This window comes from Bos javanicus, chromosome 3 (assembly GCF_032452875.1).
Source record: "Bos javanicus breed banteng chromosome 3, ARS-OSU_banteng_1.0, whole genome shotgun sequence".
In the NCBI taxonomy this organism is placed as follows: Eukaryota; Metazoa; Chordata; class Mammalia; order Artiodactyla; family Bovidae; genus Bos; species Bos javanicus.
In genome coordinates this window covers 19,590,485-19,642,752 of record NC_083870.1, presented here as the reverse complement: position 1 = coordinate 19,642,752, position 52,268 = coordinate 19,590,485, and the positions used below count along the sequence as shown (strand labels likewise).

General features: G+C 50.5%; 2 protein-coding genes across 9 annotated transcripts; one reads left to right on the top strand and one right to left on the bottom strand.

Moving 5' to 3' along the window:
* Positions 1-11,781: 11,781 nt before the first annotated feature.
* ZNF687 (zinc finger protein 687) lies at positions 11,782-20,470 on the top strand. 4 transcript variants are annotated; one of them, XM_061406904.1, is made up of 9 exons: positions 11,782-11,952; positions 14,946-17,068; positions 17,200-17,378; positions 17,769-17,945; positions 18,050-18,212; positions 18,370-18,702; positions 18,823-18,935; positions 19,129-19,270; positions 19,385-20,470. In XM_061406904.1, exons 2-9 carry the CDS (start codon positions 14,963-14,965, stop codon positions 19,880-19,882), a joined length of 3,711 nt encoding a protein of 1,236 aa, XP_061262888.1. In that variant the 5' UTR covers positions 11,782-11,952; positions 14,946-14,962; the 3' UTR covers positions 19,883-20,470. The 4 variants fall into 4 exon arrangements, with proteins under 4 accessions (XP_061262888.1, XP_061262896.1, XP_061262878.1 ...); XM_061406912.1 differs by lacking the exon at positions 11,782-11,952 and adding an exon at positions 12,013-12,157; XM_061406894.1 differs by lacking the exon at positions 11,782-11,952 and adding an exon at positions 12,164-12,646.
* Positions 20,471-20,690: 220 nt separating this feature from the next.
* Positions 20,691-48,129, bottom strand: PI4KB (phosphatidylinositol 4-kinase beta). Of its 5 annotated transcripts, none has more exons than XM_061406935.1 (13): positions 47,956-48,129; positions 40,155-41,091; positions 35,513-35,557; positions 32,862-33,089; positions 31,726-31,953; positions 28,735-28,844; positions 28,036-28,140; positions 27,417-27,540; positions 26,430-26,695; positions 23,013-23,145; positions 22,665-22,785; positions 21,951-22,013; positions 20,691-21,575 (listed from the first exon to the last, which is right to left on the bottom strand). In XM_061406935.1, the coding sequence occupies exons 1-13, from the start codon at positions 47,958-47,960 to the stop codon at positions 21,394-21,396; spliced, it is 2,547 nt and encodes an 848-aa protein (XP_061262919.1). In that variant the 5' UTR covers positions 47,961-48,129; the 3' UTR covers positions 20,691-21,393. The 5 variants fall into 5 exon arrangements, with proteins under 5 accessions (XP_061262919.1, XP_061262926.1, XP_061262945.1 ...); XM_061406942.1 differs by lacking the exon at positions 47,956-48,129 and adding an exon at positions 45,199-45,220; XM_061406961.1 differs by lacking the exon at positions 21,951-22,013.
* Between the last annotated feature and the right edge of the window lie 4,139 nt (positions 48,130-52,268).

Sequence of the window (52,268 nt, the reverse complement as noted above, 5' to 3'; positions counted from 1 at the left end):
TTGCAACCTTATGGACTGTACCCTGCCAGACTCCTCCATCTGAGAGCTTCTCCAGGCAGAAATACTGGAGTAGCAGGTTGTCATGCCCTCCTCCAGGGGATCTACCTGACCCAGGGGTTGAATCCATGTCTCATGTTTTCTGTGTTGGTAGGTGGATTCTTTACACTAGCACCACCTGGTTTCAACGTACACATTTTTTTAATTAAAAAACTTATTTTTATTTATGTACTTAACTCCAGTACTTTGGCCACCTCATGCGAAGAGTTGACTTATTGGAAAAGACTGTTGCTGGGAGGGATTGGGGGCAGGAGGAGAAGGGGATGACAGAAGATGAGATGGCTGGATGGCATCACCGACTTGATGGACGTGAGTCTGAGTGAACTCTGGGAGTTGGTGCTGGACAGGGAGGCCTGGCGAGCTGCGATTCATGGCATCACCGACTCGATGGACATGAGTCTGAGTGAACTCCAGGAGTTGGTGCTGGACAGGGAGGCCTGGCGAGCTGCGATTCATGGGGGAGTCAGACAAGACTGAGCGACTGAACTGAACTGAACTGAACTGATTTATATACTTGAATGTGCCAGGTCTTAGTTGTGGCGTGTGGGATCTAGTTCCCCAACCAGGAATTGAACCCAGGCCCACTGCATTGGGAGCTCAGAGTCTTAGCCACTGGACCACCAGGAAAGTTCCCCTATATTGTACATTTTAAATATGTGCAGCTTACTGTATGTCAGTTATCCCTCAACAAATCTTTTAAAAATATTGTATGTGTATGTGAAAAGAATATGTACCCTCAATTATTGGCTGCAGGGTTTTAGATAATAGGTCAAACCTTCAATTATGTTGTTCAGATCTCCTATATTCTTACTGAAACATATTTTTTCTTTTTATTGAAAACTTTATTTTTGGCTGTGCTGGATCTTTATTGCTGCATGTGGGCTTTCTCTAGTTGCACTGAGCGGAGGCTTCTCTCTAGTTGTTCTTGGGCTTCTCATTGTTGTAGCTTCTCTTACAGAGCGCAGGCTCAGCAGTTGCTGGTCTCTGGCTCTAGAGTGCAAGCTTCAGTAGTTTTGGTGCGTGGGCTCAGTTGCCCCGAAGCATGTGGAATCCTCCCAGAGCAGGGATCCAACCCATGTCCCCTGCACTGGCAAATGAACTCCTAATCACTGGACTCCAGGAAGTCCAAAACACATTTTTCTTGATCCATTAATCAACTGAGGGAAATATGTTAACATTTCCCACAATTGTAATTATTAATTTTTCCTGGGAGTTCTGACAGTTTATAAATTTGAAGCTGTGTTATTAAGAAACATAGGTTTATAATTATGTCTTCTTGGTGCATTAAAACATATCAATGTGGCAGCTCTCTTTATCTCTAATTCATGTTCTTAGTCATAAATTTTATTTTATCTAGTAGTAACATACCTACACCAGCTGTTTTATTTGTTTGTTTAGTATTTGCTTGGCACATATATATTTTCTGTTTTTTTACTTTTAAGCTATTTCTTATGTTTTAGGTATGTCTCTTGTAATCAACATATGCTATTGCTAAGTCACTTCAGTCGTGTCCGACTCTGTGTGACCCCATAGACGGCAGCCCACCAGGCTCCCCCATCCCTGGGATTCTCCAGGCAAGAACATTGGAGTGGGTTGCCATTTCCTTCTCCAATGCATGAAAGTAAAAAGTCAAAGTGAAGTTGCTCAGTTGTATCCGACTCCTAGCGACCCCATGGACTGCAGCCTACCAGGCTCCTCCACCCATGGGATTTTCCAGGCAAGAGTACTGGAGTGGGGTGCCATTCTTCTCCAATCAACATATAAATGGGTATGAATTTTAATTTACTGAATCTTCGTGGGGGGTGGGTAACATGGCTTTGGGGATCTTATTTCTGTGACCAGGGGTTGAACCCATTCCCCCTGCAGTGGAAGCGCAGAGTCTTAACCACTGTACTACCAGGGAATTCCTCAAGTTAAACAGTTCTAATATTCGTAAACAGGCGTAAACAAAACATTCTGGTCTACTCTCCCCCTTTCCCTCTACCTAGAAGCAACCACTTTCAAATCTTGTATCTGGTACTTTATTAATTATCTCTTTTCATATATCTAAGTAACATACAGTGACTACTTGATTTTTTACTTAATAGCATTATGCACTGATATTTTTTTTAAGCCACACTGTGAGGCATGTGAGATCTTAGTTCCCTGACCAGGGATCAACCCCGGCCCCCTCCACTGGGAGCTCGGACTCTTAAACCACTGGACCAGCAGGGAAGCCCCTCGGCACTGATTTCTAAAATAGACAAAAGGGCTCGGCTGTTTTACATCTGCCTTCTCCTTCCCCCATTTCCTCCATATAGTTACATATAACAATTTTGGTTAAAGGACTATTCAGAATTTACATTATTTTGACTATGCAAATAATATTCATAGATGAATCACTATGACCCTTACTAATTGACCCCAAGCTCTTCTCCAGCTGTCTGGATCTCATCTGAATGCATCCACCAATCTCACTTTCTCACAGACACCTTCCTCTGAGCCTCCTGCTGGTGCCTGTCTGGCCTCCTTGCCCTTTCCTCTTTGCTCTCCCTTCATGCTCATCCTGGGAATTCAAACTCCTGACTTCTTCTCTACATTGAATCCTACTGAACTTTTTTGGATCCTTTTTTGAAATTTTTCATTTATTTCTTTCATTTATGGATTATTTTTGGCTGCGCTGGGTCTTCTTTGCCGTGCAAGGGGCTTTCTCTAGTTGCGGTTGCATGGACTTCTCATTGCAGTGGCTTCTGTTGTTGTAGAATAAAGGCTCTAGGGCATGTGGGCTCAGCAGTTGTGGCTCGTGGGGTCTAGAGTGTGGTCTCAGTAGCTGTGGTGCACGGGTCCAGTTGCCTTGCAGCATGTGGGATCTTCCCAGCCCAAGGATTGAACCCATGCCCCTTGTATTGGCAGGCGGATTCTTAACCAGTAGACCACCAGGGAAGTCTGGATCCTATTTCCCATATTCCACTGGACTTCCTTCTTGGTCTCCTCTTTGCTTTGGTGGACCAAAGGCCCCAGTTTTCTTTGAGAGAGTTATTCTAGCCCAACCAGCCAACCACCAGCATGACCTTATTGGCCTGTGGCAGTGAAGGAGATCACAGACCGAAGAAAATGTGAGGCATTTCATGAAATAAAGGGCAAGATATGTGTGCTCAAGGATTGGGGGCAAGGGTGAACCTTTAGGTGACATTTAAATGAAGCAGTGTTCTTGGAGGTTCAAAGGAAATAGGGTCCTGTCTAAAGAGGTTAGTACCCGTCTGGAGTCTGAAGTCAACACTGATGTAGAATGATATGTCCAGAAACCCCTATCTAAAGCTCTGCACCTGGCTGTAACAATCGGTGCTGCTCCTCCGTCTCAGGGTGACTTGGATCCTCCAGGCAAAAGGAGAATGACTCATTCTTACTGATATGCTTTCCAACAGCAATGTTTCTTATAGTTTATGATTTTAGAGAACAGGGTTTCTCAGTGCATAAGAAAGCAATAGTCACAGAAAGGGGTTGTTATGAATGTCTCTGCTACATAGCTTGGGGGAAACAGTGTTTCTTGTTAACTTTGCTGGCTTTCTGTGTCTCTTATCCCAGCAGGGTGGACTGACTCTCTCAGTCACAGCTACGTTTTAGTTTCTCAGTGTGTGTGGGAGACAATATTTTTGAGACTTTCTGGGGAGCTGTTAACTGTAAAGTTCTCTGTAGGATGATCTAGCCAGGTCTTTTCTTGAGGGAACCCCAAATGTCAGTATCTTTAGATCAGATTCTCCAAAGCAAACCTATTCCAGTCTCCTACTTGGAGACTATAGTCCTGATTGCCAGTGTTCTGGGTACTGAGCTGGGGGGAAAGGCTGGGGTTCTCAGAATATAGGATGTAAATGTTCTCTCGGTCCTCTCTGGAGCATGAACCTCCAGGTTTCTACTGTGGTTGAGGAGAGGCAGTCAAATTGCTGTGTGGACCTGGGACACACCCCTCCTCAAACAGAGTTTCAAATAGTTCTCCTGTTTCTCATCCCGCATTTATCAACCGCTTCAGACGTATCTGGTGTTGCTGACTCCTGATAATCAGGGGGTTCTTCATCTGCAGTGTTATCAGTTTGTTTTTTCAGCTTTACCCACTGACTTAGAATTCAGTTTTCTTTGATCTGTCTAGTCAGTCACACATATTTATCGGCTTTTTAAGCATCCAATGGTGTTGTCTTTTCCAGTCTCCTTGTCTTTGGGAGCTTCAGTCTTTAAAAAAAAAAAAACTCTTTACTGTCATTTCAGTAGATTTCAGGAAGGAAAAAAAAAAAAAGAGCATATTCAATGTGCCCTCTATACCCAAATGTCTATCTTGTTTTAAAACCACATAAATTGGATATTATCATTATTTTCATATGTAAGCAGTGTTGATTTAACTTTATTCATGAGTTTACTAATTTTTTTCCACACTAATTCTTGCTTTACAGATCTTCTTTCTGGGATAATTTTTATTCTTCCAGGAGTAAATCCGGTAAAAAGTTCTTTCTGTTGACGTAAAATGTCTTTGTTTCACCCTCACACATTCCAAGAAGTTTGGACTTTATCATGCAGGCAATTGAAGAGAGTGAAGAATTTTAGGCATTCGAGTATGATTAGTTTCATTTGGGGCGGGGCAAGGATGAGGAATCTCTCGAAAACACCCAGGCTAGATATAATGGTGGCTGGAACAAGGATTGTGATGGTGGGCTTGAGGGGGGACTCTGAGCGTTATTAAGGAGGTGGAATTGAAAAGCTTTGGTCATGACAGGGGATAAGAAAGAAGGATGAGGAGAAGACAATTCTCAGGTTTCTCTGTGGGGGTTAGTGGTGGTAACTGTCCCTGAGATGCAAATCCAGAAACAAGAGAATGTTTGGTAGAAAGCAGTGAATTTGGTTCGCATTATGGGGCCTTGGAAGTGTCTGGTATTTTTGGTGGCACTCTGGAATGCAGGTGGAAGATCTGAGTGAGAGATGCAGAGTCATTAGGCCAAGGTGATAAATGTTTGTGGACAAGGTCACCCAGGGAGAAGGTGTGGATTGGAGAGGGAGTGTTAGGGTAAGGGGTGTGAGTGCTTCCAATTTCTGAAGATTAAGTCTACCTGAATGAGAGTGTTGTTGGGTTGGGGAGGACGAGGCTGAGGGGACTTTTTTATCCGTTGTTTATTTATTTATTCCTGGCTGTGTTGGGTCTTTGGTGCTGCGCAGGCTGTCTCTAGTTGTGGAGAGTGAGGGCTACTCCGTAGTTGCGGCTCGAGGGCTTCTCATTGGGGTGGCCTCTCTTGGACGGGCTCTTGAGCACAGGCTCAGTGGTTGTGGTGCACAGGCTTTGTGGCTCTGCGGCATATGGGATCTTCCCAGATCAGGGATCGGACCAGTGTCTCCTGCATTGGCAGGCAAATTCTTTACCACTGAGCTGCCAGGGAAGCCCTAGAGGGGACTTTTGGTTGGGCTCTGTATGCACATATATGGAGGTTTCAGTGGCTCAGTTTTCCCTTAGGTTGCAACAATTTAAAATAAACCACAGGAAAGCTTTTCCCTCTTTGTTACCACAGTCCCACCTACCCTTTAGCAAGACAGCTGCCTGGGAAATAAGATAAATTTAAGTTCCAGGTAACAATAATAAGCCACCAATAGCACTGGGATCAAACAACTGTGAGGACTGGATTGGTCATTATTCCGTACAGTAAAGAAAATCTAGCCTAGGTATTTTGAGGAGAAAAGAATTTATTGAATTAGATTTTTACCAAGTTATTAGAAGTAAAGTAGGAGAGGGCTCTACTCTGGGCTTCCAGGAATAATTCTCAGAACATGTCAGAACCAGTCAGTTGGGGAGGCTGCTATATATTCCATGATCAGAAAGCTGAGAGGCTATCAGAAGATTTATTGGAACTATCCAGTTCAAGAATACAATTCTAAGAGTTTCCTGGTGGTGCAGTAGTTAGGACTCTGCACTTCCACCACAGGGGCCATGGGTTTGTCCCCTGGTTGGGGAACTAAGATCCCCAGCATAGCCCCTCACCCTGAAAAAAAAAGTACCATTTATTTATTATTATTTTTTAGTACCACTTATTAAAAAAAAACACACACACACACACAAGACTACTCCATTGCAATTCAGTGGGGGAGAGGATGATCTTTTCAATAAATGGTGTATATCCACATGGAGGAAAAATGGAACTTTGATTCTTAACCTCATACCACATATAAACATTAATTTACACTAGGTTTGTGGCTGAGACAGTAAACAGTCTGCTGTGATGCAGGAGACTTGGGTTCGATCCCTGGGTTGGGGAGCTACCCTACAGAACAGAAGGGCAACTCACTCCAGGGCATTTCATGGGCAGAGGAGTCTGGTGGGGGGTAGTCGAAAAGAGTCAGATACCACTGAGTGACTAACACTCATGAACTTAAAAGTGAAAAGTAAAACAAGCCTGCTAAGGAAAAAATTTTTTTCTTGACCTTAAACAGGAGGTGGAAAACACTAACCTAAAAGAAAGGTTGATAAATTGAACTTTATTAAAATTTTAAAAATTCTGGGAATTCCCTGGTGGTCCACGCTTAGGACTCTGAGCTTTCATTGCCATGGCTCAGGTAAAATCGCTGCCTGGGGAACTAAGAGCCCACAAACCATGTGGAGCAGCCCCCCAAAAAGAAACTTCTTGGATGAACTTGGAAAACATTCTGCTAAGTGACAGAAGCCAAACATGAAAGGTCATATATTGCATGGTTCCATTTGTGTGCAATATCTAGATAGTTAAATCCATAGAAACAGAACAGAGGCTGCTGGTTGCCAAGAGCTGAGAGGGTGGGGCATGGGAGCAACTGATTGATGGGTATGGAGTTTCCTTCTGGGGCGATGAAAATGTTTTAGAACTAGATAGCTGTGGTGGTTACACAACAATATGAATATGCCACTCAATTGTTCACTTTAAAATGTTAATTTTATAATATGTGAATTTTACCACAAAAAATTAAAACTTTATGTTCACCAAAAAAAAAAAAAAATCATTAAGAAAGTAGAAAGGAAAAAAAAAAAAAGAAAGTAGAAAGGCAGACGTCACTGGTGGTCCAGTGGTTAAGAACCTGCCTGCCAATGTAGGGGATACAGGTTCAATCTTTGGCCTGGGAAGATCCCAAATGCCTTGGGACAACTAAGCCCGTGCCCACTACTACTGAGCCCATGCTCCATCTAGAGCCTGTGCTCTGCAACAAGAAAAGCCACTGCAATGAGAGCCCCAGCATGGCGACCAGGGGGTAGCCCCTCATCGCCGAGGCTAGAGAAAGCCTGAGCACACCAACTTGGACCCAGCGCAGCCAAAAAGAAAGAAAGAAAATAGAAAGGCAAGCTATAGCCAGGAAGAAAATATCTGGAATTAACATTCTCTCTCTCTCTTTTTTTTTGATGTTTGAACTACTTTATTCTGATTCTAAACAAAAAGGAATGAGAACGACAGTAACAAACAAGATTCCACCTCTCAACATTATGATGTGACTATAGCAGTTGTTTTTAAACTTAAAAAAACTTATTGTTTTCTGGCCACACTGGGTCTTCGTCGCTGTGAGACGGCTTCCTCTAGTTGTGGGGAGCAGGGCTACTCTTCGTTGTGGAGCACAGGCTCTAGAGCATGGGCTCAGTGTATGGGCTTAGTAATCCCAAAGCATGTGGGATCTTCCCAGACCAGGGATTGAAACTGTGTCCCCTGCACCGGCAGGTGGGTTTTTATCCATTGCACCACCAAGGAAGTCTTATGGCAGTCTCATATTTGAAACTCAAGGAGGAAATAACTGTCCCACAGCACCTAAACATGCAGGTCCAAAAACGAAGGTGTATTTTTTACCTGCCACATTCACTCCAAAGCCCATCCAGCTCCTTCAGCATTCAAACATTAAGCACTTGTTCTGCTTAGCTATGGAATAAAGTGGCAAACTTGCTGTACCACTGACATCACAGAACAGTTGCCTATACAACTGGACTTCTGATGCTGGACCCCAACTTCACTTTCTCACAGGTCATCATCTTCATCCGGGAGAGCAGTCATCTGAGCAACCTCTAGATCATGTTCATACTGCACCTCTAGTGGGGCAAGAGCAGGCATGGCAACAAATACCAACTGAGAGTCTCCAATCAGTACCTACATACTTCTCAAATTCACCAGTCAGATGTCGGTTCATGAATGTAGCTCTCCAGTACCACCATCACCAACCAATACAAGTTTGAACTGAACCTGGGGTTCTTCTTGGGCAGCCATCATGATGTTATTTCCGAAAGAGTTTCTGCCAGTCTGACTGAAGGCTGAAAAGATGGAAGAAGTGCAATTCCAATCTGAAATTAACATTCTTGACAAGGACTTGTGTCCAGAATATATAAAAAACTACAAATCAAAAAGCAAAACAAGATAAAACAAAAACAAACAAAATAGACCTCCCTGACAGTCCAGTAGTTAAGACTCCATGCTTCTACTGCAGAGGGGCGTGGGTTCCGTCCCTGGTGGGTTCAGGGAACTAAGATCCCACAGGCCACATGGCATGGCCAAAAACAAAGAAATGAACAGACTAACAATTAAATCCTGGACAAAGCACTTTACAAAAGAGATGATACAAATGGTCAATAAGAGTAATGAAAAGGTGTTTAACATTTTTAAACAGTGTAATACAAATGAAAACCACAATGAAATACCACAATGTATCCACCAGAAAACACTTACTTCTGCTTTATTGACTAAGCCAAAGCCTTTGACTGTGTGAATCACAACAAACTGTGGAAAGTTCTTAAAGAGATGGGAATACCAAACCACTTTACCTGCTTCCTGAGAAATCTGTATGCAGGTCAAGAAGCAACAGTTAGAACTGGACATGGAACAACTGACTGGTTCCAAATTGGGAAAGGAGTACATCAAGGCTGTATATTGTCACCCTCCTTATTTAACTTCTATGTAGAGTACATCATGAGAAATGCCGGGCTGGAGGAAGCACAAGCTGAAATCAAGACTGCTGATAGAAATATCAATAACCTCAGATATACAGATGACACCACCCTTATGGCAGAAAGCGAAGAACTAAAGAGCCTCTTGATGAAAGTGAAAGAGGAGAGTGAAAAGCTGGCTTAAAACTCAACATTCAAGAAATGAAGATCATGGCATCTGGGCCATCACTTCATGGCAAATAGGTGGGGAAACAATGGAAACAGTGAGAGACTTCATTTTCTTGGGCTCCAAAATCACTACAGATGGTGAGTGCAGCCATGAAATTAAAAGACATTTGCTCCTTTGAAGAAAAGCTATGACAAACCTAGTCAGCATATTAAAAGCTGAGACATTACTTTGCTGACAAAGGTCCGTCTAGTCAAAGCTATGGTTTTTTCAGTAGTCATGTATGGATGTGAGAGTTGGACCATAAAGAAGGCTAAATGCCAAAGAATTGATGCTTTTGAGCTGTGGTGTTGGAGAAGACTCTTGAGACTCCCTTGGACTGCGTGGAGATCCAACCAGTCAATCCTAAAGGAAATCAGTTGTGAATATTCATTGGAAGGACTGGTGCTGAAGTTGAAGCTCCAATCCTTTGGCCACCTGATGCCAAGAGCCCACTCACTGGAAAAGTCCCTGATGCTGGGAAAGATTGAAAGCAGGAAGAGAAGGGGATGACAGAGGCTGAGATGATTGGATGGTATCATCAACTCAATGCACATGAGTTTGAGTAAACTCTGGGAGATAGTGAAGGACAGAAAAGCCTGGTGTGCTGCAGTCCATGTGGTCACATGGAGTGGGACCTGGCTTAGTGACTGAACAACAACAATAGTACCAGTATATGAGTCGTAATTATGGTTCCATGGGCTTTCCTGGTGGCTCAAGTGGTAAAGAATCTGCCTGCAATGCAGGAGACGTGGGTTCAGTCCCTGGATTGGGAAGATCCGCTGGAGGAGGGCATGGCAACCCACTCCAGTATTTTTGCCTGGTGAATCCCTTGGACAGAGGAGCTGGCAGGCTACAGTCCATGGGGTTTGCCAAGGGTCGGACAGGACTGAGCGACTAAGCATAGCAGCACAGAAGACTCAGAGGAGAGGAGAATGGAATGCCCGTGGGCATTCCCATACATTCACAAACATCCAGTATGCGATTCTAATTTGTTCAGAGGTGGACGAGGAGCTGTGAGTTGGGACAACTGCACACAACCTTGCGAAATTCAGAGCTGGAGAAGGGGTTCCTAATCCCATTTGCCATGGCTTTACAAAGCACTGTGACATTTTATTTTATTTATTTATTTATTTTTTTTTCACTTTGACATTTTAAACCGTTAAAATCATCACAGAAATCATGTCAGGTGGGCATTATAATTCCAATTTTATCCATGAGAAAATTTGGTTGAGGAGGTTGAGCAATTTGCCCGATGAACCATTTGACAAATGGTGGCCCGATACTCCCATCCGGAGGTTCTGATTCACACTTCAATACAATCGCTATTACCCACTCTCTCAGGGAGCGCCATAGTGTCCTGGGTCCCGGAGTCTTGGAAAGCACAATAGAAACATCTTAATAAGGTTTCCAGCGGCTGTGTGCAAGGCGGAATAGGTAGGCTTGCGGGCCGGCTGGGGTATATATGAGGTGGTATATATGAGGTGGACTTGCAAACGAGTTCAGCGAGCGCTTGCTGACTTGCTGTTGTTTAGTCGCAAAGTCGTGTCTGACTCTTTGGGAACCGCCCCCCACCTCCCGCCCCGCCCCGCCCCCCCAAGGACTGTAACCCGCCAGGCCGATTAGAGAGTAACACTTTCGGAGTATCCCTCCTCTTCCTCCGCCTTCAGGGGGCAGGGCCACAAAGCGCGGGAAAACCGGCCACGACTCCACCCCCTACCCCTGCTAGGGGCGGGGAAGACGAGAGCTCTTTAAATGGGTAACGGAGGTGGGGAGGGTTTCTCCATCCCCTTTCTCCGTGCTTAGGAGGCCTACCACATTGCCACTTTAAGATCCCTTTTGAAATGGACCTGGCCACGCCAGCACCCTAACGTCACCTCTCCCTTACTTCCGGTCTGCAAGCCCGTCCCAGGTTTCAGGTGCCCGTTCCTTCCACACTACAAATCCCGCCCCCGCTACGAGCCCTCCTGCAGAGGGAGGAGCAGTGGTTGACGTCGTCGCCCAAGAGCTAGCCCTTGCGAGGATCCCATCCAAGTAGATTATATGACGGTTTAGATAGTGGGAAAACTGCGAGGAAATGGGCAACCAGATGACGTGATGCTTTCGGTGACGTCCCACTTTGTGACTTCTGCACGGAAAAACTGACATGGGGGTGTTGCTTGAGAAAACAGTGCAAATGAACCCACACATCCGGGTTCCACTCAGGGCAAACGAGGTTCTCCTCAAAGTGCCCAACAAATAAAAAGTGGTTCTGAAATTTGCATAAGTGATCTGTAGGCTTCTTGGATCGTGGCCAATAGGGAGTGAAGGGGCGGAGACGCACCTGGGTTAGTCACCGCCTCCAGTAGGAAAGCAGGGAATCAGATTGGTTTCTTTCTAAGCGACAGTCGCGGAGGGCAATCATTTTTGAGACGCACAGATGAGGGCAGGTGGGCCCCGGCGCAACCAATGAGGAGAAGCATCTTCAGAAGGACCAAGCTTCTTGCCCAATGATGCCGGGAAGGCTGTACGGAGCTGGTTCAGAGTGGCAGCACTTAAGGCCAATCCAGTGTGGAGCTGGGCGGGGCGAAGTACTGAACGACGGGGGTATTAACCAATGGCGAGTGCGAAAGCGGGCAGCCCAGACCGGGAACGCGAAAGGAGCTGAGGGAGGGGGAGGCTGAACCGGAGAGAAGCAGGAAGTAGCGGCGGTCGTGGAGAGGGCGGCGGCGGCGGCGGCGGTAGCGGCCGGAGCCGTGGGGAGACCGCCGGGTCTCGGCCCGCACTGGGAGCGGAACAAGAAAGCGTGTCTGGGGTAAATACCCGCCTTTGGCCCCGCCCCCTGGGGGGGCGGGTAAATACCCCCGCCCCTCCCCCACTTGCTCAACTACCACCACCACCCCCCCCCCCCCTCCGCGCCGCCCCCCGGGATGGCTTCTACTCTGGCCCCGACGCCGCCCCCGTTCCTTGGGGCTGGTGGGCGAAACTCCCAGCCTGTTGAAAGCACAGCCCCTAGCAGGGTAAACGTGGAGGGAGGGTCGGGGTCCCCAACTCCTGGCGCCCCTGGCCCAAGAGGCGTCCGAAGCGCGGCCCGGGGACTGGAAGCTGCGGGATGTCGCGACCTAAAATGGTGTCCGTGTCCGGGGGTGGGGGCGGGGGAACTGGGCCAGGCCGGAGCGGAGCCTGCACCCCGCCTGGGCGCGGGTCAGCGTCCGGGCCCGGACGGGACTCAGGCTCGAGCCCCGGGCCGCGACGCGCCTTCCGATTCCTCTCCGGTCTCGAGAGAGCCTCGGGAGTCCGCGGGGGGAGGCTGCGCTGCGCAGGGAGGGAGGGAAGGAGGTCGGAGTTGGGACGGACCCCGGCTGGAGAGCTGCGAGTCAGGCAGAGACTGTCCCCTCCCAACTCTCTTTCCACGCCTCCCCTACTCCCGTTCCTGGGCCGGGAGGTGCGGCGCGGCAGCTCCCTCAGGGCCTGGCCTGGCGGAGGCCCGTCCTTCCCTTCGCACGCGGGTGAGAACTAGAGAAGGGCGGCGCGCCTCAGTTTCCCCTCTGACTTCTCCCATGTACACTCCGCCCCCTCCCCGCAACCCTGGACATGCTCCCCACGCAGGTCCTCGGCAGATGGCAGAGACTTAATTCAGCCCGTTGCCCTGCTTGGCGGCAGCCTAATCGCCCCCGGCCGCCGGCCCCTCGCCCTCCTCTGCGCAGCAGGCCCCGGGCCAGGGAAGGGGACGCGGGGCCCCCTCCCGACCCAAGCCAGTTCACCCTCTTCCTGTTCAACCCCTTCCTTTGGCTTTTGGGGAAGAACGGAGGGAAGGAGGGGGGCTGGAGCCCAAGAGACAGGGCGCAGCAGCCGCAGAAGGGCCTGGACTGTGGGGCGGGGGAAGCCTCTACGGCCTTGAGCTCCGCTGCTTGATCTACTGCCTGTTCCTGACTATCCGATGACCTCTAAGTCACTTGGACGTCAAAGAGGGAGTTGCTTGGAGGAGGCAAGTTCGTAGGTGTATTCTCATAGCCCCCATTGATCTGTGCTCCACCAGCCCACTTTTCTGAGCGCCGAAGCGGAAGGTGGCTCTGGCCTCTCAGGGTGGGAAGGGCGCCGGGGCAGGGGAGGGCTGCAGCCATCCAGCAGGGCAGACGCAAGGGTGGAGGGCTTTGTTTAAACCCAGAGCCTGCAGAATTAAGTAGAGGGGGATGAAGGGAGGACTCCCCTTTCTTCCTCTAGTTGGTACCCTCTTCCTCCACCCCCACCTTGGTCCCAGCAATGCCAGCTGCCACCTGCTGGGACTCTCTCCAGTTACAGTCTAAAGGCTGGAAGGAGGTGAGAGAATTGGCCTGGGAAACGGCTTGCATCCTGGGCAGGGAATGTGGAAGGAAAGAGACTTCTTCAGTTGCTTCTTCCTAGATACAGAAACACTGTGGGGAGAGAGGTAGGGAACAAGCCTGGGTCCCCCACAGACTCTCAGCCAACCTTGTTGGTTTAGTACTGCTGTAGTCTCTTGGGATTCTTTTTTTTTCCCCTTGTACTGGGACAGGTGGGGGTTGGGTGAGCCTTCCTGGGCCACTGCTGCCCAGGGAAAATGAAAAGGGTGAGGGGTGTGAGTTGGGGATAACCTGAGGTGAGGAGCTCAGAGGAAAAATGAGAGGAGTGAGGAGCCTGACTTTTCCCCATTGTGGCAGCTGTGCTGGATAAGCTCATACCCTGGAGTTTTAGTCCCGAGAGAGCAAGCTGGGGAGGCGGGGGCGGGGCTGGCTAGGGGAAGGCCAGGCACTCCTGGGAAGGTAGGTGAGGGAGCAGCAGGTGTTTGTGGCAGCAGAGGCCTAGGCTGGGGCCCTTGTGACCAGGCTGCCGTCATAGTTTTCCGCTGCTTCTTCTCTTTGTCTCTTTCTGTTCCTGTGTCTTACTCTTTCCATTTTGGTCTCTTGGGCAACTTCCCTGAACCCACTTCTCCCTGTTAACCCAGCTAGATCTCCCAAGTGCCAGTAATGACCCCAAGTGGCCCAGACTTGACCTTCCCTGACCCCTGACTCTCGTCTCTGACCCCAGCCCTAGATTTCCAGTGCTTATTCTCTCCCAGCGCCTTCTCAGCCTGGCATGTCCTTGTCCTAGCTGTAATAATCAGTTATTCTGTGGGTTCTAACTCTCAGGTTTAGGATTCATATCATGCTCAGAACAACCCTATGATAACTTGCCCGCTGTTTCAGACAGCAAGAGTAAGGCAGTTGAGTAACTTGCTTATACAGCAGGCTGTTGATAAGGCTGGAACTGGAATCAGTCCTTGCATCTTGGCTTAAGTTGCTGCCCTTTTGTGCATATGGCCTTTCAGATCTTTGTGGACCCCCAGAAGATGCACGAAGAGTATGAATGGATCCCATGCTGCTGTGAATGAGCTTTTAAACCTAGAACATCTTGTACATTCGCCTCCTTAATAGTAGTATTGATTAGTTGATTGATTCTGTGCTGGGCACAGGAGGGGTTGTGGTGGTTTCAACCAGGACGCTCACAGAGCTTCCGTCTCTACTGTTGTCTCTCAGCTGTGTTTCTGAGAAGTCTCTTTTCCTTTGCTTTCTCTGGATTTTCTATGGATCTTTCTCTGGAATGTGCATGCTACCTTCCTTTCCAGTTTTAGGGTTTGGAAAAACAGGTGCCTCCACCAGCTCTCTAGGATTTGCACTATGATGGAGGTGTGCCCAAGTCAGTGTGCACGGACTTCTGAAAGGGAATGTATGTGGGGATCCTGAGGGAGGAGGTCCAGAGTTCCTGCTTTCAGACATCTCAGTTTCTCACTTTTTTCCCTGTTCTCCTCAGGTCTGGGACCGATTGCCATGGGGGACATGAAGACCCCTGATTTTGATGACCTCCTTGCTGCCTTTGACATCCCTGACATTGATGCAAATGAAGCCATCCACTCTGGGCCAGAAGAAAATGAGGGGCCAGGAGGCTCCGGAAAGCCTGAACCCAGTGTAGGAGGTGAATCTGGAGAAGCAACAGCAGCTCCTGCCGGGGACGGCCCTGGGGGGCCCACCCAAGCCTCTGACCATAGCCTGCCACCGCCGGACGTCTCAGCAGTCAGCGTCATCGTCAAGAACACTGTGTGTCCTGAGCAGTCAGAGTCCCTGGCTGGGAGTTCAGGAGGGGAAGGGGCCCGGGCAGGGGGAGTGACGAAGGAAGGCCCTCTGGGACCTCGTCTGATGCAGAATGGTTTTGGGGGCCCTGAGCCATCCCTTCCAGGAACCCCACGCTCTCCAGCTCCTCCCAGTGGGGGTACCTGGAAAGAAAAATCCCTGGAAGGCAAAGCTCCGCTGGATCTGTTTGCTCATTTTGGGCCTGAGCCAGGGGAGCACCCTGATCCCCTTCCTCCCTCTGCGCCCTCCCCACCTCGGGAAGGGGCCCTGACCCCACCTGCTTTCCCCTCTCCCTTTGAGCTGACCCGGGAGAATGGCCCAGCCCTGCTGCCCCCCTCTTCTCCCCCACTGCTGGGGACCTTGAAGCAGGAAAGCTGCAGCCCTCTTCATCCCCAGAGCCTCGCCCAGCCAGGCTCAGGCACTAGCCCTGAGGCCACAGGAGTTCCTGCCAGTGCCTCCCCTTCCCAGGTGGCAGGCGTGTCCTTCTTCAAGAAGTCTCCGGGGCACCAGAGCCCTCTTGCCTCCCCTAAAGGGCCCAGCTGTCAGCCTCTGAAGGAAGAGGAGGATGAGGGACCGGTAGACAAGTCTTCCCCGGGAAGTCCCCAGAGTCCCTCCAGTGGAGCTGAGGCTGCGGACGAGGACAGCAATGACTCCCCTGCCTCCAGCTCCTCTCGGCCTCTCAAGGTGCGGATCAAGACCATTAAAACATCCTGCGGAAATATTACAAGGACTGTAACCCGGGTCCCCTCAGACCCTGATCCCCCTGCCCCCTTGGCTGAGGGGGGCTTCCTGGCGGAGGCTAACCTCCTGAAGTTGTCCCCGGCAACCCCAACCCCCGAGGGTCCAAAGGTGGTGAGTGTCCAACTGGGTGATGGCACGAGGCTCAAGGGTACCGTGCTGCCTGTGGCCACCATTCAGAATGCAAGTACTGCCATGTTGATGGCGGCCAGCGTGGCCCGCAAAGCGGTGGTTCTGCCTGGGGGCACTGCCACCAGCCCTAAGACGATGCCTAAGAATGTGCTGGGTCTGGTGCCCCAAGCCCTGCCCAAGGCTGAGGGGAGGACAGGGCTGGGGACAGGGGGGCAGAAGGTGAATGGCGCCTCGGTGGTAATGGTGCAGCCTTCTAAGCCGGCCACTGGGCCGGGGGCAGCAGGTGGCACGGTGATCTCACGGACCCAGTCCAGCCTGGTGGAGGCCTTCAACAAGATCCTCAACAGCAAGAACCTGCTGCCTGCCTACCGGCCAAACCTGAGTCCGCCGGCTGAGGCCGGGCTGGCCCTGCCACCCACGGGCTACCGCTGCCTCGAGTGTGGGGATGCCTTCTCATTGGAGAAGAGCCTGGCGAGACACTATGACCGCCGGAGCATGCGCATTGAGGTCACCTGCAATCACTGCGCCCGCCGCCTGGTCTTCTTCAACAAGTGCAGCCTGCTTCTGCATGCCCGCGAGCACAAGGACAAGGGGCTCGTCATGCAGTGCTCACACCTGGTCATGAGGCCGGTGGCCCTGGACCAGATGGTGGGCCAGCCGGACATCACGCCCCTGCTGGCTGTCCCACCTGCCCTTGGACCTCCAGCCTTGCCTGCCTTGGGCAAGGGTGAAGGGGCCGTCACCACATCCGCCATTACTGCAGTTGCCGCAGAGGCCCCCGTGCTGCCGCTCTCAACGGAGCCACCCGCCACCCCTGCCACCTCTACTTACACGTGCTTCCGCTGCCTGGAGTGCAAGGAGCAGTGCCGCGACAAGGCCGGCATGGCTGCCCACTTCCAGCAGCTCGGGCCCCCCGCCCCTGGGGCCACCAGCAATGTGAGTTGCCTTTCACAGCCCCTCCCTGGGAAGGGGACAGCCAGGTGCCATGGGGACAGGGTCTAGGAAGGCGTGGGGGCTTGGTTAGAAGGAATGGGGTCAGACTCACCTTGTTTTGACCCCCTCGACAGGTGTGCCCAACCTGCCCCATGATGCTCCCCAACCGCTGCAGCTTCAGCGCCCACCAGCGCGTGCATAAGAACCGACCTCCCCACGTCTGTCCTGAGTGTGGGGGCAACTTTCTGCAAGCCAATTTTCAGACCCATCTCCGGGAGGCCTGCCTACATTTCTCTCGCCGCGTAGGATACAGGTGCCTCCCACACCTCCTCCCCATATGTCGACACTTTTCCTCCTGTACTTGATGGTCTCGTGGCTCCTGGGACCAGCCTTTTAGAAGGCGAGCCCGTCTCTCCTGCTGAATCACTCAGCCATGCTGTGTTGGCGAGTGCAGCCTGAGCTCCCTGCCTTTCCATCGCTCCCCACGGAGCAGGCGAGCAGGGCCACCTCTGGAGCACCAGCTCTACCTCCGCAGGCCTCCCCTCTGGGACTGGGTCCTGTGACTCCTTCCTTCCTCCACTTGCTCGTGTTCCACTGCCGATTAACTTCTCAGGTCACCCGGTCCCCGAGAATGAGTGTCGGGTTGGGGGTGGCTGCAGGGATGCTCCCCACTCACCACCGTGCCTCCGACTTTCTCCCCAAGGTGCCCCAGCTGTGCAGTGGTGTTTGGGGGTGTGAACTCCATCAAGTCCCACATCCAGACGTCACACTGCGAGGTTTTCCACAAGTGCCCCATCTGCCCCATGGCCTTCAAGTCTGCACCGAGCGCCCACGCCCACCTTTACACCCAGCATCCCAGCTTCCACACGCAGCAGGCCAAGTGAGACCTGGGGCGGGAGCATAGGGGTGGGGTGGGGTGGGAGGTGGGGTGGGATCGGGCCTTTATGGGGCAGGATGTGGGCATTGTCCTCTCCTTCCACACAGGATGATCTACAAGTGCGCCATGTGTGACACGGTCTTCACTCATAAACCCCTCCTCTCCTCACACTTCGACCAGCACTTGCTGCCCCAGCGTGTCAGTGTCTTTAAGTGCCCATCTTGTCCTCTGCTTTTTGCCCAAAAAAGGACCATGCTGGAACATCTCAAGGTAGAGGAGTCAAGAGACAGAGGCGGGGTGCTCAGCTGTATCAATCGGGGGTTAAGATCACACACCCCTCTGGAAATGGGAGCGGGGGAGAGGCCAGGACTTGGGCAAAGCCAGGCCCTCCCCCCAAACAGCCACACGCCTTGTCTCCCTCTCACAGAACACCCATCAGTCTGGGCGCCCGGGGGAGGAGACCGCTGGGAAAGGAGCTGGGGGTGCCCTTCTGACCCCCAAGACAGAGCCCGAGGAGCTGGCTGTGTCTCGGGCAGGAACCGCTGCCCCTACTGAGGAATCTTCTTCAACCTCAGAAGAGGAGGAGCCGCCCAGCTCCCCTGAGCCCCCTCGCCCAACCAAACGGCCCCGGCGAGAACTGGGGAGCAAAGGCATGAAGGGCGGGGGCGGGGGCCCTGGCGGCTGGACCTGTGGCCTGTGTCACTCCTGGTTTCCTGAGCGTGACGAATATGTGGGTCACATGAAGAAGGAGCATGGCAAGGTGAGGGGGGCACCCCCTGGGAGCCAGAGGGGCTGGCCTGGGATTGACCTGTGTGGCAGTGGGGATGGGGTCCCAGATGGGAGCCTGGCTCTAAGACCCCCCCACCCCCTGCTCTCCTAGTCAGTGAAAAAGTTTCCCTGCCGCCTGTGTGAGCGCTCCTTCTGCTCGGCCCCCAGCCTGAGGCGCCATGTCAGGGTCAACCACGAGGGTATCAAGCGAGTTTACCCTTGCAGGTAACCTTCACCCCTGTGCCCCTGTCCTCTTCTCTGTCTAGCAGGGTGCCCCCAACCCTGGTTCCCCAAAACAACCTTCCCGCCTGCCTCTTAGGTCTGAGTGGACTGACGGTTGAGGCCTCCCTCTGCTCAAGCCGCGAGCCTTGGTCTTTGGGCTGTGCCCCGGCGCCCACCCGCCCGCTCTCCCCTTTAGGTATTGCACAGAGGGAAAGCGCACCTTCAGCAGCCGCCTGATCCTGGAGAAACACGTCCAGGTCCGGCACGGCTTGCCGCTTGGGGCCCAGTCCCCTGGCCGGGGGAGCGCCCTGGCTCGGGGCCCTGGTGCCAGAGCCCAGGTAGGCGGAGGCCCAAGCTGCCGCGCAGACGTGGACGCGGCCTCGGGGCGCTGGGTGGGGGTGCTGGGGCCGTGGGAGGCCCCGGATACCCAGTTCCTTTACTCTCTTCTCCAGGGGCCGGGACGGAAGCGCCGCCAGTCCTCAGACTCTTGCAGTGAGGAGCCTGACAGCACGACACCTCCAGCCAAGTCCCCCAGGGGTGCACCCGGGTCGGGCGGCCATGGCCCCCTGCGCTACCGGGGCGGCGGCTCAGCAGAACAGAGCCTCATGGTGGGCTTGAGGGTGGACGGTGGTGCCCAGCAGTGCCTCGACTGTGGCTTGTGCTTTGCCTCGCCTGGCTCCCTGAGCCGTCACCGTTTCATCAGCCACAAGAAGAAACGGGGTGTGGGGAGTGCCAGTGCCCTAGGCCTGGGGGATGGGGAGGAAGAGGCTCCCCCTCCTTCCAGGTCCGACCCAGATGGTGGAGAGTCACCCTTGCCTGCCTCAGGAGGCCCGCTGACCTGTAAGGTCTGTGGCAAGAGCTGCGACAGCCCTCTCAACCTCAAGACCCATTTCCGCACACACGGCATGGCGTTCATCAGGGCTCGGCAAGGGGGCAGTGGGGACAACTAGGGCCCAGGCCTGGACTGAGCCCCCGCCCGCTGCCTTGGGAGCCCTGGGTCACTGCTGCTGCCTGGTCCCTGGGCTGGGGAGTTCCATTATAATTCACGTTTTGTTCAGCTCCTCTTCCGCTAACCCCCAAGGACAACCAGCTTTTGAAGATGGTAGTTACTTGTGGTCCCCACTTGGGTCCTAGTAGAGTGGGTCCTCCATTCCTTCCTTCTGAGCCCAACACTAATTATTTTCTTGCTGCAGCCCCCCGATGTGGGACGGGGGGTGGGGGTGGGAGGATGGGAAGGCCTGATACTGCGGTGGTCAGGGACACGCTCCTCACCTCTGGCACGGATAGCAGTCCCAGCATGCCCTTCAGACTCACTGGCACTCCAGCCCCCACCCCTGCAGTGCCTTTCACTTTTTTTTTTCCCCAGAAACCCAGGGGGGGAGGGGGGGTTGGTGGGGTTGAGTCCTGTCAAGGGGGTCCCAGGGAGAGGAGGGGACAGGCTCTCAGGAATCCTTTATTCTTGTAGTAATAATACTAACAGTGGGGGAAATGGGAGGGAGAAAACCAGACCATTAAAACTGCTCGTGGTTTAATCCCCATTCAAGCTCCTCTTTTTATGTGGTGATGTGGACGGGTGTGGGAGGGAGGTGAGTGACAAAGCTGGGAAGGCCCTTCTTGGGGGACGAGGTGGTTATTGACCAAGACAGGCAGGGAAAACGCAGTCTTCCTCCCCCTTGTTCTGTGTGGTTCCTTTTGTAACCTGAACACAGGCATGTCCACTCCCCACCCCTGAAAAAAATACATCTCAGAAATGACACAGATGGCTAACTAAGGACTTTATTTCAAACAAAAATTAAAAATAAAAAATTGAGAGCTATCTCCCTGGGTGTGGGGAAGGGATCAGGGCAAGGAATTCCCCGAGGCTAGGCCAGTACCCTCAGATTGGAGGGGCTGTGATCATTCCCTTCCTCACTTCTGGGATGGGGGACCTCAGCAAGTGCAGAACCCTATGCCAAAGCCCACCTACCCAGGGGAACTCGGGCTCGGGCTCAGTCCCTGGGAGGGGACAGGCAGCAGCATGGCCAAAGGCCAACCACAGGATCAAGTCCTCAGTACCAAGAACCTACTCTTTTCTTCCTGGGACCTAGAATACATGAAGCGGATGGCCTGTGGAAAGAAACTCTCGGACCCTGGTGAGGAGAAGTGAGGCCCCAGCGCCCCCCACACTTATCACTTCTGTTCTCTGGAGGGCAGTGAGTCCTGGAGCCCATCAGGTGGTAATACTGACACAGCTGGGGTGGCGGCAAGGAAGCCCCAGTCAGTCTGGACCCCACAGCTGGCTCTCCCCACCCGCCCCGGCAAGCTCTACGGTTACCACATGATCCTTTGTATTTCTTGCCTTCCATTCCCCTTGGTGGATGGCTGGGGGGGTGGGGCTTCCTGGCTTAGGGTTTCTCCAAGGGCCTTCCCAGGGAGGGTCCCCTGAACCCCCCCATCGTGCTGGGGCATGAGGAGGAGGGCGTCACATGATGCCGTTGGTGAGGTACTGGAAGCCGTCATAGAGTTTGGTGGTTATAGACCGCATGCTGCCATCCACCATCTGTTCCACCAGCAGCTGCAGCTGCTCCTCGGTCATGCTCATGTGGAACCTCTCCTTGAGGTTGCGGATGGTGCTGGAGCCATGGAAGCAAGGAAGCTGAGAACCTGGGGGCAGCAGCGAGGAACAGGGTCACACATGGAAAGGAGGGGCAGCGTAACAGTAGAGAGCCAGGCTGCCTGCTGCCCCTGCCCTCCCACTCAGATCCCTGACAGCATGGATGCAGGTCTGCTTGGGCAGAGAAGGGAGGACTGGTGGGAGGCCCTGTCTTGAGCCCCTTTTCATCCCACACTCCTAAGTGCCTCTGGGTAAGGGCACAAGGGCAGAGGAGGGCAGGGGGTCAGCACCGCATCTCCTCCAGGAAGGGCGGAGGGAGCAGTCTTAGGACCCAGAAGGAAGGCCGGGAAGAGTCTGGGGAGCGGGCCCTGAGCTGGGCACTTATCTGGTTGCAGGCCTCTGCCTATGCTACGTCTGACACTCACAGATGACCTGGGCCACCGTCATCACGGGGCCAGACGGGGATGCTCCTGAGCAACGGCGACAACCTGTGGGGTGGGAGCAGGGATGGGGAGGAGGAGACTGGCAGCTCAGAATGGGTGGACACCAAAGCCCTGAGGAGGAAATGGGGATGAGGGCCCAGAGGAGATGGGAGAGGAGGGGTCCTGGACAATAGACTATAGATGGCAAGGCCGTGAGGAAACAGCAGCGAGAGCAGATAGAGAGGAGAGAAGAACACAGCTCGGCTCTGAGCAGAAGGGGTGAGTATGGCCCAGGGAAGGGGTCTGAGGATAGGGCCATCAGAGGTCAGAGGCCAGTGGGGAGCAAGGTGGTGACTGAAAACACCTGAGTTGGTGAAGAGCCAAGCAATGGAAGGAGACAAACTCAGAGCTGGACAAAGGATGGGGAGACAGGAAGAGACCAGGAGGCTGGAGATGGGACTCCTTTTTTTTCCCCTTAGTGCACACAGGAGGTAGTTTCTGTTGCCTCGGCCCTCCCACCCCCAGGACTAGCTGTCAGGAATCGAGAGGAATATGTGGGAGGAGGAGCAGGGCCCTGGATCAGAGCTGGGATCCCCACCCCCAGTCTTGAGGTGGAATCAACTTTCTGGAGGCTCCATGCCCCAGGGCCCCAACATGGAATCCCAAGGCACTATGGGTCCCACCCTGTCCCCGAACATAGGCTTCTCCCCAGCCCACCTTGTTGCATGATCTCTACGATCTGCACCACCTTATCCATGTGTTTCCGAGCAGCGATCAGCCCCTGCAGCATCAACATCTTGTAATAGTTGAACATGTCGCCATCCAGGCCGCCCATCACCTGCGAGGAGAGAGTTGTGTGCGCAAGGGAGCTCACAACTTCCTCCCTTAGGTAAACGTGCCGAACTCTGTTACTTGTCCACCTCTTATCAGGCAGGAAGCCTCCCAGGACATCCAACCTCACCCTGACTTACTCCCACTTCTGATCTGTTTGTTCCCACTTGCGGGGAGACTACCAGCTCCCCCTCCCACGACACCACCGTGAGGCACCTCTCCTTCCTGACTCACGTCCACAAACTCTGTGGTCAGTTTGAAGGCTGATGTCTCAAAGCCCAGGTTTCGGGGTGAGCTGGATAGGATGAAGCCAAAGTCGATGTGGATGATGTGGCCTTCTGCGTCCAACAGGATGTTCCCATTGTGTCTGAGGAGGGGGCAGATAGAAGAGACAGTAGTAAGTCTGACTGAGGTGGGAGCTTAAGCGGCAACACACTGGCCACATGACACCAGGCAAGGGCCCTGCCACTTTTCCTGCTGCCTAGAACTCAGTCCAACCCCTAGAACCCAAAGCTGGCAGGAGGAAGAAAGAGTTAGAAAAGTAGACTGCTAACAAAGGCAATGGGGTCTGATTTGCTATCATTAAACAAAATAGTATTATGATTATCCCCATTTCCCAATAATCGCACTTCTAAGCACCCAATCCCAATCTAGCAGAGAACTGGGAAGCTAGAAAACACAGCCTCCGCACTCTGGCCAGCTGTCCTAGAGGCCAAGCACTTGGCTTAGTGGGAGGCGGCCAGTTACAACCTAATTACCTGTGTTTTGTTTGTAATTCCTGTTGGCCCACTGCAAATCAGAAACCCCAGTGGAAGGGAACAGCAATCCCAGGCTGCTGCTGCTGCTGCTGCTGCCAAGTCGCTTCAGTCGTGTCCGACTCTGTGCGACCCCATGGACTGCAGCCTACCAGGCTTCTCTGTTCATGGGATTCTCCAGGCAAGAACACTGGAGTGGGTTGCCATTTCCTTCTCCAATGCATCAAAGTGGAAAGTGAAAGTGAAGTCACTCAGTCGTGTCTGACTCTTAGCGACCCCATAGACTGCAGCCCACCAGGCTCCTCCATCCATGGGATTTTCCGGGCAACAGTACTGGAGTGGGGTGCCATTGCCTTCTCCAATCCCAGGCTGAGTGGAGTTTAAATGTAAAATAGTGTGGGGGCTTCAAAGAGTCAGCTTTAACTGTCTGATAAAACCACTTATGTGAAAAAAAATTTCCCAGGAGGCAATTCCTACAGGCTAGCAGCATGAAGAAGAGAGAGATAAATCCCAGGTCTTTGTGATTCCCATATGAATGGCCAGTCGGAGGGGAACAATTAACATGCTAAGCATGTGAGGCCTGGCCCATAAGGGACCTCCTCAGAGTCAAGAGAGGCTTTGTTAGGCTAAGAGCTCACGGTCTGAGGCTCTGGGGTCGGTTTGGCCAAAAGAAGAGGGACAGGGAGAACCCAGTCCCACCTGAGTCCTTACCCTCTGGGGAATCATAACAAATTTAGCAACACTCAACCTTAGAGCCAGAAAGCCCCAGATGTCCTAGTCCAGCCTCTCATTTTACAGGTGAGGAGACAAGCCCTGAGAGAAGAAATGACTGACTTGTCCAAGGTCCCAAGCCAGTGAGCGAAGGGCAGTTACTCTTCTCTCCTTAACCGCTGGAGGGAACGGAACTCCAGCTGCACTGCTGCAGGGGCCTCATTCTGAAACACTTAGGGGGACCTTCACTGCTGACGCTTCTCTCCAGTGGATGCATCCATTCAGGACTTAACTACATCTATTCTTTTTTGAGTTATTATGAAAGGTTTACCAGCTGCCTGTCTCTTCCTCCACTTTTAAAGGGTGGACTCTCATCTTTTAAATATATTAGTTTCCTAAAGAAAAGCCCAGAGGCCTGAGTATCACCTGCTTCCCTGCCCCCACTTACTCAACATAGGGGCTCAGGCTCTAGGCTCTCTGGGCCCTGGGTTCCAAATGCTGACTCCTGAGGGACAGTCTAAAGCTTGCAACCAAGCTTTACTCAGCCATAAAAAAGGAATGAAATAATGCCATTAGCAGCAACATGCATGGACCTAGAAATCATCACACTAACTGAAATAAGTCAGACAAAAAGATAAATATTATGGTGGAGTAATAAGTGAACTTATTTACAAAACAGGAACAGACTCAAACACACAAAATAAATGGTTACCAAAGGGGAAGAGGGAGGGTAAATTAGGAGTATGGGATTAACAGATACACACTGCTATATATAAGGTAAACAAGAATTTATTTTATAGCATAGGGAAGTATATTCAATATCTTGTATTAACCTACAATGGAAAAGAATCTGATAATATATATGTGTGTCTGTGTATATATATCCCTGTGACTCAGATGGTAAAGAATCTGCCTGCAGTGTGGGAGACCTGGGTTCAATCCTTGGGTTGGGAAGATCCCCTGGGAGACCGACTCTAGTAGCCTTGCAAAGAACTGGACATGACTAAGCAACACACACACAGAGTTGTTTAGTCACCAAGTCGTGTCTGACTCTGCAACTCCATGGACTGTAGCCCACCAAGTTCCTGTGTATACACGCTCACACATACATATAGATACATAACTGAATCATTCTGCTGTATACTTGAAATTAACATGATATTGCAAATCAACTATACTTCAATTTAAAAAAATGTCAGGCATCGCAGGCACTTAACAGATGCTAGATTTCTGTTAAGCGGCTCCGCTGGCTAACCTTAATGTGCTGCCATCCCACTGGGAACCCTGGAAGCACAGGCCACTGAGCTAGTGCTTTCCCAGGACAGCTGCCCTATGCCCTCTAGGAGGCACAACTCACAGGTGCATTCCAAGTACTGACCCTGAGTCACTGTCTGGAGACAGTCTTAAAAAGGGCCTCAAGGGCGTAATAACCTTTGTATGGTAAGTTGTTCACCTGTGTGCAAAGATGAGCTTCCTGAACGTCACACGATACTGGCAGAAACGGCAGCTCTGGCAGAACAGATGACTTGAGTTTCGGAAATCATATGCCGGAAGAGGAGAATGCAGAGCTGGGAGTTTCAACTGTGTGTCCACTGTCTACATTCATCTGCGCCTTTCTGCTCTCAGTCTCTGCCACTGCCCTCACGCCAGGCCTCATCACCTCTTGTTTGACAGCTGAAGGTCCACTGATCCACTCTTGCCCACAGTGCCACAGGGCACACTCACTCAACACAGACTGGCTCACGGTATTTCCTCTGCCTGCAGAATAAACCTCCCGAGCCTGATGAAGGCCCTACTAATCCAGCCTCAACTTAACGTGACATCACCGCTACTACTGTGCCATGCAGTGTAGCTCATGCTTAAATGACCTTGAGTTGTTTCCTCTGCCTGGAACATCCTTCCTTTCCATCCACAGCTTTCTCTGTCCTCATTCTCCTTTGTCTTTCAAGACTCTGCATGCTCAGACCCTTCCTCCTCCCATAAATGCTTCACTTCTTTGCCCCTTGCCCTGGTACTTGTCAGTCTGCCTTCTTACCTTAATAGAACAGGAATACATCTGTCTCCGCCTAAAATATGTTGTTTGTTTCATCTTTACATCTTGGCAGTGGAAGGCGGTGATGAATAAATGAGGAGACAGAGGAAACCCTGGAGAAAAGCTAAGGATAAGGCACAGGAATTCACCTACCTGTCCTTGACCTGCAGCAGGTAGCAGACCAAGCAGTAGCCAGCACAACTCTGCACAAAATTGCGCTGGGCGCTGAGGAATGCCTCAGTGGTATAACTGCCATGCTCCTGTAGGAAGTAATCGAGCAGGGAGAGCTGTGACTGCTTCTTCACCTGGTGAATGGATACAGCGTTGACCACTGGTTCAATCATGCCACTGTCGGCCGAAATCACAAGAATCTTATATGGCTTGATCCACAGGGGTACTCGCTCCTGTTCCCAAATGGACTGTGAGGAGACACACAGTGGCATTCAGACTCTCTAAATGAGAGGGGGGGCTAACATCCCTTCTGTTCCCAGCCTCAGACAGTTCCCATCCTTGGTGGCCTTGGATTCTAGGCCATTGAGTAAGTAAAAACCCTGTTATCCCACTGAGGGCCAGGAAGTTCTGAAAGGAAATCCAGGGTCTAACACACAGGGTGGCATGCAGGAAAAGGCATCTTATAGAGAGACGTTCAAAAGAGGGAGAGAGGAGAGGAGACCTCACTGTCACATCCCAGGCAGGGCAAGTGGGAGCTGTTAATCCAAGTTCAAACAACTGGGAAAAACACCAAGAGATTTAGGTTCAGAGGAACCTTCTCCAGAAAATGAAAATATTTATATCAAGAACTGATTAAACAGGTGAATTTGCTTGTAGGCATCCACCCTGGGGGGTCAGGGATTGACATCTTAGCCCACCGCAAACCACTTGCTGCAAATCAGTTGGGAGTTTTTTGATCTGTGATCAGAACAGGTGCCAGTCACAAAAGGGCCACAAGAGAGCGCTGTGGAGCTGTTCCTGGGGCTTTACTTCTGGGGAGAAGCACCAGCTTAGTTTAATGGAAATCCAACTTCGGCCTAGGCAGGAAGTTGGTCTCCAGCAGAGTTTCTGGCAGAAGGACCTGTGTGATCACCTCAGGTGGGCTACAGATGGGCTGGGTTTCCCTTCTTTCTCCCCCACTTCTCTTACCTGCAGTTGCTTTAACACCTGAAAGGCCAACAGCTCCTGCCGAAGGTCATCCCCACACTTGACGATGACTGACAGGAGCCGCCAATTGGGGAGATGGCCATAGGGGGAACCCTCTCTAATGCGCCTGTGAAGAGAAGCAAAAAACTGTCAAGGGTGATTCCAGGCTGCCCTGGTGGTCCAGTGGTTAAGAATCTGCCTTGCAACGCAGGGGACATCAGTTTGGTCCCTGGTCCAGGAAGATCCCATGTGAAATCTTGCAACTAAGCCCTATGCCACAACTGCTGAGCCCACACACCCTAAAGCCTGTATTCCACAGCACGAGAAGGCACTGCAGTGAGAAGCCCGCGCACCGCAACTAGAGAGTGGCCCCTGCTCTCTGCAGCTAGAGAAAGCGCCCACGTGCAGCAATGAATACCCAGCACAGCCAAAAATAAAATAAAAAATATTAGAAAAAAAAAAAAAGAACAGGGGGTGATGCCAGGTGGAGGACAGAGACACAACTTCTACAAAAAACTCAAATCAAACCCCCCTCAAGGTAAGGACTCAGATTGCCTGAGGCCTGACGGATTTTTCAGAGGAGACTGACAGAACATGGAGGGTGGATCTCTACCCAACTCACCGTACTTTCTCCTGCCAGGGCTCTTTGAGAGCAACTGCAGAAGGGTCTTCCGGGTCTCGTTTGAAGGCTGTGGGGGTGTGAGCCAGCTGCTCTGAAAGGCGCCGTCTAGCAGGAAGAAACTGTATCATTTGCTTGGAGGAGCAACCCCAGAGCCTCCTGTCCCTGTCTATGCCGGCATTTCCTGCACTGTCTCCTTGACTCTGGGCACACAGAGATAGAAACCTGGGCTGAGACAGACTCATGGAAGGAAACACACCACTGATACCCTTCTGCTCACCTGGTGGTTTGTAATCATGTTAAATGCAGATTAGCAGCCCCTCCCCATTTTCCTACCAAGATTCTGCATCAGGACAGATACAGCTCCAGCATCTGCATTTCCCACACCATCTCCTCCTCCTCTGAGCAATGCGTCTGACACGCGTGTCCTCTGTCTTCCGAGACCCACTCTGGGAAATGCTCAGACCTTCCTCTGGTGCTTTCATTCCTTTGGAGTCCTTTTAAAATTTACTTTCTTTCTGTAGTAGCCCAGTAACTTCCCAACCCACACCTTCACTCCCTCTAGTTTGGTGGCCTCAGGACAAGGACAGAGTAAGGAGAGAGAAGCGGGAAGCTATAGGCTGACAGAAAGGAAAGGAACAAAGAGACAGGCGGTGCCTAAGAGAGGGATGAAAAAGGAGGGGCCGCACGGTCTGCCCATACCGGATGTCACCTGCTGCGATGAACACAGGCTCCTTGCTTTCCTGGCTGGTGATGCTGTCCACGGAGAACTGGGAGATGTTGTCACAGCTGTTGGTGTGCACTTCAGGGAGCTGGGGAGAGCAGGGCACTGCAGGTCAGAAGCGCTGAGCACAGGGGCGCCTCTTCCACCTCCTCTACAGAGCACCCTTCATGCTGCCCTCTCCACAGCATGGCCAGTCCTCCTTTTCAAACTCTGCTCCAAGAAGCCTCCCAGGTCATGCATCTCCTGGACCCTACACTATCTAGGTTCCCCACTCCGCCCCCAGACCCTCTGGCAGTGTTTCTCAGTGTGTCAACTATAGCTGCCTCAGAATGACCTGGAATGCTGCTAAACCACAGATCCCAAGCCACCATCGATCTGAATTTAAATGACTGGGAATAGGATCCGGAAGTATGAATTCCTAACGAAGCCTCCAGAAGACTTCCAATGCATTCCAGCTTGCAAACCACTGCCAGGACCATCACAGAAAGCCGAACTTTCAGCTTTATACTGAGAGCTCCCCAAGGCCAGGAATGCAGTCTTCCTTAGGGTCCAGAACAGACCCTCTCCAAGCTAGGTTCCTCTGAGCATTTCTTTAAACGAAGCCATCCAATCTTTGATTTACTTTGGCTGTGCTGGGTCTTTGTTGCTGAGTAGGGGCTACTCTCTAGTCGTGGTGCTCGGGCTTCTTAATGCGGTAGCTTCTCTGGATGCGGCTCCTGGGCTCTAGAGAGCAGGTCCAACAGCCGTGGCACACGGGCTTAGTTGCTTCGCGTCATGTGGGACCCTCCCTGACCAGGGATTGAACCTGTGTCTCCTGCACTAGCAGGCAGATTTTTTTTAGCACAGAGCCATCAGGGAAGCCCTGCGCCATTCAATCTTACCTCCTCACCTCTAACTGTAAACTACCAGCCTCCAAGGCCCGTATCAAGCCCCTTCTTTTCTTCTTCCTTTGTGCCAGTGCATTTCTCCTAACCCCATCCGCCATTTCTGCACACTGCTTTGTTGTGTATCTTATACATAGATTTTTTTTTCTCTTAAATGTCTGCATCTGATCTCCCCAGTTGGACTGCCAGCTCAAGTACAGAGTCTGCCTTTTCACAAAGTGGAATCTGGTTGGGTCATAGCTCTAACAGAATCCTGTTCTGGATTCCTATAACGCCAGAACAAAATCCCAGTTTCTTTCTGCACCTTACAGGATCCTTCTTATATCTGGCTCATTTTGGCCTCTCCAGCCTCATTCTTTACCACTCTTCATCTCACGACCACACATCAGAGCCACACAAAATTTCTTTCTATTCTTAAAATAGGCCAAGCTCCCTTGTGTCTTCTGGTCTCTGCACGAGGTGTCCCCTCTGCCTGGAATACTCTGTCCAGCTAATTCCTACCTACCTCCAGGCCTCAGCTGAGATATTACTTCCTCCAGGAAATCATCTGGGGTGTGTCCAACCCCAAGTCTGGAATAAGCGCCACCCCCACCTGTACTCTTGCCTGGAAGATCCCATGATCGGAGGAGCCTGGTAGGCTGCAGTCCATAGGGTCGCTAAGAGTCGGACACGACTGAGCAGCTTCACTTTCACGCATTGGAGAAGGAAATGGCAACCCACTCCAGTGTTCTTGCCTGGAGAATCTCAGGGACGGGGGAGCCTGGTGGGCTGCCGTCTATGGGGTCGCACAGAGTCCAACACGACTGAAGCGACTTAGCAGCAGCAGCAGCAGCCACCTGCAGATGCTTGCCTGGCACCGAATTCTCTCCAGCACAACCTGGATCACACCACACTACATCTACCTGCTAACTGGGCTTGTTCTCTCTCCTATTAGGTCACAAACTCCTTGCAGGCAGGGTCCAAGCCTTGTTTACTAGCACACAGCACTCAGAGTGGGCAAAAAGAAGGCCCTCCATAAATATTCCTTGAATGAACAAACATATGACTTATTCTTCTTTGCTTTATATAGCAGGTGTTCAATATACATTTTGATTAAATTTTCCACTCTCCCCTGGGCTTAGAAGTTCCTCTTTACGTTAAGCCTAAATTCTTCTTGCTGGAAAACAAGCTCCAACTGAATTTATTCCAGTTCAGTTCAGTCGCTCAGTCGTGTCCGACTCTTCGAGACCCCCGTGAATTGCAGCACGCCAGGCCTCCCTGTCCATCACCAACTCCCGGAGTTCACTCAGACTCACGTCCATCGAGTCAGTGATGTCATCCAGCCATCTCATCCTCTGTCCTCCCCTTCTCCTCCTGCCCCCAATCCCTCCCAGCATCAGAGTCTTTTCCAATGAGTCAACTCTTCGCATGAGGTGGCCAAAGTACTGGAGTTTGAGCTTTAGCACCATTTCCTCCAAAGAAATCTCAGGGCTGATCTCCTTCAGAATGGACTGGTTGGATATTCTTGCAGTCCAAGGGACTCTCAAGAGTCTTCTCCAACACCACAGTTCAAAAGCATCAATTCTTCGGTGCTCAGCCTTCTTCACAGTCCAACTCTCACATCCATACATGACCACAGGAAAAACCATAGTCTTGACTAGATGAACCTTTGTTGGCAAAGTAATGTCTCTGCTTTTGAATACGCTATCTAGGTTGGTCATAACTTTCCTTCCAAGGAGTAAGCGTCTTTTAATTTCATGGCTGCAGTCACCATCTGCAGTGATTTTGGAGCCCCGAAAAATAAAGTCTGACACTGTTTCCACTGTTTCCCCATCTATTTCCCATGAAGTGATGGGACCGGATGCCATGATCTTCGTTTTCTGAATGTTGAGCTTTAAGCCAACTTTTTCACTCTCCACTTTCACTTTCGAATTTATTCCAGACTAGACCTAGTCAGTGCTTCCCCGCTCACCCCTGTCACTAACTACCCGACTCATTTGAGCATTTGCTCCAGCCTGCCTCAGGGAGTGTTGTGTTGTCTCAAATACATTGAAAGCGCCTGGAACAGGCCCTATGGCCAGTACTACTTCCTCGGAGCTCCCTCACCTCCACCTGCAGCTCGCCTATGTCATCCACCGACCAGGCCTCGTCATCGTTGTCATAGTTGGGCACGGTGCTGAAGCTGCCTGCCCGCTGCTCGTGGGTGATGCCGCATTCGGGCAGGTTCTCTACAGACCGGGTGCTCCGAATTCGGTTCTCGGGGATTCGGGCGGGGACACTAGTGGTGTCGAAGTTTTCACATTCGAGGACCTCCACATAGATCAGGTAGGGAGCCTAGGGGGTAGTGAGAACAGTATTTGTAATATCCCTCCACCACTGCTCTCCTCAAACTCAACCTTGGTAACACAGTCTGTCCTGCTACCCACCCCTGCACCAGCGCCTCCATCAGTCCCCAGACACCAGGAATGCCCTACTTAGGGCAGGAACTGATCCTGTGAATACATATGTAAGAGTCTGGCTGAGAGTATATAGGTCTAGCAAATGTTCAGCCGAGCTTCAAAATGTACAGAGGGTGCACCTGACCAAAACCACCCCAAACTATCAATTACCACCCATCAGAGAGGCCTGAATGCCTCTGCGGACTTGTCCTCAAAACCGAAAGACTAGGAAAAAGCTGGGCACTGTGCCCAGGATTCTAATCTTCAATACGTCTTCTGGAAAAAACAAACAAACATCTGAACCATTAGTACTCATTTCAACCAGCATACTACTTTAGCTAATTCTCTCCAACGTGAACTGGGCACCTTTCTCTCCTTCTCCCTGCCCACTGTGATCAGAAAAGGTCTTAGAAACAAACATTTCTCTACTTTTATTGTTGCTGTACCTGGAAAGCCTCAGAGTTATGGAAGGGCTGGAGAAGGGCTCCCAGAAGGACTAGAAGGTGAGGAGAGTGGCTCTTCTCTGAGACAGAGCAGGAGGCAAGCTGAACACATTAGGCCTCTTTGGTCCAGAAAAACAAAGCCCAAGAACAGGGACAGGCGGGCGCTTGGAATCACAACAGAGCGGAGGTGAAGTCAAGGCTGACAGGTGCATATGAGCTATGGAGGAGTCCAGGATGCCAGGGGGGCTTCCCTGGGCCTGTACACACAGCCACGGGGGTAGAGACAGATGGGGGTCTGGTTGAGGCCCGACACGGGGGTAGAGACAGACGAGGGGTCTGGTTGAGGCCCGAGCCCACCTACCTTGTCCTTAGAATTGAGGACGACAGCCTGGGTGTGGGGCACGCGGACCACGTGGTGGTCGAAGCCAGCAGTGGGCAGCCAGACTCGGGCAGGGAGCTTGTGGTTGAGCAGGGAGAGCTCTGAGATCAGCCGCTGTGTCTTCTGCTCCTTGGTGGGGAGTGTGGCCAGCCGCTTGCCAATCGCCATCAGGGACTTGATGAATTCTCGCTCAGGAGCCAGTCTGACGGGCTACAGGGGGGTGGCGTGAAGTAAAAGATGGTGAAGAAACCATAGAAAAAAGTGGGCCTCCCACTCAGTCACAACTAGCCCCGCAGGCCAGGGGTCCCAGTGTTTCCAGTACTCCAGGGAAGGGAGACCTGACGGCCCTCTCAGGAGATCCCACCCACGCCCATCAACCTGAATTGGGAACAGGCGGAAAAGCCAGCACTGCCCTCCTTCACAGGCTGTTTCTTGACGGGAAGGGGGTGTGTGACTCCAGGTCACTCGATGCACCCCACTTCTCTTGGACTTGAGTTCCCGAGGAACTGTCCCAAGGCTCCCAGACGGACGGGAGGATGACATCCAGAGAGGTCTGCCAGGGACCCAGACAGCAATGCTGCTCACACCTGAAGTGCTTCACCCATCTCAACAACGAGGCCATCCCTCTCCCCACAGGATCCCTAGGCTGGGTGTCCAGCAGGCCCGCAGAGCTCCAGAGGGGAGCTGTGAATCAGTACCCCTCCTTTCAAAGGAGGATTCAGTCCATTCAAGTGACTGCTGCTGCTTCCACAGCACCCCCCTGCCCACCCCACAATCTCTCACCGAGGGTCAGTGCGCATGCAGGGTATGAGGCAGGATGAGCAGACTTTGCACTAATGAGGGAACAATCAACGGGGAAAGAAAAAGCAGATGGAGGCTGGGAGGTGTGCACAGGTGGGTGGAGAAGACAGCTCCTTTCAGGCCCTGGTGCCGGCCCTGAAGGCCTGTCTCAGTGATTCCTCCTTGGATCCTCTTCCCCTACCTCTCAGGGACTAGGCTACCCACATTCGCTCCCTCCTGTGGGCTTGGCTGCTCACGCTGGGCACTTCATTCTTAGAAAGGGCAAAGTCAGTGTTGGGAGTCAGGCGGGGATGGGGAAAGAGATGGGCTCAGCTAGACATGGAAAAGGGCTCCTTTCTCAGCCTAAGTCCTTCCACCTTAAGGGGCATTTTATCAAGATGGCCACCCAGCTCCCTGGCCCATCTCTCCTCAGCTAGGCAAGGACAATCTCTCTTCCTCAAATAGGAACAGTAGTATCTCACTCACCAGGCTTCTCTCCCTCTTTGTGTGTCAAGCTCAGTTTCCCAAGTGAGAATTTCTACCCTCACCCCCTCACATTGCCATAAAGAGCTTCTTTGCAAAGCTGAGCAGTACCAGGCCCAGCTCTGCATGTGCTCAGAGCCAGGGTTCAAAGGGACAGCTCAGCTCTCAGGCTCTACCCACAGGGGACTGGCCCAGGGCCCCACACAGTAATGAAGACCCAGGTGTCTGAATCAATCAGGAATGCTTCGGGAGGCAGGGTTGAAAAAGAGATAAAGACAGGAAGACAACAGAACTAGACCTCTGGTCCCTGGAAATATCCTAGGGGCTTCAGAGAGAGAGAAAGGAAGAGGAAATCTGGAGACTCACTCCTTCATTCATCCTGATCCCCTAATCCATCCACTCAGGTGGCAAATGGTCATGGTCCCAAAGACCCTCCACCCCAACCAATTCATAGTTATTTCAGATTAGAAACAACAGAATTCCTTCCCATCCTCAATTCAGCCTTTGGGCTGGGAGCCCCTAAGTTACGTCAGCATGTTGGAAATATGACCCCCGGCCTCGAGAGAGAGGCACTGCCACATGGGAGGAGATAGGAGTCATGACTGAAAGGGGATCAGCACAGAACAGAGAAAACTGATTGGGAAGACAAATCAAAAGTAAAACGTAAAAGAATCATCCAAACTCCCAGAGGGTCCAGCATTTCCTCTCACGTCTCTGCCCAGCAACAAGGTCCGAGACCCTGTGGGACCGGAGGGTCAGGGGTTAGTCCAGAGGGAACAAGAAAGGAGAATGAGGGTTACGAAACATCCTGGGCAGGGGGCTGGGAAAGGGAAGAACTCAGACCTGAAAGAAATGTGAAGTTAAAAAGGAAACTGGTGTGGGGAGGCGCAACGTTCCTTCAGGCCAAATCCTATTTGCTTCTCCAGTCAGCTCACCCAGCATGGGGCCTGGCATTTGGAAGACACTGAATAAGTATTTGATGGTCTGACGGCAGAAGCCACAGGGAAAGGGTGCTGGGTGGGAGAAACAGGATCCTGGGGGTTTCTGCCAAGCAGCTCTTGGCTTCAATCCAGAGGTAAATTCTACCTCTCTCCCAGCTGTTTGCTCTAGAGAACCAAGAGCTGGGGGCTGCGTTGCACTACAACCCAGCTGTCCTGGGAGAAGGATCAACTGAGCCCCCTCAGCACTGGCAACGAAGAGCAGGGGCTCCTCCAGGTCTCGGAGGCCTGGGAGTTAGGGGCTGAAGTCCCAGGAAGAAAAGGCAACTTTTAACTCCAGCCTTGACCTGGGGACTCAGAAGACCTGGGGACGGAGAGGAAATGCGGCCATGGGGGGAGCCTGCCACCCAGTCCCAGCCTGGCCCGACTTACGGAACTGAATGAATTATCAATACTCTCGGTGCTGGAGGAGAGCTCCTGGGAAAGGGCCGGAGGGCAAGGGGGAGAAGAAAGGGGCAGGGAGGGAAGGGAGAGAGACAAAGGCATAGAATTTAGCTCCAACCTGGATCATAACTATTTCTCTTATGCAGCTCTACCCTTCTGCTTTAAGGAAAGAAAGTCAGCCCACAAATGCCACTTGCCTAGATTCTTGACATTGTGGAAGATGCTAGAAAGCTAGCGTAGACCTTGAGGTCAGAAGGGTTGAAGAGGTAGTGGCCTCTGCTTTTCATTTCCTGCCCTTCTGTTCTTGCCTGCACAAACCTTCCTTCTAGGAAAAAATCCTACAGCTGGATCCGTCAGGGAGGCAGGTACCTTGATGCTGCAAAGCTTTCCTGCTTCCTCTTTATTCACTCACATGCTCAACCAACCCCTTCTCCATGGAGACCACCACTGAGACTGAATTTAACAAGCTGCATGGCCCCCATACCAGAAATCCCATGTTCCTCAAGCTTCTTGGAGATGTCAAGGAGAAAGCAGAGCTAACCTTTCAGTGCCAGGTACATCTCCTCTCTAATCAGCCTCATTATCACCCTGGGAAACCCAATCCCACCCCTGAATCATGTGATGAGGGCTAGCAGGGACCCAGGAGCATGAAACATCTGTGCTAGGTGCTGCTGGGAGTTAAGGACGAGTAACTCTCTTCCCTACCAAACTTCTGTGGGCTTCCGATCAGGCCGTTTCATGTGACACTCAATAAACTACAATTTTTGGATGTAAGCTGAGAAGCCAGGTCCCAACTGAATCCGTCTGAGAAAGCTGAGTGGCTGGCTGCTCCACAGCAGCTGTCCTAGTCCCAGTTCGGGGGAGTTAGCTAAAACTCACCCCATTCCTGTCTTACTAGTGTCTGCGAGCAAAACAGGGACAGGACTGGTGCTGCAAGTCACTGAGCGGCTCTGCTGCGCTCGTGCACAGGCCCACCCTGGGTTCTGTCCACCAAGGTCTCCCAGGACAGGGAGAGGGGCAATATGGGTACACGGTGCACAGGAAGGGAGGGTCCTGGACTCGAGAGACAAAGTCAAAGCCGCTCTCAGGGCAGGAGGGCAGTGGTCACTGAGCTACTCTGCAATCAGAATTTCAAGCATCTACTTAATTCGATTCCACGGTTTACATTCTATTCCAGCTGGAGGCCCTCTTGTTGGGTCTTTCTTTAAAGAATCTGGAGAGAGTGGCACTTTGAAGAAGTCAAGCTGTACACTCTCCCAAGGCCACAGCTCTTCTGTTTGGAGGGGAGTGGTGGTGGGAGGGAGCACCAAGGCAGCCAGGATGCGCAGGCTGATGATGACTTGCTGGCTCAATCTCTACCCCGGAGTTGGGTGGGGAAGGAACAGTAGGCAGGATTTGGGTTCCACAAGCCCCGTGCCAGCTGCTTCTACAGACAGGATGGTCCTGTCTGACTCATTAACAGCCTTGGGGGCAGGGAGATATACCATGAACTGCTCCTCTCTCCTCCTCTGGAGACTTGAGTCACTCAAACTGAGTCAGCTCTAAGGAGAGAAGCTTGAGGCCAAGAAGCTGACATCACACTCTATCGGGCTGGAAGGCCTCTTGGGCTTCCAGTGTGATATACAGATTTCTCTGTACAAAGGTTATAGCCCTGAGAAGACAAGGCTGATCTACATTACAGGGGGAACGTGTTGGGTGGGGGTAGGATCTAAATCACTCCGTTCCCTGAGCCCCCACCCTAGGCCAAAATATCCACCAAGTGGTTACAACTGGAAAGGAAAACTACCTGCCCCACTTAAGAGCTCCCTGACGAGGTTGAGAAAAACTGCTCTGAAGGGCTGGGCTGGGCGGCGGGTGGGAGCAGGAGCGGGAGGAGATGGGAGAAATCAGTGCTGGAGCCCTTTACTTGTAGGGAAGAGTGTAAAGGATTCCTCATTAAAAAACAGAACCCTCTGTGAAATGTGGGGAGAGAAGAACTTTGCTGGGAGACCCTAGGCAGGAAGAGACTGCACGAGCACCTGGGACTCTTCTTGGAGTCCTCGCTTCACCCTCCAGAGGGTCCCTGCTGGTGGTGGGAGCACAGTATTAAACTCAGACCCCACGGGGAAAGCCAGAGAGGGCGAACAGGGTGTCTCTCCTTTGAGAGTCTCTGTTCAGACCTTAGATAATCCTGCGTTTTGTTTTAGTGAGCTGTATACTTCCTTCTCACGTACAGCAATCAACATTTCAAGAGAGTCACCAGAAAATCGCTAGAACTAAGAAATTCAGTAAAGTTTCAGGATACAAAATTGAAGAGTCACAAACCAAACAACTTCCTAGATAATGGGATCTCCCTATTACTTTGTAAGTTCCTGGAGGAAAGGACAGCATTTTATCCTACATCCCTGCTGCTTCCAGCACAGGCTCTGCGTGGACAAGCTTGAGAACTACAGGCTGAGTGAATGAATGTTGCATGACAGGGGAGGTGGACAATTAGAAGAAAGAAAACCAATACTTGGAAGACAAAGGCCTTGAAAGATGTATCTTCGAAAAGTCAAAGGGGTTTGGAGAGACCTCTGGGCTGAAGACTCCAACGCTTAGACTCCTGGTGACTCTCACTCTCACATTTCCTGGGGAGCCACAGTGGATTCTGGTGTCTCTTTCTGCTAGCATCATATAACCTGGGAGTGGTGTCTCCTTTCGTCCCTGGATCTACTGACCCAGGAAAAAGGAGCCAGGTTGGGAAGAATGGCAGCTGGAGAAGCCAATCTAGAGGATTTTAGCATTCACAGAATACCTGTGTCTCAGCATCACCCCAAATCCCATCCTAGGCAGTAGTGGGCTGCAAGAGGGACTAAGGATCAACACAGAGGACAGAAAGCCCAAGGCCTCAGTTTTCCTGGCCCTAAGATGAGTACTACAAAATGCCCACGGAGAAAAGCCAAGAGGCGCCTGACACGAGGCACCAAGGGATTCACTTACAGCTGCTCACACTCATACCACTACAGGCTTGACCCCAAGAGGAGCTCCCAAACCCTGCATGACCTCAGTCCCACCAGCTCTGGATGATTCTTCTTGCTCTCCAACAGCCTCCTTTCATGACCCTGGGCTTCCTGCCAAGCTCAACTGGAAATGAAAATGGTCCATTCTGGTTCTGAGAACAGCTGGGCCCTGCCTGTTCATGGGCGTGGAAACCTTCATGGCTAAGGCCTAGGCTGTTCTTCCCCGTGTGGACTCTGATAGCTGAGGCTGGGTGTGACAGACACTGGTTGAGAAACTTGAGGCAAATCATCTAACCCCTCTGTTTCCTCAGTGGTAAAACAATACCTGTCTCTTAACGTTGTTGTGAGGATTAAATGTAAAATATCTGACATGATGCTTGGCACGTACTAAGTGCTCAGTAAATGTATCACAACACCAAATTTCCAGACAGACCAGGCTCTGTATTCTCTTTCCCTCCTGCCTTTCCCTGCCCTAGTCACTCTGACCTCTTTACTTGAAAGAAGTCCCATTGTATCAAAAATGTGGGTGGGTTGTGGGCCCCAGAGAGGCAGATGCCAGCACCATGGCTACACGCATTCTCCAGCAAGTGCAAATGCCTCAGTCTTTTCTCCCTTCTTCCCTAAGGCTAGGCTGGCAGCCAGATGGGAGCCTGGCTGGTGGGGAGTCGGGTGGGGTGGGGACTGGGGGACCATTTTCTGGCTGGGACATTAGGTAGGTCACTAACACTTGGTTGTTCATGGGGCAAGTTTCCCTGCTCTCTGTCCAGATGTGGAATAAATGGTGTGTATGAAGCCCGGCGTGCTGCATCCACGGGGTCGCCAAGAGTCGGACACGACTTAGAGACTGAACAATATGACCAGCTGGTGGCTTATCTCACCCCACTCTGTATCCTAAATGGGACACCCCGACTGCTGCTTTCTCTTCTTGGGTCCAGGTCCTTGACTCGACACTGGGTGTGCCCAAGATTTACTCTGTATCAGGACTGCTTCCCTCTTCCTTCTGTGCTTCTCCCAAATGATATGGGAAAGAGACAAGCAAGACAGCCCTTCCCCCAAGGAAAGGCAGGCGGGAAGGCATTCTGCAGATGCCTCAGTGACAGGGAATGAACCTTACCCTTATGTCAACAAGGAGCAGGATCTCCAGGGAGTGAGGGAGAGGGATTATGAAGAGCAGTGGCCAGGCGAATGAAGCTGAGGGTCTACTTATCATCTCCCCTCCCCCAGCACGCACAGAATTCACACACAGAACCCCTTTTCCTCCCAGCCATGGTTGCTGCTTTGAGAGGACCTGGTAGATAATCCAGGGTTCAAGTCAGGCTGGGGAGGCTCTCTGCCACAGTTCTCAGGAAGTAAAAGGATGGTAGTGCAATTTAGTAAAAACCCACTGGACAGTCAGGAGTATCAGCCTTGCTACTAAGCTATACGACCTGAGGCAAGTCACTTTATCTCCCTGGGTCTCTGAGTTCTTCCTTTGTAAGACGAGGCAGCTGGAATACATGAATCCTAAGGTCTTTTTCCATTCTAACATTCCATCTTTAATTGGTGAAATGAAACAGAGGGAAGGAGTGAAACGGACAGAGTAACCCTGAACCAGACATCCTGTCTCCATGCCACCTGGCTTGCCCCTCCGTCCCGCCCGGGAATTTTACCTCGTCCTCATTCTCCACTTTAGGGTTGCTGGCTGTTCGCTTCAAGTTGCTGCTGAGACTTATGCTGGCGGTGGCATCTGACTTAGAGCGCTGGTGGGTCCTTTTAGAGGGAGACAGCCCTGTGTCGGGGGCTGGGCTCAAGGAGGGCAGCTCCCTCTTTCGGTGAGCGGGCTTCAGCTCATCTGAGAGGATCAGCTTCCGTAGCTTGGTCCCACGGGAGTGTCGCTGAGTGGAAATGTGCATGTCTGAAGAGTAGGCCCCCAGCAACAGAGCACACTGGAGGGAAAAGTTAATGCTCTGGCGGCAGCGGTGGACTATGTAGGGCTTGATGGCATCACCCACGTCCTCGTCCATGTGGATGTACATGTTAAGCAACTGGGGCAGATAGAAGTCCACATCCTCATTACGAAAGCAGAAGAGCCGGTTGCCAATGTAGGCCTGCACTCCAGGCTCCTTGGAGTTATACAGGTATGAAATGGCCATGGAGATGTCAAACAGTTTCGACTCAAACAGCCTCAGCAGCCAAGACTGTTTGGCCGAGTTGTTCTGCCGCCGCCTTCTTGCTCCTTTGGCTGTGCCTGAGGCCACCGTGGCCCCCATCTCATCTTCCTCCTCCCTTATCTGGGCGGGTGGGTCGTCCAGGCAACGGATCTCGCTGTCCACACCATCCCCATTGACCAGCTCCAGGGGGGTGCCTCTGCTAGAGATGGCCACGCCTCCATGCAAGAGCTTGACTTTCTCCAGCACCTCCTGGCAGGCCTTCTGGGCCACCTCAGGGTCAATCACCGAGAGCTCCCCGACCCCCTCCGTGATGACACTTAGCAAGGAGCCCCCATTATTCCCTGGTGGGCCAGGAGCGGGCTCAGAAGTTGGCTTCAGGGGGGCAGGCTCCACTATCGTGTCTCCCATGGCCACAGCCAGACTTTGAGCTTCCAAGCTAGAGAAGGAAGGAGGGAGAAAGGAAGAGAAAGGGAGACACACACACACACCATTAGTGGTGCCAACCTCAGGTCTGGCCCTCACCAGGACACCTTCCCAGGCATCCCCTCTCTTTATGTCTTCCGGGACTCACTCAAACTCAGATGAAAAGTCATCCCCTCCCAGGAAGCTTACCCTGACTCCCTCCTTCCACCTCCGACCCCTACATTACTCTTCACTCCTTCTGTGCTTGGTTACTCAATTTAGCCTCTGTTCTTAACTTGTATTTGTTAAATGTTGCTTTATCTTTGTTATGTTTATATAGGTTTACAAATTCTTCAGATACACTGGGAAGCAATTCTGGTCTTAATTCTCTTGTCCCCACTCTTCAAATGCTTTTTTCTCCCTCCATGCTCTTCCGATATCTCCCTCAAATGCCTTGCCAGTAACCTTTATGTTTTCCTCTTTAAACTGTATTTTGTTCCTCATGTAACACTCCATACACAGGTCCTGAACATCTCACCTTTATTTAGTGCTAAAATCTTGATGTGTTTTTCCAGTTATAGATACTTTTCTTACCTTCCTTTTTAGACTCAACGCACCCAAAAGATAATGGCCAGCAACCACCATACCAGGCTTTACCGAGAAGAAAATAGCTCAGAAACATCCATCGTCAGCCCTGCTGAGGTGTGCCATTTCTCTGCTCGTCTGAGGACATGACATCATGCTCCCTTCCTCCAGTGCTGTGGCAGCTGAAGGATGGTGGGAAAACTCCTGAACTGGGACTCAAACAGGCTGAGATTCAAAATCTAGGCTCTGCCAGTATGTGTGTAAACTTAGGCAAACCACCTATCTTCCGAGTTTGTTTCCTCAACTGTAAAATGGGAAGAAACATGTCTATTTCTTAATGTCACTGTGTATTAACAAAGTGAGTAACTTTATGTGTGCGAAAGAACTAACATGTCTGTCCCTGGCCCACAGTGTGTGTGTGTGTGTGTGAGTCACTGTTGTGTCCAACTCTTTGCGACCCTATGGACTATAGCCCACCAGGCTTCTCTGTCCATGGAATTCTCCAGGCAAGAAAAGTGGAGTGGACTGCCATTCTCTTCTTCAGAGGAACTTCCCAACCCAGGGATCGAACCCTGGTCTCCTGCCTCGCAGGCAGATTCTTTACTGTTTGAACTACAAGGAAGTCTAGTACAGGCACACAGTAGTACTCTACAAATGCTGCTAAGTCGCTTCAGTCGTGTCCGACTCTGTGCGACCCCATAGACGGCAGCCCACCAGGCTCCCCTGTCCCTGAGATTCTCCAGGCAAGAACACTGGAGTGGGTTGCCATTGCCTTCTCCAATGCAGGAAAGTGAAAAGTGAAAGTGAAGTCGCTCAGTCGTGTCCGACTCTTAGCGACCCCATGGACTGCAGCCCATCAGGCTCCTCCGCCCATGGGATTTTCCAGGCAAGAGTACTGGAGTGGGGTGCCATCGCCCTCTCTGCTACAAATGCTAGTTAAATCCTAATCACCTAAAAGGTTAATAAACTATGCACGTGCACATGCCTATGTTGTTTATAAGGAGAGTGACTTAGTTTTCTGTGAGCCCTCTCCTATCCCAACCCCACTTTCCCCCATCCTCATACACACACTCCAAGAACTGGAGGGGCTGTGAGAAGACAAAAAGATAGGCTGGAAGCCATGTGTCCAGAATCTCCAAAGGAGAAGAAAACATACAACCAACAATTCCTCTCTGGAGGAATCAGAAGGAAAGTCAGTGAGAGGACACCTGATAAACGCCACTGCCTGCCTAGAATGATTCTTCAGAGACTCACTAAATCCAGATCAGGAGAATCAGTGCAGAACAGGAGGAAATCTCAAAGCAAGGACTGGGAGAGGTACACTATATTAATGTCAGATTGACGCAGCTCCAGAGTCTGGCTGTAGGTAGCAAAGGACTCAAGAGGCCTCATCACAAATACATATAGCGTGCGGCTACGTCACACTCAAGAGCATGAGCAGGAGGAAGGCAGAAGCAGTTGTGGAGCTGGAAGGCAGGTAATTTCCAACTGATAGTGACATCAACGAACCTGATAAGTGGGGATTGACCCTAGTGAACCCAAGTAAGTGGAAGGAGGCTCAAGATACAGACTCTCTAGTCACTCTGCAAAGCCCGAGTTTCCACTGCTACTCTTTCAGTGCCTCTTCTTGAACCTCTGAAATGTTAAGACTCAAGGTTACCTTCATCTGCCCAACATACATAGTCCAGCTTGCTCTCGCCCAGCAGTCAACCACTAACGTTGTGCAGGAAGATGGATGGAGAACTCTTAAGTTCTCAAGGAGTATTTAAAAAAAAAAGGCTAATTCAGTTTATTTTTCGCCTAACTCTGTCAAGCAAGAAGTTCATCCCCCAATTAAATTTCTCTGATGCAGTCTGAGACTGGAATCAGCAAGAAGGTGGCGACTCTTTCACTGTGCTCTTTCCCAAATGAGGCAGTGACCTCTGAGCAGCAGAACCGGCATGGCCGCCTCTGCCCATGTGGATCTGTCTCTACTCGCAGCTGTGGGTCGCACAGGAATAATAAGAGGGAAGTGTTCATCAGTACCTGCTGCAACTCTGTAGCGCCCTGCACCAAGGGTTCTCAGATTCCTCAAATTCATCTGGGGCCACTACTACCCTTTAGGTCTGCTTAGACACTCACAAAACAGACTCAGATCACTTTATATAACCAACTCTTTTTTTTTCAATCTCTCTATGCTTGGCACATGATGCTCTTTTCCTCTACTCCAGAGATTTTCAAGACACCAAAAGCTCCTAAAAGACCACTTATCAAAACTTCCAAGGGAAAAGAAGTTCAGACATCCTCCCACATACAGCATTTCAGATTTCACTAGGAAATACAGACGATCTGGAAATGGTCACAACTGGGATTACTACTGGCACCAGGAAGGAAGGCGAGGAGGCCATCATTTCTTTTATCCCAGGGTTGAGCTAGAAATCCCATATTACAGTATTTAGGGGACTTGCCCACTGAACAGAACAGGTCCCGCATTTGACAACCTTTACTCCCCAGGGAACAGATAATGTCAAGAGGAGGAGGAAAAGCAAACTCCTCTCCTGTAAAGGGCAGCTCTGCCACTAGAAACCACCAAACAGGAGTTTGGCTTCCCTCCTGGCCTTCCTGAGTCTCAGGAACTGCCTGCCTCTGAAGCAACTCATGGGGAGAAGGAGGAGCTGAAGGAAATGGTTGTTTTGGTAATTTAGGCAATAAGAAATAAGAAATGGATTTTTCAAAACCTAAATTCAGATATGGTCTTTAACATCAGTTAATTCATTCTGAAATGCAAAGAAAATACAGCTTTGATGAGTAACTGTTCTAAAGAGAGTGAAAGGACTAGAAAGCAAAAAAGGAAGAAATGGTTTCTGTATTCACCACCTTTCCCCTTTTAAGTCAGAGAACTAGAAAAACCCCAGAGAAGAAAATCCAAACCTTTAATATCAAAAGACTCCTATGGCTCTCAAGGACACAGACAACTGAGGCTCCACACTTCACACTGGGAGCCTAAAGTGGCCTTCCGGTGAGGCTAGAAGGGAACTGAAGAGGTGTACCATGGCCCAGACTAGCAGCTAGCTTCTCGGAAAGGGGTGTGTGTGGGAGGGGGACGGGGAATGTTGACAACCAACTGGCTCCACACCTGATGTCTGGGCAAAGAAGGGAATCCTCAGGTGAGCATCAGAGGGCTTGCTCAGGGCCAAGCAGAGAACAGCAGGGAAGGAGGACGGAGAGGCACACGTGCATGTCTTCTGTGACTGAGCATCCAAGTCTGCAGAAGATTCTGGGGGTAGGGAACGCTATCACTTAACTTGGCTTCTTGCTTCTCATCACCTCAAAAGATTCTAGACAAACAACCCTCCACTGGCCTCCATGAAACAACTTGGTGGATTGGTCTCTGCTAGGACAAGATGTAAAGAGCCCCAAATCAATTTCCTCACACAGTTAATCACCATCCCCTTCTTGAAATCTTTTTCCACGAATTAGATAAACATGACTGCTTCAGATCGGTCCTCATGTTTTTAATATGTTCCTGTATTTTCATAGAATGACCCTTAAGAGATCATCTTATTTATTGCTTTACCTCCAAACAGAAAGGTGAGCTCAATTTTCCATCACCTTTTAAAAGATCCCTCTGGAAAAAAAAAAAAAGATCCCTTTGAGATGGAGAGATGGATCATGTGAACCGGAAAAAAGAGTAGTGGAGCCAATATCTTCATCCTACAAGGTAGTTAAGAGAGGCTATTAAAAGTTAATGGATAGGGTGGGAGGTGGGAGGGAGGGGACATATGTGTACCTATGGCTGATTCACACTGATGTATGGCAGAAACCAACACAATATTGTAAAGCAATTATCCTCTAATTAAAAATAAATAATTTTTTAAAAAGTTAACGGAAAGGAGGTTCAAATATGTCATTTAAAAGTACTCAGGCTTCCAGTAGAAACAAAAACAACATATAAACAAGAGAAGTATGAATCTTCTGAAACAGTCTTCTTTTGTAATGATTAATAAACCAAAAAACAGAAGAACAAAAATTTTATCTAAAGCTCTGGCAATAACTGTCAGAGAGAAACACTAAAATAACTAAGAGGTTATCTTTAGGAGTAGGGATAAAGGGAAAGGGACTATTGATTTTCATCATAAATTCTTTAAGTACCACTGGATTCCTTACCAAATGCACATATGTCTTTAATAATAATTTTTAAAAAGAAGCAACCTAGATGTCCATCAGCAGATGAATGGATAAGAAAACTGTGGTACATATACACAATGGAGTATTACTCAGCCATTAAAAAGAATACATTTGAATCAGTTCTAATGAGGTGGATGAAACTGGAGCCTATTATACAGCGTGAAGTAAGCCAGAAAGAAAAACACCAATACAGTATACTAACGCATATATATGGAATTTAGAAAGATGGTAACAATAACCCTGTGTACGAGACAGCAAAAGAGACACTGATGTATAGAACAGTCTTATGGACTCTGTGGGAGATGGAGAGGGTGGGAAGATTTGGGAGAATGGCATTGAAACTTGTAAAATATCATGTATGAAACAAGTTTCCAGTCCAGGTTCGATGCATGATACTGGATGCTTGGGGCTAGTGCACTGGGACGACCCAGAGGGATGGTATGGGGAGGGAGGAGGGAGGAGGGTTCAGGATGGGGAACACATGTATACCTGTGGCGGATTCATTTTGATATTTGGCACTAACACAATTATGTAAAGTTTAAAAATAAAATAAAATTAAAAAAAAAAAAAAAAAGAAGCTGCTCTTCAAAAGGGACTTCTAATCATCCTAAGCTGCCTGTTCTGCTCCTGAGGACTCCCTCTTCATGTCTCAAAGTCTAACTCAAACCTTTCTTTAAGGAGGTCTTAGCTCATCCTTCCCTCTTAACCTCAATGGTAAAAATGGAGTTTGAGTACAACCCTTCCCTTGTAGAAACACAGAACCAAGCCATCAAACAGGCTCGAGCCCTACCAGGAACCAGGTAAATGCTGACCCAAGGTCCCAAGGCAGAGTGGCATTAGGGGATAGGGTAGGGAGAACAGTGGTCTCAGGGAAGTTAAGTCAATATTGAATGAAGCGGAGAAATCTGTTCAGGGCTCTAGAGCTGGTATAAGCAGATACCAGCCAGACAGCCCAAGCCAGCTCTGGGAGCCCCTGGTGTAACTGACAGATGGCAAAGAAAGCAACCTGTACACTCACCTCTCTCTGAACTGTTCCTCCCTACCACAAGCTCCAAATGCACTTGAACTAGGCTCTCTCCGGTCTCATGCGACTTACTGAAAGGTCCCTCTCAAGCTTCTTCCCCAAATTAGACAATCTCAATTTGCTGCTTTGGATAGTGTTCAGCAAATGTGTCCTCACACAGTGTGGACCCAGCTCTGAGAAGGAAGCAGAGCAACTAGGAGGAATATGACTTATCTTTAGGGGTGCTCCCAAGGAGCAAAGCTGCTCCTAAAAAGGGGACTTATGAACTCGGACACTGGCTGGCTAACGAGGAGGCAGAAAAAGGGGGAAGTGGGACAAGGTAGCATGATTACTTTCAAACAGGCTTAGAGTAGGAAGATGAAGGGAACTTCACGTGTCCTTTTCACTACTGGAGGCCAAGAGAGAGACATGGTATACAGGTGAGCAACTAGATTCCTAAGTCCCAACTCAATCCAAGTGTTCTTTTCCAGCCAGTTTCCTCAAAGGATTTTCCCACAAACGTACTTTATGCCTACAGAATCTGGAGTTATGGCTCAAGAACAAGAGCAACAGCAAAGCTGGTCAGCAACTTGAAGCAGTGGGGAAACAAATCAAGGCAGATGAAAGAGTCAGGCCTGGAGCTTGCCTTTCAAACTGATTTACTCCCATGGTTGGAGACTAGAAAGGTTGAACAGAGAGACCAGAATGAAGGAAAATTCTCAGAACTGAATCACTACTAATAAATACCTTGTGTCTGAGGAACCCTGTGTTTTGTAAACAAATAATGAAGTCAAAAATTTTCCCCCACATTGTGCTATATGCCTATTACTGTACCTATGCCTATAGAGTGGACCATTTTCCCCAAAAAAGTCACGCTAAAGGTCAAGTGAAGAAGTCACATCCTGAACCCAGGAGTCCTGATTCTCAATATACATGCTCTTTCCATTGGCTCATGTTCCTTTTCCCAGTTACCCCCTGACCAAATCCACTCCAGGCTTAAGGTCTTACGGAATCAACCAAAACCATTCTAGTAAAGCCACTGAGAGTAAACCGATTCCTCTTAGGGGTGGGAAGACACTATATTCTGTGATCCCTCTAAGACAAGCCTAAAATTAAATTATCCAAAACAAAATTTCTCACAACCTCATTCAGTTTCCATGCAGGCCTGTTCATTCCTCCAGCAAAGTGTAATCTGATAGGAACTGCTTCAAACTTGCTCCATCCTTCTGAAACACCCTCTGTCCAGAGAAAAGCCTGAGACAGCTGAGGCTCCCCCCTCCTCCCAACACATCTTCTTAGCTCAAGGTTTAGTTGATCCTGAAATAAGTGGTATGTAAAGGTAGAGTGACAGAGAACACATAAAGACCACAGGGAAAACAGTACCACAAGGATCAGCAAAACCCTTGAAACTCGCGGGAGGTGTCAAAGTTGGAAATCCTGAATGGGAAGGAGCACTGTCAGATCTCTCTTCTACAGGAACAAACCTCCAGAGGTTGGGAGATCTGAGGAAGGGTCGAGAAAAGCTAAAGAGTTACAGGAATCATTAAGTACTTTAGAGAAGAAAGGATTAAGGTCAAAGCAGAATGTAAATAGCACTTTGGGAATGATGGTGAGGGCCTGAGATCCCTTAAGGAGAAGGAATAGACAATTCTTGGAAGCCAGGAGCTGGGTGGGTGGGTGGCAGTGAGGTAATGGAATTAGAAGCAGCAGAGGAAGAGACGGCCACAGAGGCCCGGGAAGCAGGGGTTGGGGATGCACAGAGACATCGGAGTTAAGGGGCAAAACAGGAAAAGGGATAAAGGCGGAGGCCGTGGGAAAGGGGGCTGGGGCACAGACAATGAGGAAAGACAAACAAGGATGGACCCCATAAAAGGCATCGTGATGTGGAAAGGCTTGACGACTTAAGAGAATTCGGGACGGAGGCAACAGGGATAAGCGTGAGGGAGGGGGGAATCCCCGGCAGAGGGAGGAGCTAAACAGAAGAGGAAGCCAAAAAGCAGGGGAGGACCCCAGGTTCGGGAAGAAAGGTGGAGAAGGAACCCGGGGTGCAGGTGTCACCGGGAGGATAGTTTTGTAGTCGAACCCAGGTGTGGGGGCGGGGGAGGCTGTGCTGGACAGGGTGGGAGAGGGACCCCTTCACACACAGGGCAAGGGGCACTCACAGGGTAGGAGTCGCTTACCTCCGGGGGACCCCGGCGGAGGGGGTGCGGGCGGTCGGGGTCGGGCTGCCGACACCGCCGCCTCAGCAGCAGCGGCCGCTCCCGGGTTCCATTGGCCGCCTGCGCTTCCCTGACAGCGGCCGCGGCGGCTGCACCAGGCCCCGGCTGCGGGGCTGCCCTCAGCGCCGCCTGAGGGGGCCTTCGCGCTACCGCGCGTTCGACCGGGCCTCACAACCTTGTCTTCCTCTCTCGCACCATCAGGATTAAAAAATAATAATAATAAATTCCTCAGCAGATCTCGAGTTTTCTTCTGAATTCAGTCCCTTCGTGGGCTATGCTTTCTTGCTACTCCGACGCTCAGGACCCTACGGATCCCATAGTAATCTAAGGAGTTGGGTGAGCTGCCCGAAACATGCCTGTTCAGAAATAGAGAAGGGGGCGGGAAGAGAGATTTGGAAGCCGGGGAGGAGGAGAGGACCAGGGGAGGAGCTTACGGGTGGGAGGAGGGGCCAAACCTTGGGAGGCGGACCTACGAGGCAGCGTTTGCGAAGCTAAGGAAGCCGAAAGGGAAGTAAAATTTTCTGGATAAAGTGGCCGGGGCTCCCGGCTTAGAGCAGAAGGCGGCGGTGTAGCGGGCGGGCGTGGGTCCCCGGCTAAAGGAGAAGTACAAGCTTGTCGCGTACTTCAGTAAACACTGGAACGTGCAAATTATACGTAAATGAGCCCGTTCGAGTTAGCAACCGAGTTACCGTAATGGCAATCAGTGACTTTCCCCTATTCCACACGACTCCTTTAGTAAATCAGGTCGGGGGACGGACGCTGGGGGCCGAGCTGGACAGCAGAAAGAGAAAGAAAGGACAGGCGGGGAAGATAGTCACCTTCACTATCCTATTCTTACTCATGTTTAAGGACGACGCCAAGGTTACGCCCCTTATCGCTTGGGGAATGGCGCGGTCCAACCGCGTCAATCTTTCGCCGTTAGCTGCGCGACTCGAGGCCGCGGTTCTGCCTCCGAGGTCACCACCTGCCTGGGCAGCCTTTGGCCTTCAGCCTTCGGACCTCGATCCAGCCCGGGAGGGGCTGGACTGGGCCAGGTTGGGAAAGGTGAGTGAAATGTCAAAAGCTTGGAGGGCATAATCACGCCTTCCGAACAAAACCAAACCATGTAAAATCTAAACAAATAAACAAAAATCGGCCTGCAAATGGACTTCTGGTGTTGTCTTGTGTAATTCTATTTGTCAGTTAGCTTACTGACTAGGAACCCTTTCCATCAGAACCTCTGTCCCGACGTAACCTCTGCCCCTCATAGGACCTTACTTAATAGTCTACATTGAGGCTAGTTATTTGAGCCCAGATCCTGGACGCCACCCTCCCTGCCACTTGAAGGCTGTTTGATTTGGAATGACTGATTTATCCTCTGTGAACCTCCGTTTCTATGTCTGCAAAGTAGATCCAGGTATATTAACACCCTACAGGGTTTTGTGAGGACTAAAACAGAGCACAGATTACGACTATTATCGGGACAATAATATGAGGAGGGAATGGCAACCCACCCGTTTTCTTGCCTGGAGTATCCCAGGGACAGAAGAGCCTGGCAGGCCACATACAGTCCATGGGTCGCAAAGAGTTGGACACGACTGAAATGACTTAGCACAGCTCAGTTCAGTGGCTCAATCATGTCCGACTCTGCGACCTCATGGACTGCAGCATGCGAGGCTTCCCTGTCCATCACCAACTCCCAGAGCCTACAAACTCATGTCCATCGCCTTGGTGATGCCGGCACAGGGACAATAATATAAATGAAAGGGGGTAATTGCTTCAGTGTTTGGATGGCAGAATAAAGATTAATAGCTTGAAAATACCTGTGTAAAACGTGCAGTATGTATAAAAGAACAAATAGGGTACCTGATTGCTAAAGGAACATATGGTTAATACAAAAGGCTGCTCTGTATATGATAAAGTATGAACGTTTTCTCGATATTGTGAGTAAGGTCATAGAAGAGATACTGGAAATGATCCAGTGGAACAAGAAAGACGAAGGAGCATTCTGAAGGGAATTTGCTCATGAGAAGACAAACTGATAAGCTAGGTTAAAGCAGGAGTACAGTAATGAAAGATGAGCAGAGAAGGAGGCCAAGAGTGCCAAAGATAGTTTAAATTTGTCACCACTGGTCTGGAGTGGGGAATCACCAGTCCACCTGTCAGGCCCAGCAGCTCTTGGCCAGCTCCTAGTCAGCCGTGGAGCAAGAATGGAGAGGTGATGACCCTGCTTTGCCTAGAGTCTGAAATGTCATATGTCCATCCCCTCAAAGGATAGGGATTCCAAGGTTTGAAGGACTAACTTTTTGAAACATTGTAAAAAGAGATGTATATTTTACTTTTATTGGAGGGAGTTTTTCTACTTTCCAGTAACATCTCTGTTCAAACTTTAAAGTAGGAACTTTTTGTAGGTATAGCAGTTATTATAAGTCCTTTATTAACTGAGACCCACCTCAACCTCATACACACACACATACACACACACACACTATTGTGAGGTAGATTTTGTTTCAAGTTTCTAAGGGCCTTTATGTGTTTATCTGCATCTATGACTTTGTCTTTCTGCCTTCTTTTGGGGTTTTCTTTGGTTCCCTCTGTTCCTGGGTCTCCAACTCCCTCTAATCTGAGTTCCTCAAGGCAAGAATGAATTTATTTTTGTATCCTAGCCGTATCCTTAGTTTCCACCACAGGAAAAAATGTTTATATTTGTTTATGTAGCAACAAATTGAATGCAGAAGCAGATATGAGAATCCAGTCAAGCATTAAGCAGATTTCCAAAAATGTGTAACAGTGCCAATTGTCAGATTTATTGTTGTTGTTCTTTTGGTAAAAGTTAGTTTTCATAAATGAATAAAATAAAAATATTTATAAATATTTTGACTAAATTATTCCCCCACTTCCTATTTGCTTTGCTTTTCTCCTCAGTCTCTTTAATTCTTAAATTACAAAACTGAATACTATTCTGTTTCCCATATTTAAAAGCATAATATTATCTAAAATTCTTCACCACACTGAAACTATTTTTTAGATTCTGTTTTGATAGAAAAAAAAACAAAACACTTCTGTCTTAGGTCCTAGGGAGTCACTACAGGTATAGATGTACATTGGTGACCTGTACGTGGTGACCCTAGAGGAACCCATACTGTCCTGTATATGCATGAAGCCTTGATGGGAAAGCGTGTATGCATGTGGCACCTTGGAGTGTGAGGGCAGGAAAGTACTAACAGGGTCAAGTAAAGTCATTTGTTTATTTATTTT

Coding starts and splice junctions, on each gene's coding strand:
- ZNF687 (XM_061406894.1), top strand. CDS start 12,250: ATGTCGCGACCTAAAATGGTGTCCGTGTCCGGGGGTGGGGGCGGGGGA. Junction 17,946..18,049: donor TTCCACACGCAGCAGGCCAA/GTGAGACCTGGG, acceptor CCTTCCACACAG/GATGATCTACAAGTGCGCCA. Junction 18,703..18,822: donor TGAAGAAGGAGCATGGCAAG/GTGAGGGGGGCA, acceptor CTGCTCTCCTAG/TCAGTGAAAAAGTTTCCCTG.
- PI4KB (XM_061406935.1), bottom strand. Junction 31,954..32,861: donor TCCTCAATTCTAAGGACAAG/GTAGGTGGGCTC, acceptor ACTACCCCCTAG/GCTCCCTACCTGATCTATGT. Junction 22,786..23,012: donor TGACCACAGAGTTTGTGGAC/GTGAGTCAGGAA, acceptor CTCTCCTCGCAG/GTGATGGGCGGCCTGGATGG.